At 40.6% G+C, this 60347-nt stretch overlaps 1 long non-coding RNA gene across 1 annotated transcript; it reads right to left on the bottom strand.

The window, feature by feature from the left end:
* Window positions 1–18698: 18698 nt before the first annotated feature.
* Window positions 18699–22332, bottom strand: LOC139827430 (uncharacterized). Its single transcript, XR_011737966.1, has 3 exons — window positions 22098–22332; window positions 21823–21976; window positions 18699–18798 (listed from the first exon to the last, which is right to left on the bottom strand). It is a non-coding gene; the product is annotated as an uncharacterized lncRNA (long non-coding RNA).
* Between the last annotated feature and the right edge of the window lie 38015 nt (window positions 22333–60347).

The raw sequence follows: 60347 nt of genomic DNA, 5'->3' as shown, positions 1-60347 counted from the left end.
AATGAATGATTCAGCATGCGAGTGGAGCTGGGAGGGGAATTTGCACACCTTGGCTGAGAGCTGTATGACCCTGAGGAGAACTATTGTTCCCTCACATCCACTCGGGGAAATGCCACTGGCTCTGAAGAGGGTGTAGAAGGGGTTTATTTGACTTGTACTCACAAATCCTTTGATGAAGCAGATGGGAGCTGGAGACACAGCCCAGTAGACCTGAGAGGAAACACAGGCTAGGGGTGGGTCCACAGTAAAACATGGGACTTTCTGGAGACTCGTGGTGGAAATAAAGAGATGTGGGGGCAGGCTGATGAATCCTCTGACCCCTACCTCCAAGCTCTTACCTCTCTGGGAATGGACATGCACTTACAGTCAGGCTAAAGGCATTTACTGGATTTGACCAGGATAGAGAACATAAATATTCCAGATCAAGGCAGAGATTACTTTGGTGGCTGAGGGTAAGGTGACAGCAATGTCAGTTCTCTCCAAGCCCCAGGATCTGAAGCTGGACTGAGAAATGAGGTCTCCACCTCAAACTGCAAAGGAAGGAATGACTTAAAAGGAAGAAAACATATAAACAGCCATTACTTTTAAAAGAGGGTAATAAGATGGAGCTGTCTCACTTGCTATATGCTGAGCAAGAGATTTGAAGGTACCTTCAGTGAAGGAGCTGAGGGAAGGTGCAGATTAGATTCAGTAGACAACTGAGACTGAGCAGCAAGGAGCTGTGGCAAGAACTGAAAAAAAGGAACAAGTCAGAGGCAACATGCAGAGACAACAGTCCCTTCACAAATCCTCCTTCATGTGAGAATTTTCTGTGACTGGCAGTCAGGAAGATAAAACAGAAAGATAATGTAGGATTTGATCACACTGGGGATCTCACAGCAATGCTACTGCAAAACTTGAGGGAAACTGAAGAATACAGCAAGTACAAATGACAGAGGAGAAAATTGCACAGAGCAGGGCTTTGGGAACATGAACTAATAGTAAACCAGTTTCCAGGGGAAAAGGTTTTACCTTTGCACTGCAGATATGTAAGCACTGTCTTGGCTTCAGCAAATGTGTTTGGGAACAAAATCAGATGGTAAAGGCTACGCACCAGAGTTGCATTAGCGATTTCCACAGTTCACAACTGTGCAGTTGTCATTAATCAGTTGTGTTTGCAGGTAACAAGGCCCAGTTCAATATCTTCTTCCACTGGAACAGATCCTGCATGTCACTGCTGGTTTGCCCGTGTGTAGTCTCCATCTATCTGCATCATCTGCTGGCTGGGTCACACTTCACAGAGTGTGAGTCAAAGGTTTCTGTTTCACATTTTTGTTAGACGTACTGTACTTGCCATACATAGCTGTCCACTTTTATCTGATACCAGTAACAGGATGCTTCCCTCTGGCAGGACTACTGCAAGTTATACCCTTATTTCACTACAGGAATAATGCACATGCCTGGGTTCTTTTCGTCACTCACTTTCCACGTCTAGTCTCAGAAGATAAAGACATTCTTAAGCTCTTTAAGACACTCAGCATCTCCTTGTCTGTGTGGCATGTGAAAACAGAAAAAATATATTTAAACCTAACTCTTCATTTGGTCTTAGCCAAGAGGCGAAAGCAAGAATCACAGTGGAAGGCAGAGAAGATGTATGTTGGAAAGAGGAAAAAAAGTATTTTAGGCCATATACTACTTCTGTATTAGGAAGCTAAGGTCCCCTTTCATGTAAAAATCCTTTGGTCTTATATGTTTATTCAAAATTTCTCAAAAGGTTGCTTCTGATGTCCCCTACAGTGCCATTTTTTACATGGCAACTCATTTGTTAGCCTGTTTCAAGCACCGAACAGCATAATTGACCATCAAAGTTCGCAGATCAACATGATAAAAAATACATTTGTAAGGCATTCATGTGAATATTTTATAGCTGTTGTCATTTCAAAAGGCTTAATGGACAGTTTGTAATTTATTTGAACTGTGTAAATCTTCAAGTCCCAGACCTTGCTTTGGTATCAGATTGTGCTCTATTAGTCGAGTGCGAATTCCCCTCCTCATTCCCATCACATTGTAACTACGGTCTTCTATTTGAAAGATCATAGTCTCACACACACAAAAAAATTTCCAACTCCTACAAGGGCCAGGAATCTTGAACTAATCTTGGATTCTGTTATACTGCTTCACAGCCCATCTCTGATGAAGAGGATATTTTTCTCAGCGAATGAAATCATGAGTTGCTTTGAAGATACATGACTAGTTTTACAACTTTCAAAAATAACACCACATCTCACAGGGCACAGATAGTCCCAGAGCTCTGCGCAAATTTTCCAGTGGTGCTGGTATCGCTTTGTGCACTGAGCTGCAACAGCCCATTGCTCCTCCATCAGCCATCTGATAATGCCACTGGTGACACTTTGGTTCTGGTAATCTGGCATCCCTACCTTAACTTTATGATGCAGTCTATAATCCGAAAGCACAGAAAAATTGTGCCACTATGTTATCCATGTGTCTCTGGTGCAAAGTTCAAAGCGGCCTTCTTGGTTTGCCCTCAGTTAATAAATGGAATGAGCCTGTTGTCTTTTGATATCAGTGCTGGATCAATCCTCATTTGTAATGAGGAAGAAAAAATTCAGAAATTACTTTCAATCACTTATAAGTGGTGTCCAAAGATTGCTAACAAAGGCTGAATTGTCAGAGCCTGGACTGCCTCCCTGCACTACTTGCAGTAAGTGCTCATCAGCTAGTGTGAACGTGCATTTTGTACATGTGGAAGACAATGAAAACACATCTGCTCCTTTTCATGGTACACAACGAGTGTGACTGTGGCCCATCAGGGCCTTTTCCCAGCACTTACAGATGGCAAAAACTGAGTTGATTGTAAGACCCCAAAAGCTAATGAAGGCAGACATCTGCAGCACAGTAATCTGTAGCTGAACTACTTAGTGAACTCCTTTCACAGCCAGCAGAGACAGAAGGCACTTTTAGGGAGTATACCTCTGCCTTATTTTAGATGCCTATTTTAGGGTGGACTGAATCATGCTCTGGGTGTCTATTCACTGTTGACCAGGGACCTCCCCTGGTCATCAGGCAGCCCAGGTGACCTACATTTAGGTAGATGAATCCCATCCTCATTTTATTCAGGTAGATGAAGTGCCACTACAAAAGTGCATTTCGGCTGGATAATGTCCGTAGAGGTACTGGCTCTGCCTGCCCTCTTGTAACTATGGCCTCTTGAGAGATTATTTTGGGGCACCTGGAGACAATCTAAATTTGCTCTCCCCAGTCTGAGGCAGCTTCTCCTGGCTGGCCCTGGGGTTCAGCAGCTACTGCTATTGGAAATGCAGTTTGCATCCCACTGCATCAATAAAGGTGAGTCAAGCACAGTAAGGGTAGCTCTAAAGGCTCATTTCATTGATGTTTGCTGTTATTGAGTACATACATAACTTTCCTGCCAGCTGGAGATGGCTGTAATAAGGCCAGTCTCAGTAATATGAAGAGGGATCCTTCCAGGGAGAAAACACAATGGGTCATACCTCTTTTCCAAATTGTTTCTTACTTCCAGCTTTCAGAAAACAAATTTCTGTTTGCAGGATGTTTTCCTCGTGCTTCTTCCCTGTCTGGAGGAGTCCTTGAGAACAGACACACATGGCTCTTCTCATTTCAGGAAAAGCAGACTGTGAGAACCACACAGCATGCAACAAAAAAATATGAGTATGACCAGTGTTACTAGAGCACAGTCAGCCCCACATCTGGGGATAAACCCTATAGGCAGTTAAACCAAAAACTTAATCACAAGCATAAAATTACCCTTGCAAGCCCATCCATTTGACATCTCCTAGAGACCTAAGGGGTAATAGGAGGAAAACTCTCAGATCGGATCTTGTCTGTTTAATCAACCTAATATTTAAGGAGTTTTTCCTCTACCACACCAAGTAGCCGCTGGTTGACTAAACCTATTTTTCAAAATATTTTCTTCTTGCCTGAGATGAAGAAACAGAATCACCATCCCTTTTTGTAATTTCTTTCAAAGATTCACACCCCATTGTTAAAAAAAAAAAATGCATCCTCTTGTACTACAATCTTTTCTGGCTTCCAATATTTGAGCTTGCTAACCCCCTGTTCTCATTTCTTGTTGAACTCTTCTCACTAGATAAGGATTCACTGTGCCCTATCTTCCCTTTTTCCCTACTTCAGCTGTTACTGAGCCACTTCACAATAAACAGATAAAGCCCACTCAGAATAAAACATTTTCTCAAGCTCTTCAGGCCTCAAATCATCTCTGCACCTTTTTCATTTTCCAGCATGTTTTTCAAGATGCCAGTATCAGAACTTCATGCAATATTTCAGTTCCAGTGAAATTACTTCCCTGCTCCTACATGTTTATCTCATGTTTATGTAGCTGGGCATGACATTTGCTTGCGGTGCCAGAGTGAGATTCTGTTTGCACTGTGGCAACCCCAAGACTCTTCTTGGCATTGCTACTTCCCCAACTCCGCAGATAAAGCCTACAGTCTATGCTTGTGTAACTCAGCCACATTTAAAAGCTTTATTTGATTAGACTCCACACACCCAATCACCATTTTATATAGTTGTCATGTCCTAATCATTATTTCTATTCCACCAGCATATGTGATAGTCACAGATTTGTTTTAAGTAAACAGGAATGTTGCATTTATTTCCAGATCACTGGTGAAATTGTTTGGTCAACAATGTTTCTAGTACATACCACCATGGGACGCCACTAGAAACAGACTCATTCAGAGAAAATTTCACGTTAGCAACAGCTTTGCAATCTGCTATTTAGCTAATTCTAAATTAATCTTATCCAAGCTTTATTGACACTAATTGCTCATTTTTGAAACCTTACCATGCAGTTGCTCATTTTTTAAAAACTCGGATTATCCTATGGCAGCAAACAGAACACATTAAACCATAGAAATCTTTTACGTCTACATAGTAGTCTTTATCAGCCAAACACATAATTCCCAATAAAATCAGACTATTCTGACATGGTTTTTTTTAACAGCATCATGTTGACTGCCATGAAATTATATTCACACTTTTTATATCTATATAATTTTTAATAAAATCTTGTTTCAGTTTTTCCATTATTTTGAAAGGGATGTATGTCAGGCTAGCAAGGTGATTACCTATATTAAACCATTTTTCCTTTTTACTGTACCATCACCAGATGAATGAAGTAATTTGCTATATCTCTTGATGCAAGTTACTCAGATTTGCTGAGTATATGCTTTATAAACATTCATCTTAGAGAGAGGGTAGCATCTTCCTTGCTTTCCAATGAACTGGAAAATGTTTAAGGTGGCATAGGTATATCACCTACTTTTCTCTGAGTACAGAACAGAAATGTCTATTGACAACTTCTTTCTTTTCTCTATGGCAGTTACAAATAGTTCTGTTTTCACTTTTCAAAGATGGTTTTTTATTATTTCTTTCTTTTGCTTATACTATGGTTCAAAAAGTCCTTCTAGTCCTAAACCTGGCAGATATTTTTCTCTGTACTTTCTTTACCTTCCTTTAGGAGTTTTTTACAGTACTTAAATTCTAACTGATAGCTGTTGTTTTCCGCTCTTTAACACTGTTACATAACACTAACTCTGCAGTTTACATTTACTTTTGTATCACGTTAGGAGGTTTAAAGCAGGTAACCATTATATCTCTGTAAGAACAGCAAGCCAGAAAGGGTGAAAAGAAAATTAACAGCACTTCCTCTGTCACAGGCTGAGAGAAAAGAACATCTGGAACCACTCCTGGCACCCTAATCTTTGGCTTTGCTAGCCCACCTAAGCCATGTAGACCACCTGATATCAGCCTACCCTTAAGAGGACCAACACCCTCAGAGCAGGAGGTTTCAGATTTAGTAAACCACAGGCAGGGTAAACTTCTGCGCTGAAGCCATTGTTTCAGGTTTTCCAGAGCCCTAGACTACTGTGACTCTACTGAGGACACTAAGGTTAACTTTTCAAGGTTTCATTCTTCAGAAAATTAAAATATTGCAATGATCCTAGAGCCTGGAGGCCCGAGCATTTGCCTGTTGAGGTTAGGAGTTAGTCTAGTGGCTGTGAGTTTTGGGTGATGGCTGAAATGCAGTGAGCTGTGCAGAGCTACCATCACACCTAGCATGATGGAGTGGCTCGTAAGCAGGATCATGGAGTAACCTGGGTGGGAAGGGTCAGGAAGTCTCTCATCCAAGCCCCTGCTCAAAGCAAGGTCAGCCCTGAATTCAGACTAGGTTGCTCAGCGATTGATCCAGTTGGGTCTTGAAAAACTTCCCAGGATGGAAACTGAGTACACAAGCTGCCCCCACTGTCCTTACAGTGAAAAAGCTTTTCCTTATATCTAGTTGGAAAACTAGGAAAACAACTGCCTGTCATCTACCTTCCATACCCCACTACGAACAGCCTACCTCCATCTTTTCAATTACCTCCTTGTAGGCATCAGACAACTCCTGTTAAGTTCCTCCAAAGCCATCACAACTCCTGCTGGAAGAAGCCTCCCCTCCCACACCCTCTCCTCACAGGACAAGTGCTCTTGCCCTGATCATCTTGGAAGCCTTTTGCTGAACTTGCTCTGGGTCATCATCGTTGCCTTTCTTGTATTGCAGAGTGTGGTAAAGCTGGACAAAGTACTCTAGAAGGGGTCTAGCAAGTGCTGAGTAAATATTGTCTTCAGCTAACTGCTCTCTTCCAGCCACAACTCTTTTTCTCCATAGCTTCTCCAGATCCCTTAAGTGGTTTGCTTGTACCCTGCCTCCATTTTCTGTGTCATTGCCACTTCAGCACAATGATTTGTTGCCCTGCTTTTGAGACTCACACAGCTCTGCCTCACAGTCTGCCTGAGTAATCAGCATTCAGAAATAATAGCAATATTTTGAACAGAAGAGAATGGGTCTGGTTTTGCTAATGCCAACTGCTGTGGCAGACTATGCAGCAGAAACCAAAGAATATCAAAAAGCTCTTCTATCACTTCCCAGAACAGAGAGTAACAACACTGGATCAGTTTCCTACAGCAAAAGCCATGAGAACCCTTTCTGTGCTAAGAAAATATGCCCTCTCTTTTCAGCCTACAGCAATTTGTGTCAAGAAAAGCCTCTCAGCACCACCTTGTTATTTATTCTGCCCGCATGGTCCCTTGGTGCAGTGGCTGCCTCCAAAGGCAGACTCAGCACGAAGGCATTGCCAGAGAATGTTAAAAGCAGAAAAAGTCCCAGGAGCCACACAAAGGGATGCAAAAATGTACATTCTCTTCCCGCTCCAGAAAAAAAAACAGTGACTGTTAGTTTCTCACAGACTTCACAGAGCATTTAGGCTAAAGAGCCTTGAAAAGTCAGGGGAATAATTCTAGATGTCCTGAAAATGGGTATGATTCCACACACAGAATACTGAACATCTCATTTTACGGGTTTTGCCTGCATCACTCACTACAAGAGCCAAACAGCCCTTTTCTAGACCAGACTTGCCTGTCAGGCAAGGAGCAAACTTCCCTTCATGGCTTCCAGTTTGGAAAGCTCTGAAGCACAAAAGCACGAGTAAGTGTGCTCAGCGTGCCATAAAACCAGTAATTGATACAAGAATCAGGTGCCCTTGCAACCTCATGGAGAAAAAGGGTTATATAATGTTCAACAATTAAAACCAGGCAAACATCTAATGGCATTTCAAACTCATGTTTGTTCTCCTTATAATTTCAGATTTGTATAACTTTCCTCATCACATGCACTGTCACACTCCTTTCTCAGACCTGCACAAGCCTTCTCTGTCCTTCCCAACTGGTGATTCCGGACATCATCTTGTTTCACCAGGGCCTCTCAGACCCTGGTAGGGTCCATCTTGAGCATCTCCACCTGTGTGCCCTGAATCAAGAGTCACAGAGCAGACAAGGTTGAAATTCAGCAAGCCGGTGGGAAATTGTGCAAAGACAGAGGTTTTTATGTTCTTTGGCAACATAATTTTGAATAGGGAAATGCAAGGTTTCCAGGAGGGAGCTGGTGGTCAATTATAACAGTGAGAGATAAATCTTGACCTTGGATAGGTGCAACAAACACAGGAAAAGGAACCGTTGTGATCAGAGTCTGCAAAATAGTCTGATGTGCAGCTACAAGGACAAACAAAAGCTTAGGGATCTTATTTCTCACGAGCGTGTTTTTCCCATTCTGCAGCTGAACCTGTTGCAGCTGCTCTCACAGACATTTCATAAATTTGTAAAACCGTTACGCCACAAGGCCCAAACACACAAATAAATAACTTATTCAATTATTTTTCAAAACCACCACCATGCAGTCTGTGATCTATACTACTCAATGAAATAAAACACACATAAAAAAAGACAAGCTGGTGACACTGTGGCTTGGGTGCTCCGTTTTAAAACAAGGTTGTTGTGCAATTTAGTACCATGATTAAGGACAAGAGCCCTTTTTTTGCATAGTGGTTTGTTGAGATAAATCTGAATTTTTCTTCTCTGAAGAAGGAAAAATTGTGAAGAATCAGTCACGGAACAGAGTATGTAAATCTCTTCAACATGCTGCCAGCCTAGGAATGTATTTCATTTTAATCACAGAAACACAAATATTGACAGTTGTAGGAACAGACTGAAAGTTCATCAAGTCCTCTTCTTAACTGGGAATTTGAAGAGACATTTAAACCTGATTCTCACTTGCTTATGCTAGTAATGATGTATTTTGAGGAAATACAGTGTCATGGACACAGTGAGGTGAGAAAGTCTGCTCAAATGAAATGGCCCTTTTACATTATAAGAGCTCATAGGTCTATTCTATACAATCTCGTGCATGTGGAAGGTCATTCTAGCTCAGGGAGATATTGCTCCCACCACACTATTTCTCCTCAGATGTTGCCGATTTATGGGTTACAGCAGTGTGCAGTGCAACCTCTGGATGGAAATGTCTGCCCCAAACATGCATGTTTTGAATGCATGAGACAGATGATAAACAGCGGGAGACTGTGACCCTCGCATTACAGCTGCTGGCCCAGAGAGGTTGAATTAACACTCTTTCCAAAGGTGACAATGGGAACCAGGAGCAGGACCAGGAGCTGACTTATAGAGCTGGTTGATTCTCCTGGAAACCATCAGTCATGGAAAGGACATCTTTCTCTGGTGAATTTTTCTGGGCATGGTTTGCTTTTTAAAAGTGATGAAACATAATCAAAAAACATGTTCATTACTGATGTTTGTCCAGGAAGTTTCTACTAACATCAGCTTCTTTTCATCTGTACAATGCCAGTTTCAACAACGCATTTGCATCACACTGGAGAAGTCCTCCTATTCATGCATCATTTGCAAAATGAACCATCTGTTTTACTCAAAACAGAGATAACAGACAATGCAGTCTCAAAACTGAAGGGATTAATTTTTTAATCTTTGCACACATTTGTTAAAATAATTTACCTTTGAATTTCAAGCTTTAAAAACCTATCAGACCAAACATTGGCTTGCAAAGATCACAATGATTTAATTAAAAACGTCTAAAATGTCAAAGTTGGCTTAATGCTCATGTGGGAAGGAAATATTGCCAAATTTCCATCCCTGAATTGAGAATGTATTGATTTATAGGAAGTGCACTGGACTGAAAACAGCCTTTTCAATCAGAAGGAATTAAAAATTAAAATGAATTAAAATACATTTGCTTTTGATGGTAATATTGGCACATGCAAAAACATATAGAATCTCTAGTGTAATACTTAGTGAAACTATTTAAGGGCCCATCGTCAAGATTTCATGTCAGAGGGCCCAATAGCTTTCTTTACAGTTTCAGTAGCAGATATTCACATCTACAATAGTTATTCCATCTCAGTAGAGAAGTAGCCAATTTTACCCTAATTAAAGCCTCATTATGCCACCTTAATAGTAACACATAGCTCTCTTCCACCTTTAAACACTTGCTGAGTTTTAACAGTGCCCAAGGCCACCCCATAAATCCATAATAGCAGTACAATTAGTACTGGGGATTTCTTGGCTCTCAGGTCTACATCCAACTGCTAAGCCAGCTCTCCCTCTTCCGGCCACTCTTTTTGGTCTATATAAAGCTTCGTAGGTCATAAATACATGTCATGTCAAATCAGGTACATCTTTATAACAGCATGCCCACTCAGCAAGAAAAGCATGAAGAAAAGAAAATGAAGGTCCTTTGCCAAAGAATAAACCATTGTATATTCACCAAGAAGGACAACGTGACCTTCTCACCCCTTGAGGTCTCATGAGCTCTTTCCCTTTCCGCCAATAGCTTCATAGATAGGGTTGAAATGTAAGGCAAGCTGTTTCCTGACACCATTGGAGAGATATCCCCAATGATGTTGAAGGGAGATCTCTCGTCCCTGGTTAACTTGCTACCCAGCTGGGTGGCTGCATCCTTCTTACTGTGTTGGTACCAGACAATAGGTCAGGGGGTGGGATGTCAAAGGATGTTTCCTCGCTCTGTACCCAAACAGGCACAACCAGACAGATATATTCAGTGGTATTAACTCCCAAGGCATCATCTCTTTAGATTTCTTTGCAACATCTGTTTCCACATTTTTTAAGGAACTATTTCACGAGTCAGTGTCATATACCAGGTTTGGTACTTCTTTTGATGTCTGACCTAAACCTTACCCTTTTCTATTTCCAGCCATGACCATGGATTTCTTCATGTTAATCCCTCTTTCCTCAAAACCTACAGCAAAATAAACATTCCTTAGATGTTGGAATGCTCTTCTTCACAATAAATATCCTTCCATAGCAGTAAGTTTCTTTGTTCTGAATAAGAATCATAGAATTGCTAGGGTTGGGACTTCAAAAGATCACCTAGTCCAACCTTTCATGGGAAAGGGAGCCTAGGTGGGACTATCTAGCACCTTGTCCAATCACATTTTGAAAACCTTCAGTGATGGGAACTCTGCCACATTCCGGGGGTGGGAGGGATTGTTCCAGGGAATGATTGTTCTTACTGTAAAATTTTTTTTTGTATGTTGAGATGAAACCTCTCTCAGTGCAACTTGTACCCATTGCCCTTTGTCTTCTCCATGTGGCTCCTCATTAAGAGAAAGCCTCTGTTCTCTTTGTAGCCACCCTTTTAGTACTGGAATGCTGTGATGGTTATGAGGTCCCCCCTGAGCCTTCTCTTCTCCAGGAAGAAACAACTTAACTTCTTCAGTCTTTTCTCATAGGGCCTATTAAATAAAACCATGTCAGCATCTCACTTCTTCTGCCCTCTTAGTCAAAGCTGTGGCTTGTTTGACTACTACGTGTTTCATTTTGTTCAATTGCTACATTTTTCTTTCCAAAAGCCTTGGTGAATTCCAGGGGAGAAAATGTTCTTGTCATCTGCCTTGGAACTGTACGGCATCAAACCAAACAATTGTTCTCTTATGTGCAGTGACACATTAATGCCAAATTTCTCTGCTTCATCTCCACAGATCTCCTTGGTTCTCAAATGACCCGTAATCTGTGAAACAGGAAGAAAGGGGTTGAATGCCCTGGTACAGCAAGCCTTTTCTGAATCCCACAGATTGCAGTGTCCTGCCTGTTTAATCTGAAGCTGTCACTAGTGCATGGATAAAGGAAGCTTAGTTTAGAAGTTAGCACATAGAAATGTTCGAGTCATTAGATTCAGCAGGCCCTCAGCTGCCTTGTAGATGTGGTTTAAGGTGTTGTCTTGAATCAAAGTGTGTTGAGAACAGATCCAACATTCAAAATTTTTACTCACCCAGATATCAAATAAAAAAAAAATAAATTCTTTTTTTCTTCTTTATCCATTTGGATGGCTCTAAGAAAGACTTAGTTTCACACCAGGAGAAATTATTTTTCCTCCACTAGTTTACAACTGAAGAAGTGCTCTAACATCCCCGTCGCTTTCTTTCAACTCAACAAGAAGGATTTCCTAAAATATGACATAAAAGTCTCATTATTATCTCATATGGAAAGTAGCCTGTTAGCTTTTCAGATTGAGTTGAATGCCTGAGAACAGGTAGAAGGGAATGGGGGGAGAGCTCACTTTTATGCCACAGACCTGAAAAAAGTTTACTCTTTTACAAGAGGGTAAATCTACATTTTTCTACAGGGCTGTCTCAAGCATAACCATCATAAAGAGCTTAAATTATATTGTAGCTTACAGGCATTTCTGTACTGTTGCCAGAATAAAGGTAACCCTGATGTCACGAAATGCCAGTAACACTATAACCAATATTATGTAGATAAGCTAAAAGCCATATAACCTTTAAAAAAACTAAGGCTGCTATTTAGCTACTGCACATATTAGCTATCCAGCACCCCAGGCTAGAAAAGTGGATGATGCAAGTGTATAACCTTTAGTGCAGTATCCAAGCTTCAGGACCTGTGGCTTCCTAACCAAACTTGCCTTCCAGGGCAGAACAACAAAGGATGAAACATATATCAGATTACAGGGAGAGGAAAAGAAGAGGTTTTGGGTAGAGAATGGGAGACAGAGACCAGCCATCTAGGAGAGAGTAGGGAGGGTAATTCAGTCACAGCCAAATGAGAATGGGAAACACGCAAGGGACTGATACAAAGTATGACAGTAAGGAGTATAAAGGCACACACGTTATGTCGATTCGGACCTAGTCAGGCACCATGGGTCCAATGCTTTTAAACAGCCTGTGAGTCCACATCTCCCTTTCTAGTGCCCAGTCAATTGTAAGTATATTGTAAGTTAAATAAATACAATTGTAAATGACAGCATTTAGCTCTCTAATTGCCTGTTTGTCCCTGTAATTTATTGGACCTGCAAAACCATCTCCAGGAAGATGGGACCAATTCAATTACTCTTCCAACAAAGGCAAACTTAGAAGACACAGGTTTGTAGCTACAGGTGCTGAAGATGTTCTCAAGCATATTATATGAGGTGTTTCATTCAGGTAATATGCTGACTGGGGCTTCTTGGTTGGATTCTCAGCTTGAATATGATGTACTGCTCTGCTTCATATTCACACAGACAATGTGTGCTTCCTTCAGGTTTTAAAAACAGTATTTTAACATGGAAGTATGCAAGAGATTGCATCCTTGTTTCACTTGAGTATTTATGCACACTACTCTTTTGGAGCCTGAGCAGAAGACAACAACCTATAGTTATTATGGCCTGACAAGAGATACATAAATTATTTTAAGTATTCTTTTGTTTTCCAGGTGGTTGAGTGACTTTGGGTTTTCTCTAGCAGGAGAACAGCACATGACTCTAGTAAACAATAGTAATGATGGAGTCAGCCCTGCTCTTCACTAGCAAAAAAAAAAGTCTCCCTAAGATAAGGTAGAATGTATAGGAAAGACACTCAGCCACGCCCAAGTGAGGCTGTGATTGTCTATAGCAAGTCAGTTGTCTTTGGGCTTCAATGTGTTTCTTTACGAGAGTCAAAAGCTGAAAATATGAAAATAGAAGGTCTTTGCAGCCCACTGGGATGTAGGTGATAGCTGTCGTGCAACTCATTTAGTGTTGGAGCTGCCTTCCAGACCCTCTCTTGCCGGCACAATGAAGAGTTTGTAGGTGAAAGGAAGATAATTCCCACAGTGGCATGCAGAGGTGTGGAGCAGCGTTACACACACTTAACTGCATTATATAGTACGTCCCTGAGGTGATAATCCTCACACTATGCATGTACATAAATAGGTATCTGTTTTTAGCACAGCCTTCTTGGAAAAGTATTTGGAACCTCCTTTCAAACAATTTTCTTACCAGCATTTTTTTTCCCTCTTGGTATAATGATCAATGTTCATGCAAATACAATGCAAACTAAACAGGCAAATCTCACCAGGATTAGGATTAGGAGACCAGCTACAGTAATACCAACACACCCCTAAGGAGAAGGATAACACCCAGCAATGCACACAACGCATGATAACTATAAACTGTAGATACTGATTTGTGCTCCCTCTTTATCGACTATGTCCACATTGGTGGCTCTCCTAAAAAAGGCTGAAGCAAACTGAGACACAGATTAGGAGCCCACTGTCATCATTAGAAATCTCCATTTTAGATTAATTCAAGCTGAAAGGCTTGCCCTTCTATTTGCCACTGTAGTAAAAACACTCTATTTGGAAAACATGAGAGTTTTCTAAGACCTTCTGTTTTAAGTGTTCATAGTACTTGGGAAAATCACTTGGAAAAAAATCATCACCACCAGTCTTAAAACAATAAATTCAGTTATTTACAAGTTTTAAGTAGTCCTTTCTCCTGTGCCTTTGTTATTAACTTTTACTCCTGTACCATTTGCTTTACATAACTTCAGTTTCTTTTGGCAGATGACCAGCTGATAGTGGTTCAAGGCTTTCCCTGTAATTCATAGAGAGAAATAAAATTTTCATTATCCAAACACAGGGCCCCGTGGAGAAGCTCAGGTACATAACAGGGATAGGTAAAGACCTTGCATCTATGCTGCTGGAAGGCATGAGGGTTAGAAACCTCAAGGCTGGGGTGCCTTCAGACATCCGCTCCTTCCCTGTTCATGCTTTCAAAGCCTGTCCAGAACAGGTGTCTTCTATGCTCCCTGACACTGAGGATGGGTCAGTGTCAACAGAGCACCAGGATGGAGCTCCCAGTTCCAGTTTGTGGTGGAGTGATGCCTTCTCCTTCCAGCCTGCCCAGTGCCTAGCTGTAACTGGTTAAAGTGCATTTCCCAGCTTGAGTCCCAGAAAAAGACATTACATGCTGCCCTTGGGCATTCCCACAACAGATAGACTCAAAGTGGGTTTGGGGTTTTTTTTTAGCTCTTCCAAAATGCTGTGTAGAGTTACTGCATGCTGTAAAACTCCGCAGTAGTGCCTAAAATGTGCCCTGGATCCTGCGCAATGCCACTGTTGGAGGGGACCATGAAGCCCCAGTAAAGTCAGCGAAAGCAGTGTTTGCTTTAAAAAATACCAGCTAAGTGAAAGACATCATGCTACAGCTCAGTTAGGATGACTGTGTAGAATCACCACAACCAAAGACCTTTTGTCCCTTGATCCCGGTGATGCGCACCTGTCAGTGTCATTGGGAATGTGGTACTGTCACAGAAGTAAGAAAGATGCAGCAGAAAACACCATTTGAAGGAAAGAAAAGTGGAAGAGGAACACAGGCATGTCTCTGCATAAATACATGCAGCACATGGAACCGGCTGTTTGCACGCAGAGACTCACCCCACTGCACTGGCTGCTCCGTGACCCAGTGCAGGTCTGGACACTGGTGGTGAAGCCAGAGTCCTCCTCCCACTGGTACTGGCACCTGGGGTGCAGCTGAAAGAAATGGCAAACTGGTGAACTGAACATTAGGAAATGGCGGTGACCTATCAGTGTTTGTTCTTCGTACTCTTACAGTTGTGCCAAGCTAGCTGTTTTCTGCCTATCTCTGTTATTTGCTCTCTCCAGCTCATTAGCTGCTGGTCAACATGGACAGCAGCAGTATGGGGCACAGCTCTCTGTGACCACTGTGCTGGTCTCATGTCTCACCTGCTGCAACCGTGGAAAGGGGCTGTTACTCCTCCTCTCCCCTGCCAATTAGGGAGCCATCCTGCCCTTCCTTGGCTCTTGGGTGACTAGGAGGGACTGGGAGTGCACAGCCCAGGGAGCCATGGCAGAGGTGTCCCCCTCCCTGCCTGCTGGCAGCTGAATAAGCTTAGCCATAATCCAAGACTTTACGCTAGGAACACCAGGAGCTGCACAGAAAGCTTTAGTTACATGCAGATAAGCCAGAAGTCACATTAAATTGTGCATTAAATAAAAACTGACATCAAGGTAGAGCTGGCAGGGTCGGGTGGCTGACCCGGCTTTACTCGGGCTCTTTAGCTTCATCCTAATGCCACTGCAAATTCCACAGCCTCCAGCTCCACACTCCCTCCTTTGATGTGACTCAGTGATCTTTTTGGGTGGTTTACTCTACAGCATGATCTGCTTTAGCACTGAGAAATGTTTATACCTGACCTGAATCTCTGCTTATTTACACAGAGCTGATGAGCCTTCATTTTATCCCTCACAGTTTTGGGTAAGAGAAACTATTTTTCACCCACTTCTTTTCACATTTCAAATGTTTGTACAGTATTATTATCTTCCTCTGGATTCTGGCTTTTTATAATATGAGAGAAAGGAAGAGAGAGCATAGCAAGACACAGATAGAGATCTCCATAGTAAGTTAGGGGACGAACTGAGCATGTTGCACTACATATAGTATGTGTATAGGTCTATGTTGAGGTAAATATGTGTAGGAGGATGCTTATGTTTACATTCACAACAAAATATACAAACATACATAAGCACTGATTAATTTACTTCATAAAAATGCTTAATTAATTAGTTGCTCTTTTAATGCTACACAAAAATTCTTCCCCTTAAAAAAAAATTCTGAATAGTCTCTAAATGCAGTCAAGCTTCAAGCAGAGCAGAGTGTCTATGAGAGAGGAGCTAGAAAGGCTTTTATTCCCTTACATGCCACTTGCTGTGTTCTGTGAGCCTGTTTTGCAGAGCAGCTGGTCCTAGAGCAGGGTACTGGCACAGATGTCTCAGCAGCCTGATCCTGTATGACAAGATTTCTCTCTCCACTTTTAATCTAATTTGTACGTCCTCAAGAATACAAATACTATCTGAATGCCCAGTAAAGGAGTCACAGGGCACAGCAATATGTGCTAGTGCATGAGCAGAAGCCCCATAATCTCCACTGCCCATTTGTTGTAATTTCTTTAGCTCACCTGTATACTTCCACAGCCTGTAATGCTGGGTGTCTCTAGATGGTCACTCTAACAGACATCAGCTCCCCAATGCTTCCCCCCAGCATGGAATAAGTGATGACAGCTTTGCCTGCTGTTCATGTCCTAGTCACACAGAGGTAGGAGGGAATGGCATGGTCCTGAGCTTTATTCACCCTGTCCCTGCATCTCTGCACAGCACGGAGGACTTGCACCTAACACTGCATAATGGGTCAATAGATCTCAGCTCCACACTTAATATACATCTTAGGTGCACAGCGGACACTCCTTATGCTGCTGTGTTAGGCTTGTGCAGGCTGCAGATTCTGTGTGGCCAGGCAGGCCTTTGGGTTGCAGGTACCCAAAAAGTCCTACAGTAACCTTTGGGGCCAACTGCTGACCCGTGAGACCTCCCATCACCTTTCCTCGCCCTTGCAGAGCTTAACACCAGAGCCCCTCTGCCAGACAATTCATGACTATATTCTTAGCTGAGCTTCTCAGATTTTGCACTGAAAAAAGAGCACAGTCACACCATTCTCTGTGGATGGAGAAAGGCTCAGTGGTTTTCTTTCTATGAAGCCTGAAATGCATTTCAGATCTTGAAAACTGGTGCAAAACCAGAAACCCTCCCCATGATTTAATTTTCAGAGGCATTCACTTAATTCCCAGAAGCAGTGGTAATACTGGCAGTAACCAAGGAGGCCATGCCTAAGAAGAATTCCCCTCCAACTAATTTTTACTACCTCGGTACAAGAGAGTACCCCATAGAGAGTGGATAGAAATGTCCCCTGATATGACTGGATCTCCCCTAGTGGGACAGAACCATGACTGCTTCCCACCAGCTATACTTTCATGTAAATGTACTGACAAAAAGAGCTGATCTTTTCAGTCTCAATAAGCTTAATTTACCTCTATCTCCATCAGCTAGTTACGGTTTGAATGCCATGTTGCTAACTGGTTTTTAACCCTAAATGACAAAATGATCACAGGGGAAACCTGGGGTAAAAGTAATGATTCCCAGTTATTCAGGGTCCTTGTTCTGAGAGAATCATTTGCCATGTTTGGAGCTGTAGCAGGCAAAGAGGTGAGAGATGGCATTTCCAGTCATCAACTTCTGAAGGGCAAACTGAGTGCAGCCTGCCTGTTAAAGCCCAGTGAGGACTGAATTAAGCAGAGAAGAAAGGAGGACCATATCATTTGCACAGCATGCTATATATTTTCTCTCTCTCTCTCTGTTCTCAGTCTCAGTAGCCTTCCCTAACAAAATACTGAAATACAATCCTTCCTTCTGAGAACACAGTGAATAATTATTTTCTAGACAAATTCAATCTCAGGAAAGCCACTGATTTGAATGGCATAGTAGCTGGTTGAACAAAGTCGCAGCTAGCTTTATGGCCCGATAATCTGAAGTCTGCTATTAAAATTTTCATCAAAAGATGCTGGCAGAGGAAGACAGACTTTTTACAGCAACCATTGCATGAGACCATTCCCTTAAAACCACGTTTTTCTGTAACCAGGATGCTTCTCTGGCTGGTGGGAGGTTGCACATCACTGCAACTGCCCTTCATGTTTGCACTTTGGCAAGATAAAGCTGCTGCCCGAGCGTGGGCCGGCCAGCAGCGCGGCGTGCAGGGCAGACGGCTGGTGCTGTCAGCCATCTCCACCCGTCTCCCACAGCAAATGTCAAATGAGGGAGAACTGGAAAACAGATTTGGCTTACAAAACTATCCCCGTTTGCCTTCCGTGGAGCCCAGTACCTTTGTCTCCTCTTTGCTAAGGCTTGTCTGTATTTATTTAACTTTTTCACCTTCTATTCCCTCTCTACATCGAGAAGAAAGGTGAATTTTCAGGCCTCAACTGATACAGCACCTAATTTATTACCTTGTTTCTCCATTGATGGCTTATCTGCATTAGTGCTTTTAAAACACTGGTTTTCCAGTATGTATCTATGGAAATTATTTTCCTTTAAATTTTATCTACATTAATTATTTTTCAACAACAAAAAAGTTTTCCCTAAGGTTGATAGATTCCTCTATGATTTTATGATCTTACCTGCATTTTTATTCCTGTTGTCTGTTCAATAATAAAAATTGTCATGACTGAGTGAAGACTTTGGCCACTTAAGGAATGGTTTCAGTATTGCTGAGAGCTGCTGAGAAACAAACAAGTTTATATTTGCTATCATTCCATATTAACAGAGGCTGACCTTATCTGAAAGCAGCCTTAAAAGGAAAGTCTGTTCAGTCTCAGGCTAGAGAGTAAACAGACAAGTGGTCCTTATGTAAGTAGTAACAAGTGTTTACAACATTGTTCAGATATCTTCATTGTTCTGAGCTGAACTTTTGCAATATTTTTGTTTGTTTAATTTCCTTTCTCTACTGTAATCTTAATGTAGTCATAATGGATTTGATTATATGTTGTTGCTCTTCCTTGGCTTATTACAAACTGCTGGCAAACAATCCAGAGCTCAAACGCGCTCCTGGAAAATCAGCTATTTAATAACGCCAAATAACAAACACGTTCTTGGTGAAGGATTTGTAAACCGAACAAAGGGACACATCTCTGCAATATGCTAAATGAGCACACTGCCTGCAGTTAGCAGCACAACCGACAGATGAAGAAAAAGGGCAGTAGTAGAGAATACTGCTTGCTGAAGCTTACATAAAATATTTTTTTTCTAGAAAGCACACATCACAAATGTGGAAGAAATTCTGTGCAGTAGTATATAGGGTGTATGAATACTTACTTGGGACGACTCGGATGTTTGTTTTCAACTTTTTACGAGTAACATCCTTGTCCCAAACTTACAACAGTACAAAACCTCACAGCCTGTCTCTGCTCTTCTACTCCTGAGAAGAAACTGTTTCAACAGAAGACCTTCAGTCAGGTCTTTGAATCCTTCTATTGGTTCCTACTTCGGTATCACATCAACCAGTCTGCTTATTTTCAGTACAAAGACCCTCAGAACCTTGTCTCAGGAGTAAGGATTCTCTTTGTATACATGTGTGTGTGTATGTATATATATTATTTTTCTTCCATCTCAGGATCAGCCTACTTTAGGAGTCTCTATCACTCAGTTGTTAAGTGATAGTCTTGATGTTTTTTCTGCTGTCAGAAGCATCCACAAAATGTTGTGGTGTCTTATGGCAGATCTGGCCTGATATGCCGCAACACCGAAAGTGGACACGCTGCCCAGGTGCTGAGCATGGTGAAACCTCTTTCCACCTCCCTGGTGAATGGTTTCATCACAGGATGAGAGCCCAGCCTGGAACTGGGCTTACAGGATCCCTCTGTTTATATAGTTCACTTTTATGTAAAATACTTAAAAGAGCAAGCCACAGAACACCTCCGTAGTCTTCTCAGCTGAAGACCTCTGTAGGACCAGGATCTCAGGGGCTGTTTAACTCTCAGTACCAAGTACAGCACAGTGAAAGGGGAAGCTGAGAGCCCCCAACTCTTACCAGAGACAAGTCAGGGAGATGAATGTCTCTTTGTGAGCCAGGAGGTAAGAGAGATGCCAGCACTGGGATCTGTAGCAGCTTTCTGAAAAACCCATTTGCTTTGTATCTTTTCCCATAACAAGCTCTCATTTGAGGTGAGAGGCAATCCTGTGTTCAATCCTCTCCTCTCCTCTCCTCTCCTCTCCTCTCCTCTCCTCTCCTCTCCTCTCCTCTCCTCTCCTCTCCTCTCCTCTCCTCTCCTCTCCTCTCCTCTCCTCTCCTCTCCTCTCCTCTCCTCTCCTCTCCTCTCCTCTCCTCTCCTCTCCTCTCCTCTCCTCTCCTCTCCTCTCCTCTCCTCTCCTCTCCTCTCCTCTCCTCTCCTCTCCTCTCCTCTCCTCTCCTCTCCTCTCCTCTCCTCTCCTCTCCTCTCCTCTCCTCCCCTCCCCTCCCCTCCCCTCCCCTCCCCTCCCCTCCCCTCCCCTCCCCTCCCCTCCCCTCCCCTCCCCTCCCCTCCCCTCCCCTCCCCTCCCCTCCCCTCCCCTCCCCTCCCCTCTCCTCTCCCCTCTCAAAAGAATAATAATACATTTATTTATTAGTCTCACTGCTGAAACAACTTTGACACCTCCATCACATTAATCTGTTATCCCTTGTCTTATGCTTAGCTTGCAAGCTCTTTGGGCCACAGATGATTTCTCTCTGTGGTGTTCCTGATTGCCACAGTAATAAGAAAATAGTAATTATAATCTGCTGGGGTTTGTTCGTAAAAATAAATAGATGTTGAATGGTTCCTCAAGTGAACAAAACCACAATGTCTTGCTTTTAAACTCTTGGATTTGAACTAATCACTCATGGAGTCATTTGATGTGTATATACATAATTTAGACTCACATCCCTGTAGAGGACATCTTGCAGGCACAAACTGAAGTTTATTTGGTGAAACAGAAGCACATGTACTCCTAGTGCTGAACTGGGCCTTCAGGGAGAAAGTGATGAGAAAGTCACCCAGTCACAGCTGTGTGACTCTGTACTGATTAAATCGAGGGTTACTAATGCCGATCATTCCCCTAATCTGTTATCATTCATACTGAGTCTGAGCAATGGCCTGAACTACGTGATTGCACTCCCCGAGGAGAGAGCCCCCTGCTAAAGGGACTGGGATTACAGGCCCAAAGAAAGATTTCTTCAGCCCTACCCGTCTGACCCAGCCAAAACATAATGACAGATAAGAAAACCTCAGCATATTGATTTTACAGACATTGAAATGCTTTCCAAACAAATCTATGCAGCTATTCCAATTTTTCCCAACACTAGTCTTGACCTGCATTGCGTTGTGGTGGGTATAAGTAGCACAATGTCTAAATATTAAAAAGTCACCTCACAACAGGCAGAACTGTATGAGACACAACTAGGCATCAGTAAGACAGACATGTAGAAGGCCAAAATGCCTGGAAGTTTCTTACTATTTAAAATATTTTTGGAGTCAGGCACACAGTCATTCTGAAAATAAAATCATCCAGATCCCAGGATCTGAGCACACCAGACACTTCTGTATAATGCTCTCACAAACACCAGAGTGTCTCTGTAAACACCCTAGAAAATCTTTAACATCTCGAAATGGCAAATGTACTGTGACCAACTTTATTCTGCAGCATTTGCATTACTTGATGCCTTTGTCACCACCACCTGGAATTTTTTTATTAAGGCTGTCTGTGAAATCTGCAGAAGCTGTGTTTTACCTGCTTGCTCAGGACATCTGGCTGGATGGTGTGAGGCAATGCCTGCTCTGCAAAACGCTGCATTGGGTTCCAGTTTTGTCCCAGGTGAAGTTCAGACTTAGTTTTGATGTGCTGTGCCAGTTGGTACACCAGCTCTTGTTCATGGCCAGAGGATCTGAAAACAGTAGAGAACGTTGCTTAATTGGGTTTTTGCAAGGATGAGCATTGGAAAGGGAACAAAAGAACCTTTTCTTCTTACAGAGATGCTGGAGGTCCACTTGCAATAGAGGGCTTACCTTTGGAGGTGTGACTGTCCGGACAGTGCGCTCCATCCTCTCCATGTATGTACAGTCTTATTCTTCATGTGATCAAGGGTAGATAAGAACAGATGACCCACTTGGCTAATCTTTGTTGAAGTGAGGCCAGAGCAGCTTACAGTCCTTCAGTCTACATGGGGTAAAATTCTACTCATTGACACTCAAGCGAAAAATTGAAGCTTGTTTCAATGAGATTGGTACTCCTTCACTATGTTTTCCTAGAATCACAACCAAGAAATTGTACATGAAGCTCTATGAATATACCGCAATGCCTAAAAAATGCAGTACTGCAAAACTGAAGAGCTTCTCTCTCAGAAAATTCTGTGCAAATCTTGCCTATTCTATTATTTTCAGTAACTGTCATCTGATCAAAAGCACATCTTTACAGACTAAAACTTACAGAACTGAAGGAAGCCAGCATATGCTATTTTAGCGCATGTATTATCTAAAGTAGGCCTTCCATCTGTTTCAGACCTAATTATTACATCATCTTTATGTAGTTCAATTTACAAGGAGTGAATTAAATGCTTATGTGATGCTTTACACAATGTGAAACACAGCTGTGGCATTTTTAGGGACAGAACAGGGCAAGATGTTCTAGGCACACTGAATTTCATTTTTCTACTGTGTTTACAAAAATATTCCTTTGTAGTAAATATTTTTCCCACTCCCTTAGTAATACACAATTGTATTTTGAAGAATCATACAGCTTCCACTCAGATGGCAATAAAATACTGAATATTTTTATCTGTCAAAGAAAAGACTGTGATTTTAGTGATCAAAACAGCAGTCTCTATTAAAAGCATTCAGCTGGTTCTTCCTAACCTAGCTGTTGCCAAACAAAGACAGATTAAGATTAATTGCAGTAATTAAACAAAGGGACAGGCTACAGCATTAGTAGGAGCAAAGTGTCACATTCGTTGTTCCCAGATACTTTATTCAACAGGAAAACAGAAAATCACATGAGCTCTTGTTTATGTTACGCACATTTTCTATAAGGATTAACCCTTTAGCTGATATGCAGCTACAAGGCATGTGCACATATAGTTTGATATAGTGTACCTTCCTTTAAAAACCCCTTTTGCTGGTAAAAGAAAGACAGATTTAGAACATATCTCTTGATTAGATTATAGCACTCTAAAATAGTTTAATGAGAGCAATTTTTTAAACCAGCAGTTTTTGTCTTGGATTTCAAAATTTGTCTGACAAGTTGTAGTGAAAGGAAAGGTAGAATATAGATAATGGTCTAGCAAAAGCTCCTGTTTCAAACAGGGTAAGGAATAATCACCATTTTCTTTTCATTTTTCCTCTATGTAATTTTTTTGTTTGCTTTTGGCTTGGGGTTGCATTTTGGTTTTGGTTTTGTTTGTATATTTACTTTAGAAGACATGCACTCTGCCTGAAGCCAGTTTTGGTCACATTTTGGGTTCAGGTTACAGTGTCACAAGGCTCACAGCAGGACACTGCAAATTAACTGTATTCCATTTACAAGACTTGACTGTGTACCCGTTCTGAAAGCCAAGATACTGGTTGTTGTTTCCTCAGAATGGAAAACAAAGGACTGCTGCATCTCCCAAAAACACACCCTGCCAGGGTAGAAGGCTAGATTTAAACATCATGCTCATATTTAGGATAGTCCAAGGCACATAAATTGTCTTTGGCCAATAGTGTATGGGCTCAGCATAACTTCTGTGCACCTCCAAACTTCCTGCTCTCCCAGGATGCTTCTTTCCATCCCCCTTGTCCCCACATAGCTGGTTACAAGAGCAGTCACCGCTTAGCAAGACATGACCAGAGATTATTTCAATGAAAAACCCCAAATATAATTCCTCTTTAGTCCACTTGAGTATGGCATAGACACACCCTCTTTTGCCAGCATTGGCACAGCTTAAGGCTTAGTCATTAGTCATTAGAAAGGAAATATACACATTAGGAAATCAATAGGGAATTTTGCAGGCAGAAAGATAGCAGAAAATAAACAGAGCTGTATTTTAGGAAGCAAACATGAACTTTCCTCATTTAAGCTTTGGAGAATGAACCTGATGCTGGGAGGAAACATTAAGCATAACTGGGGAAGGGGGATATGTCCCTTGCAAATAATTTCCCATTAATAGCTGCCTGCCCTGACATGTTTTGATTGAGCTATTTCTAGAGCTAACCCTCTGCTTGTAAATACTCATGCTAATCTTGTTTCAGAAATGTTTCATCTTTGCAAGGCATTAATAAACACTGTGCCACAAAATGTCTGGAGTCCAGCCATGCGCAAGGTCTTGCTATAATAAACTGAACAACAGTGGAGGTAGGTGAAGCCCAGGAAAGAGATGTTCAGATGCCTTGGTGACTCTTTATACGCATTTTGATTCAGTCAAGTCCTGGTTTACCTTTCCATAAATATTTGGACAAGAAAAAATTAGCTTGTGTTTATGCTTCCAGACAACAAATGCTAGGTCGCATGCTGAAGTTTGCTTGATGAGAAAAGAAAATCTGATTTGGTGGAGAGAACAGGCCCCCTGTAATGACAGAGATATCCAGCAGGACAGCACAAGAAAGGGGATACATGCTCATGCTCCTGGGCTACAAATCACAGAAATATCCATTACAATCTGTTCATTAATCACTTACAGAAAGAGAGTCAGTCATGTAGACCGAAAGTAATTCGTGATAACAGACTTTAAGTCTCCTTAAAAGAGTCTGATTACCAGGAACTAAGGCCTTCAAACTGTCTCATTCTTCCGTTGCTTTTGAAAGCCACAACCTATATGTCACAGTCTGATAAATAATAAGCAAATTCCAGGAAGTCATCACTTATTGCAATGAATTGTTATTATTAGCTGTTTTGTTGTTGAGATAAAATTTGCAGCCTGGGCTAAACAACGAGAGATAGGTCCCCCTGTTGTGGGAAGTTTTGTACAAAAGCAAAGTATGTTGTACAAAAAACAGAGATTCGCTTCTAAATAGCTTCCATCTCAATGGTGCATTAACAGGAGAGAGAGAAATTATAGTTTTCCTTATTCAGTGCATAGTCATCAATGAACTTTCACCACTTTGAGGCTAAAGGCTTTCTTATCCTTTATGCCAGATGAAGAGTATTAATAGCAACAAGCGTCACTGGATGGAGGCCGTGAGCAGGTCTTTGCTACAGCCTGTTGTTGATAAGAGTCTGATCCCCTGTCCAGCTGAAGAGCGACACTACAGCTGCCAAACAAAGTGCTTTTGTTTGATCTTGTTGCTGCAGCCATGTTGGGAAAGGTGCCAAGTTTGATTTTGAAGTTTGCCTTTCAATAGCAGAGAGCTAAAATAAGAGGCTGCTCTGAGTGGAAACACAACATACACCAGGAGAGACAGTTTTTCCTGATGTGGGAAGGCTTACCGTTTGTATGAAATTATGCACATGGCATTACATAATTCAAGAAAACCTTGGATACTTTTTGTCTCAAGAGGCATCTGAATTGTAGCCTAAACATCTCTACATGATATCCTGAAGCCCCTATTAACAAAACAAAACAAGTTTTGAGTTGTACAGAGTCCCAAACAGACTCTGCCAGTGTTCATCCTTAGGCTCTTATGACCAACAGGATGTTTATGCCAATGGAGGTAAATTATTAACAGTGCAGACAGTAATATAATGATTCTGCTTCATTCCAACAAAAAGAGAAATGTATTTTAGGATAAAAGTCAACAACTCATTACACAAGTCACCATCTAGTGGTACATAAGAACACGTACTGCTGCTCTTGTAAGTTTAAAGTTTAATAAACCTGCGGTTTTAGGGGCTTAATATAACATCTTCGGTGCTGCTCAGAATGAACTTGTGTACTTAAAGCTAACCTCTCAGTGAATACATGTATGGTACATATATATCCTGTATTTTATATGCATGTATTAATATATTAGCATAAAGATATATTTTAAGCAAATTCGATGTTTACTCTGTGCAAACTATAATTCAAATAAAGTTTTAATTAATATATTTAAAATGATGGAGCACAACTGAGAAACAGCTACATTTGTTTGTAGGCTACCTGGTTTTTAGCCTTTTCCTCCTCTCTACATGCATTTATATGTGTTGCTTCTCTTTATGTGCACCCATAGCTACATACATGCCTGTAACTGATGCTCCACAGCATACCATTGAAAGTGTCTGTATTGCTAAACAATCAGCTGAGTTGCAAAGAGAAACTTATGGTTAACTAGTGCTACTCTGTAAATGCTGGAACAAGTGGCATCTCACTCATTGCAGCTATGTGTTCAGAGGGAAAGCTATTAGGACTGACAGAGAAGCTCATTCTTGCTCATTATATTCCAAGCCCTTACAGGTGAGGCAATTTTTCACTCTTCTCAGTCATGATAAAAACTGAGGACAAATACAGCATTATACTCTATTCAGTCTGTATCTTAAAATGTTCTGAATTTATTTATCCCTGAAGAAAAACTGCTTGCAAGACAGCATTCCTCTCTGCTCCAGTCTACCTTTTCTGTTTGCATTTATATTTAGCATCTTAACTCGGGGACAAACGTTTGAGGCCTTATTTGACTTTTTTTGCCATCTTCCTGCATTTTCAGCCTATAAAGATTAATCTGACAAAGAACTAACTGAAGACTTTATGGAGAGGATGTCCGCTAGAAATTCCTGATGAAAAAAACAAAACCAAACAAACAAACTAACAAAAACCCACACAGCAAACAAGATATGACGAGATTATGAAGGTGTATTTGATTGCAAGCCAACACATTTCTGCTCCTGAACTTCCAAAACACCAGAGAATACACAGAATGGAGCTGCAGGTGAAGGAATGAGGTAGGCATGGTGAGAGGAAGGCTAGTCTGCAAATAAAAACCTATGACTTACGATTACTACTTGGCTACATGCAGCATGTGTTGCTGGAAATCCTGTGGAAAGAGCAGTATAATCTGTCACAAAGGCTAATACAAGATGCTAATAAAGGCCGACTTACTCTTTTCAACACAAGCTTACTAACAGCAAGAACTTGACCCCTTCACACTAACTACCATGTACTTATGGGAGACATTTATTATGGAGACCTGTAATCTCAAGGCATTGTGGTGGAAGATTTTCCGTGGGTGAGCGCTGCAGTGATTGGGCCAGACTTCATTAAAGGCAAGAGCACAAAGGAATGCAATGAAACTATCTAATAAAACACCTGGCAAGCTTTGGGGATGAATGTTTGGAAAACCTAGTCTGCAAAGCAAAGGTCTTTAAACACTGGTAACAGCTTTCAGTTCCTGCCTCCTTGTACTGAACTTGGAAGAAAGAGAAAGAAGAGTATATTCTATGTACTCATATATTGGATTTGATTCCCTCAGTGGCAAGATACCACACGTCAACTTAGGTACAGGACCTACCCATACTGTTTATACTGTTTTAAAGGCAACTAAAATACTTTACGTTACATTCTCCATTTGGCTATTGTATTTTAGTTCACATTTATTTTATGTTTAGAGCAAGCACATGCCAGCTACCACAGTTCAGCTCAAAGGTACAAACTTATTTTGTCTTACTTGTCTGCTTGAATTTTAAAGTCTGCCTCCATGGTCCTCTGTGGAGTTTGGGAAGTGGAAGAAAGCTGAAGGAATAGCATCTTGGACTCAGTAATGTCCCTGCCTTGGTTACCCTGAGAGCCCTGATGCCAGCAGAAGGAATGCAGATTCATGCTTTACCAGGTTATGTATTACCCTGAAAAATTAAATTCAGTTCTCTCCTGAATGAATTCCCAGGCTTCCTGTATTGTTTTCTTTTTTAAAGCCATGCAGCCTTAAGTGGCCAAAGGTACCTCTTGCCTGACCTCTCCTTTCTACCTGTGCTCTTAAAAAATCTCTTTTTGCAGATGGTGTCTCAAAGGCAAGATAGAGCACTTAAAGATGGGACTCTATAACACAAGCACAGAAGAAATAGAAACAGAAACACTTTAGAAGAAAGAAAGACTCTAAAAGAATGAAGTGGATTTAGGAAATACCGAGTCTCTACCGTGGTTACTAGAAGAACACAGGAAAAATGACTAGCAAGAATAAGCAGTCAGATCTGCAGGTGGTGCAAATTAGCATTGCTGAGGTAAAATCAGGGGTACTGCACTGATTTACACCAACAGGGACTGAGGACTGTTACTAAGGAGGCATGTGGAACAGCCCTATGATGCACAGATTTTACTTTCTGTAGAGAATATTGTTTCAATCCCTCCCACGGTTTGTCAGTGGCTGCTCCCTGGTGAGAACATGAAGAAGTTGTCAGGTCTATTAACCTTAACAAATGTAAATATGAACCCAAAATATGGAAAAATGCTTGGATCCGAAATGAATTCCATTCTAACAGACTGCTGAGTTAAACAGTTGCTTATACAGACAACACAGCAACAGCAGCTACTGAGGAAGAAAATCGTTCACCTCATTCTTTTTGGGTTGCCCTTCCTGCCTGCTTCTTTGTTCAGTGATACTTCATATAAAAAGCTGCACTGAAGGAGGTTGGAGTCACTTGTGTGATTTCTCCCAATAATTTACCTTGCAAATGCAGGCCTTCCTTCTCCAGTCAAGACTGTTGTTCACAATTTTTCAATACATCTGCAAACAAATCTTACCCACCGGCTCATTCACAAAGCTGGTGCTAGGAACAATCCATATGCTCAGCATCTGACTAGAGCCAGGAGCCATATTCCCTTATTTCTGTTCCCTGAAGGAATGGCATGTCCCATGTCTCCTTTGGGAAAGTGGAGTCCTTTTGCCTGTTACACATTACTCTTGAACACAGGGCACTATATGGTATTAGACTAAGACCAATACTAAGAGAGTTTGGAGTGTGACTTAGTTTGGGATGGAGGCTATAATATTTACATTTCCCATGAACACTCTTGCAAATAAGTCATTAGAAAGAGGCTTAACCCGCATTTCCCTGCCTGGACCCATTTATGAGGGACTGAGGATCCAGCTGCATTGGGGCTGGGATGCCAAGAGCTGTGTGAAGTGACATATATCTCCTTGTGAAAAAGCTTTTCCAGAAGAGTGCCCTGCATGGACCACTACCCTGGAAGGAATGGGGCTAGAGGGAGTACTGGACTAGAGAATTCTTCACTTCGCAGAACCTTTGAATTCCTGCCAACCTACACACACTAGTCCACAAGAAAAGCTGGATAAAATCCCACTACGATTCAGTCTGTGCTTTGGGCTGGGCAGTACTAGCAAAGCAACTCTGTGGCCCTTCTACAACTGAAGGAAGAGAGAAGCCAGGCTCTGGCTGATGCTTCCATGTTCAGTTCTCTGAGGCCTAGATTTGTACAGAGACTGAAAGCCGCACACTGCAATGTTTAAGAAGTCTGAGGCTGGGCTCTGCTTGGTGTTCCCAAGGCTGAGTTATGTGCTGAGTGGGAGGACTGCCAGGTTCAGGTCCATCGGGTGCAGAAGATGAAGGTGTTACAGCTCAGAACTGTCCACCTTGCATCTTCACCTGCACTTCTGCTGTCCCACTCCATGTCAGCAGCACAGCACACACTCCTGCATCTCAGCAGCTTCAGTGCCAACCTGGTGCCCTGGTTTAAACTGCTGGGGAAAAGGAGATTGAGTTGAGCTGAAGGACTGGGCACTTGTGCTGTTGCGATGTGCCCACCTGTGAGCTCTGTTAGAGCAGCAATGCCCCCCAGCCAGGGGTATGTAGAGTGGAAGCAGCCCACCAAAGTCTCTCTGTCAAACCCTGTAGGTGTTGTAGCTCTGGCTGAGAACTGGGAGTCCAAACCTGGAGACAGAAGATCGGGCACTGAGGAGTACACTGATTCCTCATACTGCGGAGCTGCAAGAGAAGACAGAGGATTCCCTTTACTTAACATCCTAGAGTTCTAGGGTATATGCCCAAACAGCAGGCTTTGAACTTCTGAGTAAGCAAAATAAAAAATTTTAAAAAGGGAACTCAGAAGCAACAGAAGATTTGCCTTTATATGCAACAACATTCACAAATCATTTCCCTTCTATAGCAACACAAATCTGCTCAACAAGATGATGGGAAAAAAAGGACTAGATTTGACAGAAGAACTTTAAAGGATACATGCACATTAGGTTCCTCTAGCTCCATTTGCATTTGGATGCAGAAAACTATTTGTTTTTACTGTTCTTTCTTCCATTACGAAGAAGCTATTTAAATTTCAATGGGGATTTGCTCTCAGTCTTGAGCTTTCTTCTGTTTTTTGGTTTCCAAGTCAGAGGTAAAATGGATAGCCCTTCATTTTATTTAGCGTGAAATGAATTACAAGAAAGTGGGACCTCTAGGAATAAAAAGTCTTCAGTCTGTATGTTCATGTAAGTGTAAAATGTACTGCAAGGCAGAGTGCTTCTCCAATTTTGCTACAGATTTATAATAATAAAAAAGTAGACTCTTAGGAGAAGTGAGCCATGAGCTGACTGACTTGAACAGTTACATTAGCACCCAATAAAAAGGTGCAAAAGTTCAAGACAGTTTTCTCTTAACAGAAAAAAAATGCAGAAACGCATAAATAGACGGTAAGGGAAAGGCTGGATGACATTCCTGAATAAATGCAAATCTAGACTGATTTCCATTTGAAAATGAACAAAATCTCCTGCTCACAATTAGAGTAGGAGAAAGGAGGCCGGAACAATTGAACAGACGAAGGAAAGAAGGAGGAGTCATATACATTGCAATGTACAGTTATCAGTGCTTGGCTAAAATACAGTGTGGGAATCAATGGGAACTGATACCAAGATGACAATTTACGATGCAGAGATACACAGAGCATTCTGTCGGTGTTTGGTAGGAAGGAAAACTAATGCCTGAGTCATTCAGAAAGCGCTGACAGTGTGTTTATAATACCCACATCTGTCACACAACACTCCGCTGTAATCACACTCCCCTTAATGGGAAAGGAGAAGATTATGTTCACCCCCAGGGAAGGATGTACTCATATGAATCTGCACACAACATTCAAAGAACAATCCACTCAGAACTTACCTAATTCAAGAAGCAATAGAGCATACAGTGTCAGTGAGCTACATCTCGTATATAATAAAGCTTAAAAAAAGAAGGGGCATACTCATCACTGAACAGACTTGATAACAAAGTTATAGGAAGAGAGCTGGAAACTGGGGGAAAACACCTTCTGGGCTGCATACAGGTAACCAAGGCTGGGTCTTAATGATCTTGATTTATAATTTAGTCTAGGTTTGCTCAAAACTGAGCCATATTTTCAACTCAGACCAAGTATAAAGCTTTGAACCATCTGCCTAGGTAGAGGATGAGGCAGTCTTATAGAATAGTGGGGGATTTGGCTTTTAAAATGAACATTTCACATAATTTTCTTCTTATTTTCCCTTTGTAAAACAATCTGTTTGCACAGGGAGCTCGAAGAGCATAAATAGGGACAGAATAGAATAAGATCCCTTAAAAATAAGTCTTTCTTGTTGAACACCTCACAGAAAACAAACAAACAAACAGTCTGTATGTCTCTAACTTCCATTTGAAAAGCACCTATCAGAAAATACTTATCCACCACAGAGAAAAAAACATTTTTTAACACTCAAACATACTGAATCTTAAGGCTCAAACATATTTGCAAATATTTCCTGCTGTTCACTCTACTTTGAGGCAAACTGCACTGAAAAAAGAAGCTACAGTACTTTCAATTTAAGCTCAGTGCTAAACAATTCTATTCTAGGCTGTCCATGTAGCTCAGCCTTGAAAAAAAATATGGAGAATCAATATGATTCTATGCTAATGACGAATCCATAACAGCTCAGAGTAGCTTCTGCTGTACCCCTGATAGCATCAGTAAAATGATAGTGCCAAGGAAATGACAAAAATCTGAACCTTTGCAAGATAATGATCACACTGACTCCTGTTTAACAACAATAACAGAAAGGATTAAGGCCACATGATTTTAGCAGTATCAAGCAAAATGGCACATTACAAAGGTCCTATACCCCCCAAAAGAGGAGTAAAATTGGAAACTAATATTATTGCTGGATTAAAACCTTTGCGTAGACTTTAGGGATTTGTGACTCAGTCATTTCAGTCTTACCACTCCCCACTATTTATCTCGCAGTGACATTTCAGAAACACAGCTTAGAGGTGCAGCTTCGTGTTCACATTTTCTTGCTTCAAGGAGACAACCAGCCACTGCCACCTCTGCTGTTCCACCTTTCTGCCTGCCTGAGAGGACATAAAAAACACTGCACACCAGAAATTGCCAACATCACTTCCCAAAGCAGGCAGGGGACCTGTGCAGGTGCCAGGGCAGGGCTAGAAAATAGCATTTTCTCCTAGATGAAGGTGGTGTTACCAACTCTGCAGGGTGCGATTATTTCATGAGTCGAGCCCCTGAGATACGGCACTTATTGTTCCCTGTGATAAAGCACCAAGCTGTTTCCTACACATCAGGTGAATATGTAGGATGTTTGTTAGAGCCTTACGCCTTGAAAACATTAGGGAATTGGCCAGGAAAATGAATATATGCAGATAAGCACCTAACACATGTGTCTTCTGTACTGCAGTTGCACAAATGCCAGTACAGAATTGTTTTCAATTTTCGTCTCAGATCCCTGGCATCTCATATGGAAAGGGTTCCTTGTAATTAGGGAGTACTCCAGCTGTTTTCATGCTGCAGTTTTGTGGATTTGCTCTGGTTTATGCATATTGCATCTGAATTAATGTACACTTAAGATAATAGGGGATCTCGTGTAAAGCATTATAAAAGAAGCTTGTACACCCCCTTCACACCCTAGGACTGTGGTCTATTTATATCCCACAGCCTATTTGTTTTAGATGCACTTGCACAGGAGCATTACTTCTCTCAGGCTTCCATTTGCACTGTGTATCTTATTGTTCCTCTTCCCTTCTTTAGCTTGCCAAAGAAAGCTGTGGCATCTGACACATTTTGTGTCTTGCCTGTAAGATCTGTGGCTTTGCACCACGTTTAGAGCGTTTGAGCCCAGAGGAGATCTTCAACTAGTCAGCTACTGCCCTTCAAACTGTCCTCTGAGAAACCTGTAGTTGACAAAAAAGACACTTCATCAGAGAACATGCCCTCTCTGGAAGACACTGAAAGACGGAGAATCCATCACTTCACCTGATAATCTGTTTCAATCACTCCTATCAGAACAACGTGTGTCTTGTTTTTAGCTTGAATTTGCTGTTCCATGGCTTCATGTTCATGGATCTTTCTGTGCCCTTGCTTGCTAGATTAGATAGATGATTCACTCCCAGTATTTTCTCCCTGGGATGTGAGTATACTGTAACCAAGGAGTTTCTTTTCTTGTGGATTCATTCTCTAGTGCTCAGCACCAAATACTTGTTCAGCCTTTATGCAGTGATATACGAGACACTGCTCCTTGGAGAGAAACAAGTTAGATCACTTCTAGCCTTTTTTGTTTATACAGTTAAACATGTTTATCACCCAAAAGATTAGGTAGATTGCTCCCTGGTTAACTATCCTTCTTGACTGCTTTTTGCAGTTTCACTGACCTGTCACAGTGTGCTGCTACCTGGAACAATACATCAGTATTGCATTTCTCTACAAGTATGACCCAAAGAGACTTATGTTGAATAATGTAAAAGTATTAATAATTCCAGCCACTATCAGAGAGAAGTCTGGACTGCTGCTGTCCACACTGGTGCACAGACCTTCTTTCAGAAAAGTTTAAATAGATGGTTACATCCTGCAGGGCATTTTCAGTACTTACGCTGAGTGACATGCTCACTGTGATGGCTTTGTATAAAAATTGTGTTGTCTAAGGCACAATTTTTCACTTTGGGCATGTAAGCATTTCTGACCTAGCAGACGGGTGGAAACATACTTTCCCTGGAACCACCTACATGACCCTGTTAGATTTCCCTGTAAAAGCCATCAGACAGATACAGCTTCAGAGCAATTCTCATTTACTTGTGAAAGCTCAAAGGTGTAGCAGTTTGCGTGGCCGAGGCAAAGTTGAGTTTGCTGGGAATGGCAGCTGTTTTCTCCGTCATCGGGTGTCCCATCCCAACAGATGGGATGAGGGATGAGTTAATTCTGAACGTGACACACGCCCTGACTCAACAGATGAGATCAGTGGGAGTTAACTCCGGGTATTTCCGCGCAGTAAAGCGAAGTGCATGACAGACAATTACTCCAGGGGTCCAATTCAGTTATGAATTTACTAAAAGTACTTGGTGGAATACGAATTACAGTGATTAATGACTTAGCAAAAGTATGTTATAATATCATAAAACTTATCAATACATTGACAGCAAAATGCCCTTCTAAAAATGGTAGATTGGCAACAATTAGTAACTATAACAAGACTTTAGCAGCAGAACTTACAATGATATTACTTTTATATGTTCAAGAAAAGGAAAAGAGAGAGAGAGAGGCAAAACTAAGATATCAGAGGGAGAGAGAGAGTAAGATATCACCGCTCCACAGGTACATCAGTCGCACAAAAACCTCTGGAAGGGGGGCGCGCATTGAAGATTTACATGTCATCAGCTGATATCATGCATGAGGCCATTTTATAACCCAGTTCACTTACGTGCAAGATAGGAGAGGGCATTTTGTCTCCTCCCTCTGTTTGCTCTTCATGCTAATTAGGAAGACTCTTCTGGAGATGGGTTTGGGGTCTTCAAACTAGGGGAAAGTTCACAGTACTGACCAGAAGTGAGCTGTTTTGTCCATCAGGGGTAGTTGTCGGTTTGTGGTTTCTTCTGGTAGTTTGTTGTCCACCAGGTGGTTCATCTTTATCATCCCAATTAGGCCATGAGGCCTTTCACAGCAACACTGTTAATAGCCTTTATCTTCTACCTCCATGGCCATCCCTCTTTTCCGCCCAAAGTATCAATCATAAAATCTTGGGAAAGATAAGACGAGATGCCTGCCTCCTCAGCCATCTATCTTTTCCTCCCAAAGTAACAAAAAACAGATATTAAGGCATAACATAGCCCTTTGTTCTGCTAAGGATGGGGGGAGTACTTCAAGGTTGTCACACCGGGGATCTAGGACACTGTCTGCTGAAATTTCCCTCTCAAATCCTCCCTCAGCCTTGCCAGGTGCCTGCAGGCAGGTCCAGCTCTGGAGGGCAAAGCTGTCCTTCCCCCAGAGAACAGGTTTACAGATTATTTTTTAACCAGATTTATTTCATTGGTCCTGTCTGCAGGGCAGGTTGCTACTCACAGCTACATCAAGAAAATGTAGAGGGCAGAGAACTGAAAGTGAGAATGTGGGAGCTGGTGGGAGTGTCTTTAAAAAAAACTAAGTTATGTTAGACAACACACACTTGTATACACTAAGTTCTTAGGTTTATCAGCTGCATCATGAATTACTTTTAACATTAGAAGAGCTTAAACACAGAAACACTACAGGTTTATTCTAGCCAGACAAAGGTTTCATTCCTGATTATAATGTTGAAAGCAAGAGTGTATAAACAAAGACAACACAAAGTCATCCTGAGTACCACTTAACATTTGATATCTTTGCTGCTTGGGCTCTTTGAAGGAAACTACACTGACATCCTGAATTGCTAGTTCTTAGATTTAAATGATGGTTTAGAGACTTACAAAACTAGTCCTAGTCCTAGGCACAACCATGTTAAAAACAAAGTAACAAAAAGGAACATTTCTGAAAACACTGTTTTTCACAGCATGTCATGTAATTTTGTTCAGATGCACATTTGAAGTCCTCACCTAATTTTGTGACAATGGGATTGTTTAAATTTGTTATTTAAAATTGTATTTAAAATTTTTAATACTTTTCCAATCAATTCATTAAAATCTTTATGTGTGCAACTGAAACCGACTTCTGTTTGAAGTTTACCTTAAGAGAACCTATGTTCAGCAATTTTATAAACTGTTCAACTTTGTTCACAAAAGAAAAATATTCTTTCTAGTGCTGCATTTGAGGGTGGATTGAAAAGAAATAATTACACAGCTATAAAAGTAGTATGACAAGAAGGCAGATTGTTAATCTACTCCAGGATATAGGTTTGCATACAGGCCACTGAAGTGATGACACATTATTTTGTATGCAAAAAATTTGAAGTCAGATTTTTGTTAAGCTTCAGTCCTTCAGAAATGCTTAGTATTTCCTGAACAGTATTATTAGAAAAAAAAGTTTCTGTATTTCGTCAACTAAAACATTACAAGCTTTTATTATTCTAATTTTAAGACATCATAAAAGTTATCCTTGTGAAACAAAAGTATACAATGAAGTATCTGTTCTTCAAAATGTCTTTTCATCATCCCTGTCTTAGCCAAATAAGTAAATGTGGACTAAAATACTAAACTACCTTCTAAGATAAGATCAACATTTCCAGTCTCCCCATTTGGAGGGTTTTAGATATGATGACCTTGCAAAAAATTCAACATTTCCATGGACTCAAGGATGATAAAATGAAAACTGCCTTGTAATTCAAAAAAAGGATTTGGCAAAAGTGGAAAAATAATTCAAAATTTCATTGTACACATTCAAGGCCATATCATGAGTCATATACAGCTTCCCTTTTTGTATTATGCAGTATGTGGACTAGGAGATTATTTGATATAATAATCATTTTAATACTATATTAATATGCAGTTTTATCTCCCTAAATCAGTATTTGCACGGTATATTGCAAATATTATCTTTGTCAAAATTTCTGCTGCTTTATATTAAACAGTTTTAATATCTTCCAATATTCCTGATAGAATTTCATGTTGCCTTCAAAGTAAGCAAGTAGACAACAAATAAATGGACTATCCACTTACCTATACAGTTAGGGACAACTAATATTTTAATATCTCTTTGTATTTCAATATCTCTTTGTATTGGGATATCAGTGGCCTCTTTAATTAAAATCAAATCAAATCAAATAATTGTCACTTACCAATAACAATCTAGTTCTAAGCGGACCTTGAAAAACATCCACATTGCCATGTCTATGAAGTGATCTGACATTGTGCACTTCACTGCTTCTGAAGCAGTCACTTCGTCACTTTCTGCACTCTTATATTTTAAAACAAGAAAAAAGTCGTTCTTTTAAACTATGCTGCACTTATGTTTGTTATAGACTCCACACTCATGCTGCCTTCCTATAGTCTATCAGAAGCAAGTGAGGTTCTTTGCATAAACTGTAATAAGCCCTGTAACAATTATTGCTATCTTTACCGATCCTTCAGCATTATTTTTCCATTTGCTTGGCAAATTGCAAAGCTCTTTCCATTTAGGAAGTGTATTGTGATTTACTAAAGAAATTACTATTGCCATCACTGCCAAATTATGAACTCTATAAGGATGTAGCTCAGCCAATGAAAAATGCTATGGTAGTTAAACTCAGATTTAATCTGCCTGCTCTGTACTAAGCCAGACATTAGATATTGCATTCTACACAAACATTATTTAGTTATAATAAATATATGTGATAAAACGGTCCTTATCTACTGAGAGCTTGAATACATAGACTAATCCTAGCAGTAATTTCTTTAGGTAGACTTCAACTATACTGAAAATACATCTCATAGGGGTTTTTTGTTTGTTTGTTTGGTTGGTTGGTTTTTTTTGCATTTCAGTGAGGGTCAAAAATCTCTCCATAGATAATGTATAAACAGAGGATTCTGCAGTTTAAAAAGCTCCACGCAGAAATAAAAATGTTATTTTGATGGAGATCACACGTAAGAGTTATCTGGGAAGAAATGAAATTTCATCAAAGGTAGGTTTGACTCAGTGATTCAGAAGTCCTCCCACATCAGAGTCCTCTGACGTGCCAGGAGAAGAGCTTGCAAGGAGCCCTGCTGTGATACCTGCCTAGAAACTTCCAAGGCCTGTCTGAAGAACGTGTGTTTCATTACTCTGTTATGCACACAGTAGGTACTGAAATTTAGCAATAAGATATACCAGTGGCTCTGTTTTTACATGACTATTAATGGCACTTCCCAAAAGAAGGCCTCTTTTTTTATTTCTCATGAACTGATCGTCATCTGGATTACAAGCATAAGAAACAACAGAAGTCATCAATAACCCTGTGCCATAGCTGTGATTTTTACTTCAAGGCAGTCTTGGGAGAACAATAAAAAAAAAAAAGCTTTGTGGATAGTTGTTAGAAGACCAAATTTTTAGACTGAATTCTACAATGCAAATAAGGTTTTACTGTCAAGTTAATTCCTCAGTGTCGTTCTGGAGAGGTTTGGTAGACTTCAAGGCTTACTTTTATACCTGCAATAGAATAATTAAATAGAATATGTTCTTTTAATCTAGTGGAAGAGCCTTGGCAACACCAACTGGAGCTACCTTTCTCTCTTTCATAAAATATTTCACTTCTCTCATCTTTCTTGGCTCCTTGTTCTGATAATAAGTGGGCTCTGATAATAGGGAACCCTTTATCAAATATCCTACCCCTACTCCCTCACTTTCTGGAATTGTAATCTGAAGTGTCAAATGCAAAATACCCTCATCTTCTCCCTGGGAATGTCAGGATTCATATTCCAGACATGTTCTTGAATTAGTACATTCTTTCTGCTTAAAACAGCCTTCCTGGAGGTCAGAACCATTCTAAGATAATTTCAAGATACAACCTTTTCACAATGTTTAATAAAGTATGTATCAGAAATTGCCTCCAGTGCATGCAGACTTCGACAAATGCATAATACTTTGTTCTCCCTGAGCATTCTCTGGAGACACAGTGCATCAGTAATCCAGATAAGAGAGCACGTTGTCAAAATTGGCTTCCCGCTCTCTTTCACCAATTTAACTTCACGGCATTATGGTGAATAAAACCGATGTTGTAAGATTCAGAATTTTTTTCCACATAGGAAACATGCAATTCTGTGGGTCTTGGCTACATAAGTCTGTTACTCTCTTTTGATTGTTTTTTCTTTCTTTTGGGAGAAGAAATGTTTGTGGGTTTTTTTTTTTTTTTACCACAGATTAGGAATTTATATTGGATATGTTTTCTTCTCAGAGCTGAGATGTGCTTCCCTCAAGAGGATTTCCTCTGAGTAATTGTCTAACCAGTGGTCACTGAGTTGTAATTTGTCCAGATGAAACCAGTTGTCATCATTCCTTATAGTGCAAACTGCACACACACTCCGAAAAATATTCCCATTAGTCATATCTCCAGCATAACCTGCACATTTTTTCTGCTGAAAACAGATATTGATTTGACACAGTGCTGAAATCATATGATGTATAACTGATTCTATAATTGGGTACAGTATTGGATTAGACTAATGCAGCCAGGTTTTCAATCTAATTACCTTTTCTTAGCTGATGGAGAGAGTTGTACCCTGTGCAATTACCTTGGCAATTACCAATATCACTTTATGATAATCCACTTAAAGAATTCTAGTCAAATAGGAACAGGCTGAGTGTGTTCCAGAACTTTTCTAATGTTTCTCGTACTTCTAAAGGAACATTAGGTTTTTATGAACTGGTAAATAAACATCTGAATTCTAGAAGCCCTACTCATGCAAAAATCACAGGAGAAAACAGTCAATATTTCCATAATCTTTGAAAGAGTGTTTGTATCACATTGGCTGTCTAACATTGTCCCATGAATGCCTTCTGACATGATGTGGGTCTTGGCAATATATGATGTAGAAATACCTGACCTGTGCAGCTGACCCTGGATCTAGACCCAAGACTTCTTCCAATATAAGATTAGCTAATGCTTTTCTCATTACTCCCTGAATAGTACCTGTTTGATAAGGCATATAGTCACAGACAGTTCATCAGGAAAACTAGACAGGACACATTTCATTAATATCCAGCTGGACAAAGAGGGGAACTGAAGCTCACAAAATGAGCAGGACAATGAAAGTACAGGCAGTCTTTGATCATGAGTAGCTCCAGTTTTAAAGCAACAAAGAACTGCCAAAACACCACAGAATAATGTTGTTGGTGTTTTCTATTATCCACTACTTCTCATGGATATCTAAATCCCATCACCTTGCTCTCCTAATTCTTGGCAAAAGAACAATAATACATCCTGAAGCATGTCAGGAAAAACAGGCTCATCTGAGTAATTGTAAAATAGATGAGGTTATTTTTTGCCCTTGTCAAAATGGACACAAGTAGCAAATTGTCAGGATTAAGATGGTGTTCACCCAATAGCCCTGGAAGAGCTCCACAATGAAATAGTTTGATTACTAAAAGTGGTGCATAATGTTCTTAAAACTGCCCTGCACACCTGAGGACTTAAACATGGCAGATATGCTACTAACTAAAAAAAAACCAGTTTCTAGCCAGCATATTAATATGAGGAAAGAGCAGACACCTGCATAAACGGGATCCGTAAGTGAAGAGTCCACTTCTCTTTTTTTGTAACAGGATGACCTACGTTGCAGGCTCAGCAGAGTTATTTGAGAAAGGTGACAAGGGACTGAATAAGGCTGATCTTGCTGGTGCAGTGTATCTGTACTTCTAAGCAGCCTTCAGCAAATTTCCTTCCATTTAAAATCCTTGGCATTTCTAAAAAACATAAAAATTAGAGAGTAGGAGTGAGCAACCGGTTGATACAATGGAGGGCAGAAACCAGGTAAGTTCTATATCATTGTGTGCAGGAACCCATTCTGGTTAGCATACTCATAAACGAACTGCACAACACACAAGACTAAGTGCCTGGTAGATCCCAGTGGCTGATAGCTTTCAGTATAGATAAATGTCAAGCAATGACCATTGGACAAAAGTAGTTCTAATGTTACATCTTAAATGATGGACTCTGAGCCCAGCATTAGTGCTCAGAAGTAAGTTTGTTTCATGAATACATCAGTATATTGCTCAGTAGCAATCAGGGAGGAAAGAAAAAAAAATAAAAAAAAAAAAAAGAAGAAGAGGGAAAGGAAAAGGCAAAGGAAGAAAATGAAAAGGAAAGGAGAAGAGAAAAGAGAAGAAGGAAAAGAGAAAAGAGTTAGGCATTAGTAAAACAGAGAGCAAAATATTGTTCTGCTATATGAATCCATGGTTTGCCTACACCATGAAAACTAAGCGGTTTTAATCCCTCTGTCTGAGGAAATTTATATTAGAATTTTAAAAGATCCCTAGAAAAGCAAGAAGGATAATCTAAAATGGGAAACATATTCTGTATAAGAAGCAATTGAGTAGGCTACGGTTTCTGAGTTTGGAAAGAAGATCATTTTGATGTGATTTTAAAAACCATGATGGACATGGGTATGGTTACTAGGAAGGAAATTTGAGCTGTGTTTTCCACAGATCTTCAAATCACAGAATGGTTAGCTGATGGGAGCTGGATTCAGAACAAACCTTGTGCATCAGGTACCTGGCCAGGTGAAATCTTTCTTAAAGGATGTCATGGGGGCATTTATATGATCTCCATTCAGCAAGTACCTCATCAGAATGTGATCTTGGGTCACTAGAGCCATATGAATTCCTGTGTCCCATCCTGCTTTTCAATGGTTATGAATTTGGCAGGTTAGTTAGGACCTAGAAAAAAGGGAATTCAATGCAATAGCAAGACAATCAACAACAGAGGGCCGTGTATCGGGGTAGGAATCTGCTGGCTGGAAGCCAGAGAATCACTGGCATTTTTAAGTGGTGGTGTAAGAAGTTCAGGGCCCTGGAGAACTGGTACAGCCAATGGCCCTGGTGTGCGCTGTAAATCAGGGAAAGTAGCTTGCTGTTAACCAGAACTGATGCAGAACTGGTCAATATACTCTATTTTACTGCTTTTCAGAAATACCCCAAATCTCTGGCCCAGATTACTAGTGGATGTAAATTCAAATCAATTTAAGTCACAGTTTTAAAGATTCAGATTCAGGTAGAAAATAAATCCCACTACAAAGGAAAAACAATCACAAAACCTAGCAAAAAGAGACTCCCTCTACCTCTCCTGTCTATCGTTTATGACTGCTCCACCTTCACAGTCAGAACACCTTCAGCCAGTGCAGCAGTCATGGACTGGATAGTAATCTGTTCTACTGTCTTGCATCCGTCATTTTCACAGAAAAGAATTCTTTTACCTTTATGTCACATCCAAGGATTAGGACCTCATCTAAAACTCCTTGAAGTTGATGGAGACTGTCATTGACCTCAGCTGACATTGGAATGTAAATCTGCAGCCTGCTAAGAAACTAAATAAAGATCTGGGTCCAATTCAAGTTGGACATAGATAAGTTTAATAGTACTGACACTGGTGAAGTTATACAGGTCTGCAAACAGATTTGCCTTCATTCTGTTCATTGCTGTTCAGTTGACTTTAGTAATTCATTGCATGAGGTAACACATCAAAATGGCACTTGATAATGATTTTCAGTATCAGTGGAGGCATAAAGCAGAAGATTAAATATAAATAAAAGTTTCCAAGGGCTAATAATAATATTTTACAAATGGGAAAGACTGCTTTGCACTGTTTATGCAATGTGCAGGGTTTCAAAAATCGAAGTCAATCATTCTTTCAAGACAGTATGACATCAAACCACAGCTAAAAAATGGTGCATTTACTAGGATTTCAAGAAAAACTGTTCCTGTTATTATCTCTGGGATGACATATACTCTGTATGAATGACAGGAAAATATCCTTGCCTCCAGATTTTCATTGGTATAATCTGTCTGCAATATATACAAAATATGATACTGTGTTGCAGGAATACAGAATCAGTCTTTTTTTAGCAGGAAATATTTGGAACATCTTGAAATATGTCATTATCATATATGTGTCTGTGTGTATGACAGAAAATGAATTCTGCTGCTAGTGTCTTGAGATATACCTTCTTGCACACAGAAACACTAATTGCAGTCTTCATCAGAGCATAGAAACATAGCCTACTGTGGTATCTGGACTATAGAGAAGACAATGAAAAGTAAAACAGAAAGAAAAAGATATTGTAACCATGTCTGTCATGTGGATAATTGCTGCAATGAGAACAAACCAGGACCTGCTGACAAGTTTCTATTCAAATCTTTTCCAGCGCTGTAGAACAAGTGCCAAAAATTCACACAGTCTACCAATGCATTATGCCAAGTCACTCCCCTTCTGGCTAAACTCAAATTGCAAGGGGAGATGACATTGCTGAGAGAAGTTCTGTCAGATAAAGAATCCTCCATTAGAAGGGACATGGAGCTGAGGTCAGCTAAATGAAGGGAGAGGAGGGCTAAAAGAATAAAGGAACTGGGACATGGAGCCAGGTGAGAGAAGTGGCAATGGCAGGTCAGTGTGAGGCCGTGGAGAGTAAGACAGGAGCTCACAGGTCTTTTTGGAGCCTGAGGGAGGTCCAGAGACCAAGAGATGGTGGAGTTGAATGGAGGGGAGTGAAGAGGCACCAGGGCTGATCACAGGGTCTGTGGTCAGCAGCACTGACAAGCTGCAGTCAAAGGGAATGAACCTGAGAGCAGAACAGGTTCTGCAGAGCAGCCACATCCACTCACAGCCTTTGAAAAGTGATGCCATAACCCCTCTGCCCACACACAGACAGACCCACCATCATCATCTCACAGCACCACTATGAGCTTTGGTTCTCCTAAACTGTGGGCTCAAAACCATGAAACACCTTTTGTTGTGTCAAAGACTTCAGATTTTAGAAAGCAAACTGAGTTTTGTTTTGGTGGGGGTTTTTTGTGTTCTTGAGTGACAATATTATTTTTTCCCTGTATCTTTTTTTCTTCAAGAAATTCGCCAATATTCTTCGTTGCAAAGATTACAGTAGATAAGCCATATTGGTGGAAAAGAAGAGAACTCACAAGAAAACCACTTAGAACTGGCCAGTTCTTGCCCAGGTCTTTCACTCCTAATGACACCATGAGAAACTTAAATGATTCTGCATATTAGTAGGAGAGGAGCACAAAGGAGGCACAAGATCCCATTCACTCCCATGTTCCTATGCAAAGCAGGACAAGAAGTGCAGAGACAGAGAAAGGAGGCAGAGAAAAGAGTCTAGTTGGAGGCCTGTATCTAGTGGAGTCCCTCAAGGGTCGGTACTGGGACCAGTACTATTCAATATATTCATCAATGACTTAGATGAGGGAATAGAGTGTACTATCAGCAAGTTTGCTGATGACACCAAGCTGGAAGGAGTGGCTGACACACCAGAAGGCTGTGCTGCCATCCAGCGAGACCTGGACAGGCTGGAGAGCTGGGCAGAGAAAAATTTGATGAAATATAACAAGAGCAAGTGTAGAGTTTTGCATCTGGGCAAGAACAACCCCAGGTACCAGTGTAAGTTGAGGAATGACCTGTTGGAGGGCAGTGTAGAGGAAAGGGACCTGGGGGTCCTAGCGGAGAAAAGCTCACCTGAACTCTGGTGTTGTGCCAAATTTCCAATAACCCAGCTGTTGACAGTGGATATATTGAATAGTACTAGTCCTAGTACTGACCCTTGAGGGACTCCACTAGGTACAGGCCTTCAACTGGACTCTGTCCCACTGACCACAACTCTCTGGCTTCTTTCCTTCAGCCAGTGCACAGTCCACCTCACTACCTGATCATCCAGACCACACTTCCTCAGTTTAGCTGCAATATAGTGCCAGTACCCATCTACATCACAAACTTTGCTTTAATCATTTTATCACAACTATAGTTTAGATTAGAGCTTGCCACAAGAACTTTGTTTTTGGGCCTAAGCAGTCCAACCACTTTCAAAAGACATCACTGCACTGAATGTAATACTGGCACACACATAATTACACAGTAAGAGAATTTTTTCCCAGTTCAGCACTTCCATTCATTCAGCCATGTGATACTGTCACATTTATGAACCATCTTTCTATTTATATGTTCAAGTACCTGTCATAGCAGCCTCAGCATCAAATAGCTGCTCTGCTGGTGTGAGTGGATCGTTGCTAATGGGAAATGTTACAGAGCTCTTGTGAATGGAAATGGCTAAACCCCACGCTAAGCAATATTGCTGCTTACTGTAGAAGTATATTTAGAACAATTCTGCACCTCTAAAAAATTTTTCCTAGAGAATATGGGTGTTTTTAGCATGGGGTGGTACCACCAGGGAATTATCTGGCTACATGTGCTTCAGCGAGCCATTTGAGAGAAATAATTAAGAATTTATGTCCATCTCAGGCATACAGCTACCTCCCAGTTTTAAACCTGGGTTAAACTAACTAACTAACTGACTGACTAACTAGCTAACAACAGTTTTGACAGGTCACAAGCATCTTTTTTTGGTTTACAACAAGACATACTGGCAATTACTTCACTAGCAAAGAAAATGAAATGTGAGACTGCTAAATCACGTAAACTAATCTAGAATGGGTATGTCCCATATTTCCATGTATGTGTAAGCTTCATCTACTAACATGGTAATCGTTGGTACTCCAAAAAACCCATCCTCTTTTCCACTAGCTTTGTTTTACTGAGCAGAATAGAGCAAAAAGATAATGTGGTTAGGCATTCCTCCTACAAGCTTCAGTGAAGGGACCATTTTATGGATTTCACAGGGTTTTTTTGCTTTATTGCTTTCTGTAACATCATGATTTTTCAAAAAAATATTGTTTCATTCATGCCAGAGATATTTTATCAAAAAATACTGCCTGCTGAAATCTTATAATTGACTTTAATTTGGGACAGAACAATGCTTGCAACACTTCTGTTTTTGAATGGGAAAGTATTTCTATCTTAATGCAAGAGATGCAATTAGACACGACCTTGGCTTAGAGGGTCAGACTTGCACTGTTGCATGCATAGTCCAGAATCGCAGTAATAATAAAATGATCCCTTCATAGCCAAAGGTGTTAACAACATTCAGACCAAACCTGTGAAGTTACAGGTTTATCTGCAATAGAATTTCCCTTGACTGAGGGAAGAGTTTCTGCAGCTCCCAGGCAGGACAGTCCAGTAAGAAAGAAAGCTGAGAACAGCAGCAATTCAAGTGGGAAAGCATCAATAATAGCTTAGACCAGTATGCCATTTTCCTAGGGCATCAGAGACTACAAATAACTGAGGTGTATTCCATACATACATACATACCTGCTTCAGATCTGGACTCTGCTCCTTACAGATCTTGTAATCCAATCCCCTTCTCTGTGCCCACAGCAGTATGTATATATTGTCCAGAAGTGACAGTGTCATCTGTAACACTGCCAAGCTTAATCCACCTGTGGAGGTGCCTGAAAGTATATTCCATATACACAGAAGAATACCTGTAATTACCTGTGGAGCTCGGACACACTACATCTTAGTACTTCTATTGAGATAAGTGAAATCAGCAACTACAGGTCTAGTAAAGGAAATGTATTCAGTTAGTGAAAGTTATCAGAAGAGTCCAGACAAGTAGATATGAGTCTTCAGAGAGCCATAAACCCACATCCTGAACTTTATCTGGCATTCCATGCTGAGAGTAAAGCACTAGTTGGATGTCCCATGGGAGCTTCATCACTGAGGACATGTCAAGCAGTGGTCTATATTAGTAGGATTTATTTGCCAAAGAGTCAGTGTTCCAGGATGTCACATGGCCATTGGAGAACTGATTAACTGCAGATTGGTCATCATTCATCAGGAAGGGATGGAGATTTGGGAGCAAATGAAAGCATTAGAAAACATTATTCATTAATTATGCCACAGGGCTTCTTACCCCACAACAAGAAATTGCCACGTTGGCCAGTTTAGTGCAGATGCTCACCAGTATTATCGCTGTCTGTTCTAAGGTCCTTTTGGCTCCTTGGACCTCCTTCACAGGCTGATCTTATGTAGTCTTTGGGGCACCATCATGACCCTCTATCCCCTCTGAGTATTGCTGGCTCACAGTATATAATATATCATCTTACGAATTCAAAATGTGACCCATCGCTGTCTTTGAAGAAAATCAGAGAAATAGCTGGATTTTCCAAAAGAAATCTAAGGATGAAGAGGTAATTTCCAGATACAATTCATTGGGTGGCTCCAACCCATAACAGCTGTCATGACTATAGCACATTCGAGCACCCCTGAGTGAGACAGCAGTATCTCATGGTGACAAAGACAAGATATAAACAGAGGCTGTAGGGAAAGAGATTGCTCTGTACCCATTAATGCCAGGAGATCATCTACCAGTGCTGCAACACAGCTTTATATCCTGGCTGGAGTCCAGGCTTTGCTACAATTAGCATAATAGCTTCAATTACGTGAGCCTGCAGCTAGCCTTTAGCTAGTTTCTCTGTAATTTATCTCAGGAAGAAGTAGTTTGATCTTGGCTGTCTTGCTCCTGATGTAGTTTGATTCAGAGTGAATTTTATGCAGAATATTCCTTCTGTGGCTGACACATTGCCTATTTCTAGCAGCTCTGGAGTCAAGATTCTCTTTCCCATCTGAGGAAATCTGTGATGGGTTCCCTTGTGTGCACAGCTTGGGTGCTGGTTGTTTGAAGATGTCCAAAATGTGATGAAAAAGCTTTAAGTTTGTATCTCATTCTAAGATTAGTTTTATAAGGGATGAAACATAAAAGTGTCAACCCTCCATTTTTCCAGCATGCACACCCTCCTTAGGAAAAAGCAGAGCCCCAACAGGCAAACACTGCAAGAGCTGGGAGAAAGGTCTGCTGGTAAAACACTGGCTGTTAACTCAGATTTGATCCAACTCCTCTGTTTCATTGTAAACTTTTTGGGTGTGGTCTGGGCAAATTTAATTAACATTTCTCTGTTTTTAACTGGGGGGTGGGGGGTGCTAGAAACAATGTCTTATGAAGCTGACTGTAGCACAGTAAGAATAAATTCACAGATGTGAGACATTTAAACACAGCAGTGATAGAGGTCATGGACCTGCCTGGCCAAAACTGTCAGTTCTTTGCTTTGTGTTAATATATTAACCTTCCCTTCAGCAGGATAGAGGCTTAAAGGGCATCCTTTATTCTCAGACAAATTCCTTCTCCCCCCTCAAAATAGCCTGGATGTAGCTGGAGCAACTGAGGAACAAAAGGCTAAAGACTGCTGGAAAGCTGAGAGATGCTTAAGCTAAAAAGGAAGAATTAAAAGGAAACATAGTAGCCCTCCTGGGCTTCAGCTTAGAGCAAACTATGACCAGCTCTTGTAGTGACCCTGAAAGAGAGGTTAGAAGCAGAGCAACAGCTCTAGGATTTTTGCTCTTACATCCAGCAAGATAAAGAACATTACATTAACTCATGGCAATGTGGGAAAACAGAAGAGCAAATATTGATTAACTGCTTTTTTAAAGCAAGATATGAAATGAAACACATTTCACCAGAACAATCTCTGATAGATGAGATCAGAGAAAAGAAGTGTCCCAGCTATACAGTATTCATGGGAGTTAACTATCTGTAGATAATCCACGTTACTCTCTTCACAGCACTATGATCTGATATTTAATTTTCCACCACATTGTGGTTTTGGTAGGATTTTTTTATTGTCTAGCATAAGAACTGAGTAGTTATGTAGCTTTAGGATGACAAACTCAAACTCTTCTTCAGGGTAATATTGAAAAATGAAGACACAGAAAGAGACTTCACTGATGCACAGCCCTTATGTGTTGTTTTGTTACAAGACATGTATCATCATCTTCCCACACATTTTTTATGCAAGAGATCTACGGGATGCTCAGCTTGGCGCTCCACAGTATGCCACCACCATCAAACAAATGACAGGAAATTGGCAGCATGCTGTGGAATTGCCTTCTGCAACTGAATGGAAAACACTGTTCAGTATGGACCTCCTGCCCTTCCCTCTCCACCCACTCCTGACATGCCTTCAGGTTTCCAAAGCAGCTCTCAAATTGAAGGAAGTCTCAGTCCTTTACCAGTTCAGTATAAGGTTTGCCGATCTACAATAAAATCTAGCCACTCCCGAGGTGTCACTTGGGAGCCATACAGCCCCTCCTCCTCTCCACAGGAACACTCAGCAGAATATTTTGTTGTTTGTTTGTTTGTTTGTTTTCATAAAGGAGAAAGCTGGATGAGACTTTATTAGGAATTCCAAGAAGAATTTGGGTGGGTGGGATGTGATCACTCCATCTGTGTTGTTGTTACAATTTCATCTGGAAACTAAGCAGTCCATTGCACATGCCACTATAAATGAAAGTCTGTGTCCCAGGCTGTTCACCCCATATAAAATTAATGGTTAGAGTTAACCGTGCCAGTGTTCTTGAGTGGCCAACTCTGAGCCACACCTAATGCTCCTAGTGTAACTCCAGTTGTACTCTTAAACATTCCACAAGCTACTACCAAGACTTTTGCAAATGTAGTTCAGAAATGCCTTGAATTTTTTATCTTTCTTGCTTTAAATGGAGATTAATACAAGTTGCGAAGTGTGTTGACAGTGCTGTATCCTCTTATTGCTTCATCTTCAGGGTTAACCCTGCCTGCAAACTGGAAGGAACCAGCTGACGAAGTGACCCAGGTCACAACCTGCATCAAATTAAAGTCAAAGGCATTGGACACATAGTCCTTTTGCAGCTAAGTAGCTCCAGGGAATTCCAAAGTCAAAAGTCTGACATGCTGCTCTTAATGACCCTAGGCTGGGCTGATTTCCTTGTGGATCAAGCTTACAAATACACAGCATGACTACAGATGTAAAAACCATCTCTGCAATCTTGTATCATGTGCTGGACTATAACTACACAGCCAGAGAGAGTGGCCCTAGGCACACTCCAACCTGAACAAACATCTTGTCCACATTATTTACCTGGTGATGCAAACCATCCCCAAAAGGGTGTGGATATTTCTCAAGAGAGGTCTTGGTATTTTCTCCTGCTCTCAGAGACCTCCCTGCTGTTGGGTTGGGCCTGGTACAGAGGTCTGTGGTAGTGTGGATACCAATCTCCATATCTGTAGTTTCAAGGCAGAATTGATAAGGTAATTTCCTTCCCCACAGGGCCTTTCTCTGCTGCAAAGGCAGGTATAGTTATTAGGTTACCAACCACAACTGACCCAGGGTGAATTTCCATGAGGATGTCCTGGGAGACAATTCTGAAAGCCTTACTGGTATCAAGGTAGACAGTATCCACTGCTCTCCCCTCATCTACCAAGCCACTCACCTCATCACAGGTTATCGGATTGGTCAAGTATGACTTCCCTGTTGTGCTGCCTACTCCCTATAACTTTTCTGTCCTACATGTGCCTGCAAATGATTTCCAGGATTAACTGCTCCATCACCTTCCCAGGGATCAAGGTAAGGCTGACCAGTCTGCAGTTCCCTGGGTTCTTCTTCTTGCTCATTTTGAAGATAGGAGTGGTATTTGCTTTCTTCTAGTCTTCAGGCACCTCTCCCAGTCTCCATGATCATTCAAAGATTATAGAGAATAGCTTTGCAATGACATCAACAATCTTCCTCAGTATTCAGTGTATCTCACCAGGGCCCATGGACTTGAGTATGTCCAGTTTGCTTAAGTATTCTCTAACCTGATCCTCTTCCACCAAGAGTAAATCTTCCTTGCTCCAGACTTTTCCCCTGGTGTCCAAGTCCTTACATTTCTGAAGGCTGCTCTTACTAGTAAAGACTGAGGTGAAGAAAGCATTCAGTACTTCATCTTTTTCCCAGTCCTGTGTTGTAAGGACCTCTGACTCATTCAGTAGCAGAACCACATTTTCCTTAATCTTCTTTTTGTTGTTTATGTATTTATAGATGCCTTTTTTTTGCCTTTGACATCCTCAACCACATTCAACTCCAGTACCTGGGATGTACTGGGGATTTAATACTTAGGATGCCCAATACTTGGAATGTCAAATTTGGAAACAACAAGCAGCATTGACTATATAGAGCCCTGTTCAGGGGTACAGCATGGACATGGGCTTTGCAGATTATCTTTGAAATGCATTGTAGAAACATAAACAAGTGTATACTTCATACACATTTGGCTTCAACTTGCATAAAACCTCCTTAAACAAAATAAGGTGTTTTTTGAATAAGGTCTTATAGGAGAAATGTAATTTCAAACCTGAGCCCAATTCAGCAATGTCTTCCTGGGGGTTATACAATCTGGGACCAGATTTAGACCCAAGCATTTGCGTATGTGCACTGTTTTCCCTCAGAAGAAGTTCTTGGCCGGAAGGCGTGTGATTTCCAGCAGAGCTAACTGGGAAAGGAAGCACAATAAAGCCTGCAAAACCAGGAAAAATCTAACCCTTACAGAAAAGAGCCACTCAAAATAATCATAGTTATTACAGTGGATGAAACTCACCAACATGTGCAAGGAGAAGCCTGAGGAAGGACAGATGTGAGGCCTGGATCTTAAGGCAAATGCAGGGAGCAAATTTTATGCCTAACAGATCACCCTATGATTACACAACATTTCAGCACAATGCTGGAGTTTGAGATTTTCTGTCTATGGTCTTGCAAGAAGTAGCTTCAGATGAGTTTCAACAGAGTAAATATGCACCATTGACTTTTATTCAGTTTTATTTAATAGACTCTTGCAATTTACTTTTAAAAATGTACTTCTGTTCTGTTACTGTTACTTTTTCCTACTCTCCTCCTTAATATCTTTCCTCCTAGATCTTTAATTGTGTAGAAGAACTACTGTGATGTATTTAACTTTCATATAATTTCCCAGTTTGGTAATAATACTCCCAATTAACTACTGTTCTCATTAACCAATTTACTAATTTATAATCATGGGTAATGACTTCTACAGTCCTAATAATATGCCTTGTTAATAATGTCTTAATGAGGATTATCCTTATACTGCTCTCAGAAGGTTCTCTTTTTCCCTAAAACAATAAAAGCCATATTAATGCAAAATAACGCTCTGCCTCCTGGTTAAGTGTTTTGTTGGAATGAAAAGAAAATATGGAAAAGTACTGTAGATTTTTAACCTCCATAAGCTATCATTTAGAAATTCAGTGACTTACAGCAGGAGGAGTACACAATGCACTGGTCCATAAATCAGTTCTGGACTCAACCTTCTTTCTTAACTCAACATAATTAGACACCAAGAGGTTCCTTCCTTATATTCTCATTTGCATTAGGGTGTAGGCATGCTTGTCAGTTTTATTGCATGTAGCAAACAGAATATCGTTAATTAACTTAGGAAAATAAGTAAAATTAAAATGAAAATATCTAGGTAAGTTTTTACCAAAATAAACTAAAAGACCAAATCTAAGACAATCTTCTTCTGTAAAATTATCTAAGGAAACACAATAAAATGGCAATGATTGAACATATGTTCTACCAGCACTAGCATTGAAAATTCAACATCTCTAATAGGCAGCTAATGAGACAGGTCTACTAATGATCAACAAAAAGAATCTGGCATGGTTATATTAAAAAGTAGGAGCTCACACATATACAGGTAAAATAGAGAAGCTGCAAAAGGAAGTTTGCATTTAAAATAAAAAGGAACAGATGCATAAATCAGTGCATGGTCAGGCAACCTCTGGAATTTAAAAAGAAGCATTATGTGAAAGATAGCCCTATAATGCATCTGAACTAATAGAGAACTGAATGCATCTCTCACTTTACAATTTTGCCAAAACAGAGAGAACCCCCAGACTGGTCTGACAGTCTCTGGGGAATAGAAACCTATTCACTATCACCTGTGCGATGCACATTCTGCTATTCTACATTCTGTACATAAAACTCACTGACTTCTGGTGATCACTGTATTTCAAAACAAAATTATAAACCCTTTAAGCTCTCCGTCTTCCAGCATGTTATTCAGATGTCCCTGTATTCCCTGTTACAGTACTGGTAAGATCTTGCCTAATCAACTAGGATTTTAGGGCATACTTAGGTGAGGAAAACAGTTGAGTGTCATTAGTTCTAAGGACTGGAGACATGACGCTTGATATTATAAGCATCTGTGGTGAAATGGGATGAAATTTATCTTCAGAAGTCAGTATTATTTACCAGCATCTGGAAATGCCGGTTTGCCATAATCAGTTATTTTCTGTCCTGTATTTTGTTTTTAATGAGCAGAAATCAGGAAGCAGCAACGTTTCTGTTTCAGATAAGCCATTGCAGCTACAGCTACGAGTGTCCAAATACATTAAGGTTGGAATTTAGCATGCTGTAAAAATAGTAAACGTCACACTGTTTTTCAATATTTTGCAGTGATGTCAGATCAAGGCCTGTTCAAGCCTACACATCTGACCATACCTTTAATTTATATTTTTGATGAAGCACAAAAGTTGGAAGTAGCCTTAGCATTCATTTGTGTAAGAAGAGAATTCTCTAACACAAATAAATTTCATTAGTTTCCATGTGTATTTCCTGGAAGGTTCCCTTAATATCAATAAATACACATGGATGAAAACTTTGCTGCTCTAAACCGATCAGGCATTTTCATATTTGTTTAATTGAAGGCACCAGTTGATGTGGTTTCTAACAAGGAGTAGATCTTATTCTCCCCTGAGAAGCCACTGTCTTTGTTGTGGGGCAGACAGCATAATTCATATAGGAATTCTGAGGCAGATCATGTAAGTGGTAAGAACTCACTGAACAAATTTTGATGGACTGTGAGGCCATATGAGAAGGTCATTAAAAAAAAGTGTAGAAAAAAGAGTTTCCCAGAAAATGGGTTCCTTTTGCTCTTTTCTTTGGGCTTTGAAAAAATGTAAAACATCTGATTTGGTACTGAACTTAACAATGAGGGCCTTGCCCTTGACTGAGTACAAGCTACTTGTAAATCACTGGTGTGCCAGTTCAATGCCATCACTTATTTATTTTTTTTGGCTGGAAGAATTTGAAGCCAAACTTAATTAAGCTACTGACATTGTGAGAGGGCATAAATGAAACTGTTTAAAATATGAGCCTTGTGTGACTTGGATCTTGATATCAATCTTATTCTGAATTCCTAGGTTATCGCTGTTTAAAAACATGTCTTAAAGGCTGGTGTTTGTCATATTTTGCCCAGGTCTATGCCTTCCTTTACACTTCAAGACATGCATTTTCCTATAGAACGTTATGTGCACTCAGCTGGCTCTTGATTACAGTTTCTCGCCAGTTTAAAATACTTGGGGTGTATATCCTGCAGAGACAGACAACTTTGCTTTTTCTTTTTACCATGAAAAGCAAGCTGAAGCTAGAGGGGAAGAATTGGGTTGGGAGCTGAGCAGCATCTAGTCTGAAATTTTTTAGTGCTTATCTCACTGTTAATGGACATTGATATTTTTCTTCCTGTGTTTGCAGGACTGGCTTGACTATGACAGAGATAAGAGAGGCCACAGATTAAAACAGATGGAAAGAAGCATGGCTGAAGGATGGGGATTAATATACCAGGCTCATTACATGTTGGTAAAGATATGCACAAAACATGTCAGACTCATAAAACGGAACACTGACCAAGTAGAAGCCACGACCTCCCCGTCCAAAATCTTCCTAAAAAACAATGAACAGCTTTAGGTCACCATTAGACTTAGCCAGTTTCAGGAAACAGAACAAGTAGTACATTTTTTCATATCTGCTAGGCAAAATCTTGGCCCTGCTAGACTTCAGTGGATTACAGATCACTAGGTTTTAGGTGCTAATTAATTCTTCCACTCCAAACATTTCACTTCTTTGAAAGCCTACAATTCAGCCAAAATTGGAATTGGTTTTCTCATTGATATAGTGAAATATGTTCATTCACTTAGAGGTGCAGGGTAGAGTTGACATTGATTATCCTCTGGACACTGAAACACATTGAACTAATAAATAAAAATCCATACAACTGGCAAAGGAGGCTGAAAGTTTCAAAACCAGTCATGCTGCCACATTAAATCCTTAGTTGGAAAATTTTAAAAATCCACGTTCTTTTCAAAGCATATGAACTGCATAAGAAAGAGTAAAATGTTCATTTACACAATCCAGACTGGTTTTATTCAAGAAAAAGCCAACCAGCTGCCAACTTGTAAGATGGATTACTTCTTCACATATTACAATCAAAGTCTAGAGAGATCTCTGCCATTTCATGGTATGTAATTATTTCAGCCTTCAATTTATAATCATTAGTGTTTTAGACACAGTTGCTGTAACCTATTTAGCATCAGCCTGGATGTAGTACCTGAATACCTCCATCTACTTCTTTTGAAGGGCAGTGACAGAGACAAGAACTTATTCCACATCTCCTTATTGCTATCAAAGAAAACACTCCTTAGCCCAAGTCTGTGCTAAACATTGACACTCTTGGCCTTGAGATTCATCTTCATCTGTTGAGGTAATATCTCTGTTCTGGTCTCCTGGGCCAGTTATTACTTCTTCCAACTTGTGATGGAAAACCAGTAAACCATAGCAGAAGCTAAAATGCCACTATTCAAAGCCCTCTAGGAAAAAAAAAAAAAAAAAGAAAAACCTGAGGAACAGATCTAGGAAATGCTACACAAATTAAAGATTAAAAGAAAGGGTTGGGCTGGTGGCAGGCCATGGGTGCTCAATATCTGTTGGGATCTGGCTCTGTGCTTTTGCTTATGAAAGGTAAGCCCAGAACCCCACTCCCTTGAGTCAGCAATATTGTAAAAGTAATTGAACATCGTGCAAGGAGAGGTCTGTCATGTTCTTGTATTTCACTGGTTCAATAACCTGATGTTATTAAAATTTCTCCAAGCCTTCTTGCTATGAGGCAGTGCACTGTTTGATCAGTTATGAAAGACGGAGCGGGCTGTTAGCTTATAGAGTTTCCTTTTCATACAGAATTACATGGTAGTCTGATTCAACCTTCATGTGAAAGCAAAAATAATACTTTCTTTGGCTCTTTTCTCATTTTTCTATTTTGATTTTCTCATGTTCTTTACCCAAGAATGTCATAGACAAGTAACATCCCATGACTCTATTTCACACTTACTTAGCAATGGTATTTATGACTTACCTCTGGTAGCAATCTGCCTATGTGAAGGTACGCAATGCATCCTTGGCTCGGGCAAAACCTGCCTTTTCTTCCTTTTACAGGATATCCTTGTACGGTTTTTGCTAACTGCATTACCATTTTTTTTTTCTGCTATTCTTCTTCTGTGGGTTTTTCCACCTTCACTTCTACAGGTAGGAGACTACCAAGATGAATGACTGCTTTTACAAAGCGTTCCCTGGAAATAAAAACATAAGAATCTGTACATGTTTATAATTCCCTTGACTATTCTCAAGACACATCCATGTATTACCTACCTTAATTTCTTTTCAATTGTTCACAGCAATCGCCTCCTACTTTACACAATTGTCTAAAGAGCTGGTGCTGAATTTCTCCCTGGTGTCCCCAGAGGTTAGGATGCTCAATTCATACTCCTTAGCAGAAACAAAATCATGCCTGAACTCAGCCCTAGAATGCAACATTTTCAGACCAATACATGAACACATTTGAATGACAGGAACCTCATGTCAGTTTTTAATGGTGGTTGTGATGTTGGTCCAACTGATGCGATCCTGTGCAATCTATTCTAGGTGAACCTGCTTTAGCAGGTGGGTTGGACTAGATGATTTCCAGAGGTCCCTTCCAACCCCAAACATTCTGTTATACTATGATGGTATGGAAATGGGCTGGGCATTACAAGAGGAAAAAGAAAGCCCACCACCCTGTTAGAATTTAGATTTACATCATACCAGATATGTTCATTACATTGTATACTATGTCATAAACACAGAACTACATGTTTCTTTCTGTTCTCCATAAAATCCTGTGAGAATCCAGTGTGGGGCAGAGAATGGTCTCAACAAAAAAGCTTCCATGGCAAACAAAAGCCAACTCATTTGCAGAAAAAGAGGCTTCAGGAGGCATAGCTACCTGACAGAGATGACATCCTTATTGCTCTTCACTATAATATCCTTAGCTTTCTTAAGTGGACTCCCTTTTTATCTGTCTTTGCCCCCGTTGATGCAGAATTTGCTTGCTATGGTGAACGAATCAATTCTGATAACAACCAGAATCAAGTAAGCAATTTAGAGGTTAATTTACCAGGAAGACTTTTCTCAGTAAAAACAATTAGAGCTGTTGCCGTAAATCCATTGCTGGCAGATACTACTGCAGTCTCATTCATTCTTTGCTGGACAAGGTCCTCAGCAGATCTTCTGTCTCACATGAACAAACTCTCTCTGCTATACCAGCAAGCAGGACTGACTGGCAATGCAAGGGCTTGAATGCACCAGCTGCGTCCTGAGCCTGTCACTGGGTCTGGCAAGTCCTCCTTCCTGGTGCTTGCTCAGAGCTTCATGGCTTGGGGATTCATGCTCTATTTCATGTCTTTAGTGGGTAGCATTCATCTTACCTGAAGTAGCTGTAGCTGCCTAAAAATTAGCTATAGACCAAACCATTCAACTGTGTGAACTCTGTAAGGCCATGGAGAGAAGTGGGTCTCTACCATACACTGATGCTCTCCACCTGTCTCAATATGGAAAGAATCCTTTCTTCACAAGCTTCACTCTCTCTTCAGTTGAACAGAGAATTGACGTGAACTGAATGGGCAAGAATTTTTAAATCCTGATGTAGGCTGTGATAGGAAATACTACACCACTATATTTATGGCTTTTTAGTTTTCTGTGCAAACAAACAGGAATTAGAAATATTGTATGCGTAACAGTGATGTCCAGTACATATTACAATACAGTAACAGAGCTGTGTCGTTATGTCACATGGGGACAGATTGTTACAGTTACTATATAGAAAGTCACTATGCAGGGCTGAAGTACTACAAATATGCATCCATGCCCATCCATATGACATGGCCATAGCTCACTTTGCTTATGTTATGATCTAGCTGATTACCTAGACACAACTCTGCCAGTCTTTACAGGGCACCTCCCTCCCCTTTTGCAAATACGTCTGCTTAAACTGTGAATAGAAAACTGTCAAAGGCTTCCTGTACCAGAGAATACACTGAAATTATGAGCCTAGGAACTACACTTTACTATTTGTTATATTCTTCCACTAATTCATCCTTTTCCCAGTTTTCCTCTTCCACACTGTTTTTCAGAGTCTTTATGTTCTCCTCTCCCCCTTATTCCCTTTAGATTACATGTCAGTGTAAAATTGTGACAGCATGGTAACCATTTCTCATGCCTTTAATGACAGCTCATAATTGCTGACAAGAAAGGGAAGCAAACCATGTGAAAATGTGTGTGCATAAAATTGTCATAATGTCATACACAGTGCTGAGATCAGTAATGAGGAGGTTGGCCCTTAGTTAAGATACCTAGGCAGCAAATATGTACCAGAAAGAAGAGGCAGAATAGAAAATTGAAATAAAATAGTGACTGTGGAAAGCTGAATGAGCATAATAAGGAAAGCTATGTTAGAATGAGACAGAAAAAACAGCTGTTCCCTTTGGGTGGCATAGATAACATGACAAATAACTTTAGGAACAACTGGCAATACATGACTTCTGTGACACCTAACTGGTGCCATTGCACTATTATTCTGGAGGAGAGGACTCCCCAGAGAGACACTATCTGCCTTGCTATAATCACTGCCTCTTGAAAACAGCAAATGTTGGGCTGCTTCTATGAACACAGCCACAAAACTGTTCCACAACCCAGGCTCCTGGGACCATGGGTCACACAAGCTCATGAACTTGTTGGTTCACCGATGATGATTTCTTCATTTATTTTTTCACTTCTGCTTCTCAGCCCATGCTAATTAACGGAAGCAACAGACCAAACATCTCAGAGGCCTCTCCTTACCTGGAGGAGGAAAAAGTGCCAAATTCCTCCAAGAATCCTGGTGAATGCAGCAAGAGAAGGACTTCATGAGAGAGCTGGAGGTGTTTCATGGTTTGCTTATTTCTGGAGTAATGTCTACAGCTCCTGCCACCAGTGGTACCTTCCAGCAGTGCAGCAGCATTCACTGTTTAGACAGAAACACCGTGAGATCAATGCTGTAATACAGCTCATTAGTGGGTTTGTGGATGAATGAGTGGAATTGCAGTCCATCTCAGCTAAAAAATGTGGCTTCAAAGAAGTCAGTTTTGCTAAGGACTTCGCAGTCTGTTCATTAAGAGAGTACCCTTCCTCATCCACTGCTCCCAATAAGGAACTTTTAGACTAAAGAAGGCAAAAGCTGAATCAGAGAAGTTGAGAAGAATTCACCTTTTCATATTCCTGTGAGAAAAAACCTGGTTGTACTAACAGTATATTTAGGTCATGACAGTCAAACTCAAAAAAGGCCCAGTGTGCAATGCTGAGTATCCAGTACTTACCTCAAATTATCTGCTGTTGAACACCTGTTTGTACATCCCAAGGTTTGCAGCTAACTGGTTCCAATAACTGGAATTGCACTTGGCCAGCTGCCATTTAAGTCTGGCTCCCCCAGTTACAGAGGCCTGCCTGTGTTCCCCAAGGCAGCTGGCTCATTAGGACATCCATGTTTATTTCTGCAGACCCCATCAGACTTTTCACATTCAAGGTTACCCAGCATGTGTGCTCCTCAGAAACACCAAGTGATTCCTATGTCAACATAGATATTAGTTAGAATGTATTAACTTTGATTAGGATACCTGGGGTTGGGGGGATAAAGGGGTGGGCAAGGAAAGATAACGAGAAATTGATAATATGTTTGTGATCTGTTCTACAAACATCAAAGAGAGTGAGGTCTCGGGGCTTTCTGTATTAGATCTCCCCTTTTTAAGGAAGGGTGAGCATTGTGAGAAGGGAGTGAGTTGAACTGCCCAGGTGTGTTTGGGAGTTTAGAGAAGAAAAAGAGATGCCAGATCTGAGATCTAATACTGCTTTTGCACAGTAGAGGAGCCCTCATGCAAACCTACTTCAGTGGTCTCTTTGTGGGCACATGCAGGACAGGTCCCAGATTTCCACAATCCTTTTCAGTCCACCTTTAAAAATGGCTTGCAGACAGCAGTGATGCTTCATAGGCAAATGACTTATTTTCACAGGCAGATGTGTGTCCTGGCTGAATTGCTTCTGTACTAATCCTGTAATGTAAAAACATATAAAACATCAATTTTAAACAGAGTTTGCATTTCCCTTCTTTCTGACCTGATTCTGATCTCAGTAAATGAAGTTAGTGGCTGATCAGTCCTGGGCTTCACTTCTGGAACACAAACCAGTTCTTATCATGCAACATTTCCCTTATTATATTATAATTCAAGGTACTGCAGTAGGAAAAAGGCTTTTTATTTCTGGGATCTGAATGAGATGGCCACAGCTGTAAGGTTGCATTACAGATGGGTCAGTGGGACATCTTTGTTGAATAGCTATGGAATAAGTGTTACTTTTGCTGGGAATGGAAGTTAATACTAAGTGTTCAGGATGAGGAAATGCCTGTCACAACTCCCCCTGCAAGAACTGTGCATTCTCACCAGCTTCTTGTTGCAGAATGTTCTGCCTGGTGCATAAGGTACTTAGAAAACTTTCAAACATGCATTTCTTTGCTCCAGTGTTTTCCATACTTAATGCCTATTCTCAGAAATATCCCATTAACATTCTCTTTGCTGTATGTGCCCCTAGTGACTTGACATTTGGGAATAAGCAGCTTATGAGGTCT

This window comes from Patagioenas fasciata, chromosome 2, assembly GCF_037038585.1.
Source record: "Patagioenas fasciata isolate bPatFas1 chromosome 2, bPatFas1.hap1, whole genome shotgun sequence".
Classification (NCBI taxonomy): domain Eukaryota; kingdom Metazoa; phylum Chordata; class Aves; order Columbiformes; family Columbidae; genus Patagioenas; species Patagioenas fasciata.
Note: the sequence above shows the minus strand (reverse complement) of the source record. Positions and strands in the feature narration are given on the sequence as shown.